The sequence below is a fragment of the Arvicanthis niloticus genome, chromosome 4, assembly GCF_011762505.2.
Source record: "Arvicanthis niloticus isolate mArvNil1 chromosome 4, mArvNil1.pat.X, whole genome shotgun sequence".
Taxonomy (NCBI): domain Eukaryota; kingdom Metazoa; phylum Chordata; class Mammalia; order Rodentia; family Muridae; genus Arvicanthis; species Arvicanthis niloticus.
The window spans coordinates 21,519,240-21,591,328 of record NC_047661.1 but is presented as its reverse complement, the minus strand read 5'-3'; the positions used below and the strand labels follow the sequence as shown (position 1 = coordinate 21,591,328).

The following is a 72,089-nucleotide window of genomic DNA, read 5'->3' as shown; positions in this document are numbered from 1 at the left end:
ATTATTTCATAGATTTTGTCAGATTTCCAATGTGATTCACAAGAATCACAATATTTTGGCCTATTTTTTTTTTTATTTGGAAATTAACTTGAACAGATTTTATAGATTATGTACAAGTCAATTCTTCCAAGATTTTCAGTGCACAGTGATTATTTAATCTTTTTTTCTCTGAAGACATCAAGGACTTTTGAGAAAAAGTTTTCATTTAGTTATTATAGAAATTATATTCTTTTTTTTTTTTTTTTTTTTTTTTTTTTTTTTTTTTTTTTTTTTTTTGAGACAGGGTTTCTCTACAGAGTCCTGGTTTACTATATAGACTAGACTGGCCTTGAAAACACAAAGATCCACTCTCCTCTGCCTCTGAGTGCTGGGATTAAAGGCATGTATAGCCCTTCCTTCTCTGGGTGGTGGAATTGTTGGCTACCCAAGGACAAAGGTAGCAGAAAGGAGGTCAGGATTTGGATGGCCTGAATACCCCTGCATTGACTTGTGGGATCAGCTTCAGCAAAACAGCTCAACTTTATTTTGGGTGAACAAGGGCTATATAGATCTTGGGGACTGGGTAGGGAATTCCAAGGTTATACAATTGGCTAGGGCTGAGGGCTGGGAATGCTTCATTTACAGAAGAATTTTTTTTAATTTCATTTTCGAGACAGGGTTTCTCTGTGTAGCCCTGGCTGTCCTGGAACTCACTCTGTAGTCCAGGCTGGCCTTGAACTCAGAAATCCACCTGCCTCTGCCTCCAAGTGCTGGGATTAAAGGCGTGCGCCACCACTGCCTGGCAGCCTGGCAGGTTCTTATTGGGAGAGAGGAAGATGAACCTGTAATCTGGCCATAAACTACATGACTGTTCTCAGAGGGTTTTTTGGGGGTGTGGGAGGTGGGGGTTTCAAGCAGGAAAGGCTGACTGGTCATGACACAGTACCTACTTAACATATGGTGGGAAGGGTTGAGCGGGACTTCACGTGCTCAATCGTGCAGAGTTTATAGGAAGCTCTGTGGAGGGTCATCCTCTAGATAAGGTAAGTGTTTAGAGACACTCTCCAGATAAGGTCAGGCAGGAAAGAGGAAGCCACACTGAGAAAGGGAGCCCTCCATTTTTTGCCAAGCCCAGAGAACTTATCCAGTCACAGTGGGTTGCGACCTTAAAGCAGGGTCTTCCAGAAGTGTGTGCCACCACACCCAATCTTAATATTCTAAAGGTATAACATAATAGTTCTGGGGCTGGGGGAATAGCTCAGTTTGTGGCCAGCTGACTCCATGACAGGCTTCAAATTGGCAGTTCAGAAGACTAGGCCTAAATCTGTTTCCAAGGACTGGGCAAATCCAGGCAAGTCCTTGCAAATCAGTTAATAAAAAAACAAAAAAAAACCAAGCCTCAGGCAATCAGTCAGAAACTGCCCTGCCAACAGAAGCTTCTCTGTCACTTGGCTGGAACAAAGGACAATGGGTCAGCAAGTTTCCAGACTTCCCCAGCAACAACAGTTTTTAGCCCTCCATGCCCCAGCAATGGTTCTAGAATGTCCCCAGAGATCGAGCCAATAGATTAAGAAAACCAGCCAATAGATTAAGAAAAAGATCGCCTACCCCTCCCCAGAATTCCCCTACTGTGCTTTAAATCGAGCCTGCGAGCTCACTTGGGTGCCTCCATCTTGATAGATCATAAACTCCAGCATGCTGGACTTCTGTAGAACAACATGTTCTTTGCTTTTTACATCTTATGTCTAGGTTATCATTCTTTGGTTTTCACTTACAAGTTGATAAAGTGTTTGCTATTTGTCTTGGTACCTGGCCTCCAGTTTCTGGTGCTGTTCTGGGAGATTGTGGAGCGTCACTGGAGGGTGGGCTTTGAGAGTTCGTATCTTTCCCCCACTTTCAGCTTACTTTCTCTGTGAGTGGTTAAAGGTGAGAGCTCCTAGTTTCTGCTCCATTCCCACACGTGCCATCCTTGCTATTATAGACTATCCCTTGGGAAAAACAAGCTGAAATAAACCCTTTCTTCTATAAGTAACTGTAAGTCATGGCGTCATATTACAGCAACAACAACAACAAAATAACTAACACATCATGGAAGCACAAGGACTTGAGTTTGATCCTCAGAATCTGCAGAAAAATCTGAGCCTAGTAGTGCGGTTTTCTTATATCATTGCTGGGTGATAGACACAGGAAGTAAAAATGGCCCCTATAGACACATATTTAACTGCTTAGAGACTGGCATTAAGGAGGTGTGGCATTATTGATGTAGCTGTGGCCTTATTGGAGGAAGCATGTCATTGGGGGCGGGCTTTGCAGTTTCAAATGCCAAAGCCACACCCAGTGACTCACTCTTTCTGCTGTTTGCTGATCTAGAAGAAGAGCTTCCGTTCTTTCTCCAGCACATCTGCCTGCTTGAACTGAAGAGTTTATTGGTGTTATTTATAGGAACTTACCTGTAATTCAACTGCAGTTACATTACCAAAATGTCCATCCCAGGGTAGGCAAGGACTCACAACAATGGTATCTCTGGACCTCCTTGTACAACCTGTATCAGCAGAGTCTTCTCTCCCTAAGCCAATCATTTACTGTTTATATAACCTTAGAGAAGAGCCTCCTGAGTCTTAGAAGTTTTCTGTGAGCTCCATGAGCCTCCTTACCACCCCCACCTCACCCCCCAAGGATCTGCTGGGATGGCAGATCCTGGCCTGCCATAGGCCGTGAATAAGATTGGCCCTCAGAATCAGATGCACAGTGTACTGGATAGGCTGGGCCAAATTGTGAAGGGAAACATGAGCGCTTTGAAGCTAAGATGCCCCCAAGGGTGGTGTGAGTCAAGTACACCCATTTATTCTTTCCAAATTTAGCAGTTAGTTAACTGACTTCCCCTCTCGAGGATCAATAGGAGAAAAGGGAAGAAAGAAAATGGAGTGGGGAATCTTTGAGAAAAATCCTCTTACTGGTCAATGAAAGTGGGAAATTTTCTTTTTGTATTTCTTTAAAATAAGGGAATATAATATTTCTAAGGTTATATAAAGAGAACAAAGCAAAAGAGAAAATTGTGGTTCCTATGGCATCAAATGCTGCACCACAGGGTTAGTATAACATAGCTGAGACTGCTGTCCATGGATGGCTCTGCTGGCTGGGTGATCTTTGGGTGACATCTGCTGTAAGGATTTTCCCAGCACAGGGGCAGCTGGGAGCCAAGGAATACCACAAAGCCATGCCTAGCAAAAAAACCTCACCAAGAGATTTATTGAGGAGAACATAATGGCAGCTGTCTCTGAATGGGAGGAGAGATGGCCGTGGGGTGGGTGAAAGGGGCATCTACAGGGTATTTGGAGCATGCACAGTGAGCTACTAGAAAAGTACAGCACAGCTGGAAATATTACGTGGCCACTAACTCTGAAACACTGGCCATTAATACTGAGTCACAGAGGAGGAGATTTCCAAGTCTCAGAGCCTGGGGGAAGTCCAGAGACAGATTAATATTCCACTGGCCTGTTACCCTACATCTGGGAGTGTGTATATTGCTCCTATCATGGGCCGAACTGATGAGAGCTGCTCACTGTATCTAAAGTGTGTGAACAGTATTCAGTTCTTGTAGTCTAGAGTTTTCATATGTGTTAAACAGAGAATGCCTGCATGACTATTCCCTGGTGAAAATGTTGGGGAGCCAGTTGAGTGAGCGCCCTTGAATTCATGCCTGCTCATGAACCATGCCTCATGGTACCCTATCAGGAGCATCTGCGGGGTCGCCTCCACCCTTTGCCCACAGGATATTCTGCTGCTGATCTTGTTTTGTGTCATTTTGTCATCAACAACACTGTTACTTGTGGCTGCTGGGATCAAAGAATCTTACTGAAGAATCTTTGAGCTGAAAGTGTTCTTGTGGACCCTTGACACAATGTAATACACATTATATTTGTCCTATTAGTTCTCAGCAATTTACTATATAAAAAGACAATGGAAGGAGATTTGTCTGTAGGTGGACAGCAAGAAGTAGCAGACTCAGAAGAATGGTACTGTAGAGGCCATAAACCCACCATCTGTGGTAAACTGCACTAAGTTAATTTATCTAAGCTGAGTTCTCATCCTTGTCTTGTCCTGGGATGGCATAGGTCACTGTTGTGTGGCAGTATTCTCCTAGATAACACATTCCATCTTGGAGGTGCTTTAAAAAGGAGGGTGTTCTAGACTCTAGAATCTAAGGGAAAGTGAAATATTCCATCCTGCAGGTTGTCTAGTGTGCTAAGAAAGTAAACAACTAAGTCCAGAAAGTAAACGACTCAAAGGCTTCAGAAAGTTCCTGAAACTGATCAGATATGTTAACCTCTACCCCTTCAAGCATTAAGGACTGCAAAGAGATACCCTCTTCCTGGATCAGCCACAATCCCTAGAAGCAGAGACAGGCCCGGTTCTTGGAAGAGCTTCAGACCAGTTGAGCTGCCTGGAAAAGACCCTCTCCAACCCGTTGATCTGCCTGAAGGTTGTGTAACATACTGCAGGTTTCTAGCTTCAGTGAGCTGTCACCTTCATTGGGGTGGGCTTTGTTGATGCAGTTGTCTTTGAGTCCTTTCTGCTCCTGTATGTAGCCCCTCACCCACATTCCTGTAAGTAATCCCCACAAACTCACTGGTTCACCGGGAATTTGGTGATGACTTCTTCCCTGCCTGGGGTGATTAGATGCTGGTCACAGGATTCTTGTTTCCCTGGTGATTGGATGCTGGTTCACATCTTCCCTGGACTCCTTTTACATAGCAGTCACACAGGATGATTTGCATAAGGTTGGGAGACAGAGGGGAAACAGGCCTAGTCCTTTTCTTTCAGTGTTTAGAGTTCAATGTGGCCCTGCAGCCAGATCTGGCTGTTCAGCTGGCTCCCCTGGGCAGTTCTGTCTAGTAGCAGAGTATGTGTAACCTATAGCTCCTGCTTCATTTTTCTTCCATGTCTGCGGCTGGGGACAACATAGGACAAGGACTGCCTGCAGTAGGCTGGGATGGAGACATCTCAGAAGCCCATGGCAGCTCCTTGTAAAGAGGATGGTGTCTTGGACCCTGAGAAGCAGGAGACACATCCCTCCAGGGGACCCACCATCTGAAATAAAGGACTGCCTGCAGCAGGCCAGGATGGAGACATCTCAGTAGCCCACAGCAGCTCTTTGTAAAAAACAGTTGTTCCCATTTCTCCTAACCTTAGCCCTGGACAACGGCTGTATAGATTTCATTTGTGGGTGACTGTTTTTCAGTTGGCCTTGGTGTGCATAATTATTCTATTACATCTGACTTTCTTATTCCTTTCTCCTGCTCTGACGAATTCTGTGGAACTAGATGTTCCTTGATGTAATGATTCTTAAACAATTAAAATTGAGGCACAGGGCACCGCACAGCACAGCCCTAATGGCCCAGGTGCGTGCTGTGTGTTCTCATCTTGGAAACAAAGCAATAACTGCACAATGGTAGTCCCAGATTAATGCTTGACTTACAAAGAAAGTTTGAAGAAATTATTAGAAAATGAAATAGAACCAGTACTGGGACCCCAAGAATAGAAAAATCTATTGAAGTTATAAAGTAAATTTTGCACAACATTTAAGGGTGGTTCCTAGATAAGGAAGTATAGAATACATAAAATCATATACTAGTAAAACTAAGTCAAAGCACTGGGACTCTTAGGAGAGTCACTGTGTGCAATGAACAGAAGCAGAAAGCAAGTGAAACTACTGAGTTAAGGGTCAATTTGATTCTTTCTGGCCACTGCCTGGCAGCTTTGCCCACATCATTTATCATTAGAGCTTCACAGGAAAATGCAAGTAGCTGACCTCGGAGCTCTGAGCTCCGAAGTATAAGTTAAAAGTTAAAGTTTAAATATTGATACGTTTGTAATTATTATTATTTTGGCTACAGGCCTGGGAATAGGGAAGCTTGGAACTTTGGGAACAATTGTGATTCTTAATTCTTCGTGGGATGTGGTTATTCTTTTGAATTTTTGACTTGGCAATTATTATACAATGTCTTTTTTCTATCGGCTTTTGGAGTATTAATAAAAGACTGTGGCAAGAGAAAGGCAAGAAAGCGAGTGGAGAGTGAGTGGAGAGCAAGTGAGGTGAATATAGAGAGCGAATGAGAGAGCATGAGAAGAACGTGTGAAGAGTGAGGAAGAGCGAATGTGAGGTGTGTATGGAGAGTGCATGTGTGAGTGAAAGAATCGTGCATGTGGCTCATGTGAGGTGTATGTGTGAAGGGTGTGTATGAGAGTGAAAGGGGAACGCACAGAGGTGTGTGTGTGTGTAGAAGTGTGGGAGTTCAAGAAAAGAAAAGCACACAGGAGAAAAGCAGAGTGAGCAGGAGAATGCAGAGTGTGTGCAGCCTCAAGCTGCGAGCGAATGAGAGAGAAAGAAAGCAGAGTGAGAGAGAGGAGAGAAACTTCAAGCCTTGAAAAATTGCCTGTCAGCTTGTACCCACAAAGTAGTCTGTGTATATTTATTATGCACCTTCCAGATATCCCTGCTTCTAGTTGAGAACTCCGATCTTGTGTCGAGGCTGGACCCCGACAGTCTGCCTTCAGAACCCAATGTCCATTCTTCCAAGATGAAGGACACCTGTGTCTTCTGTAAGACACAACTATTTCAAAGGTGAAGACTTAAAAATAGCAAGTAAGGTGTGTTGGTAACCTGCACTCTGCCTCAACGCTTTGGGGCTAAGTGCTCTGGTCAAGAGAGAGAGTGGGGCTCTTGGGGCAGGAGACGCGAAGAATGGAGACAAGACAGAGGTTCTGATCAAGTCTCAAGTTTCCAGTCTCTTGCCAAGTCTCTTTTATTGAAGGGAATTCTGAGGTATTTATACGCTTTTGCCACGTGCCTTGCAGGTGTTGATATGACATAAGCCTTATAGGCGTCTATAGCGTGGATAGCACGTGCACCGTGCGCCTTGCAGGCTTGGATAGCACGTGCGTCTTACAGGCATATATGGCCTGGATAGCACGTGGACAGCACGTGAACTGCAATGCCTTGCAGGCGTGACTACCACGTGTGCCTTGCAGCTTGAGGCAGTAAACAGCAAAACAAAATATGTGGGATATCAGAGTGTGCTTCAGCTGTTGTAGGCTATTGAAAACCAAATCTCTTACCAGGGTATATGGTTCCAGATGGCTGCAAAGATAATCTAGCTGCTTTCTGCTAAAAGTCGGCTCCCAACAAAAGTGGGTTCTTAAGTAAAAATAGCAAGAATTGGGAGAGGCACTCTACCATGGACTCTCAATACCCTCGTGTTCTTGTTGAGTTCTAAGAATGTTTGTTTCAGGGTGTGTAGGGTTTATAGAAGTATCATGGGGTTGAGATTTTCCACTTGGACAAAGAAGAGATTTGCTTGCCACCTTGATGAAAGTGGATGGCTCTCTAAACTCAGCATCTCTCAGTTGAGACGCAAGTCAGTGTATATGCAGTAGCCACCTGGCACGCTCTGTACAGCATCAATGGGACTTGAGGTTTTCAGATACCAGTGATAAACGTGGTGGCCTATCTCTCTGCTCCACTGTGAGTAACTGTATATTTTATCTTTGACACAGCAGCTTTGTGTCCTCTGCTCTGGAAACAGCAGGAGGCTGACTAACAGGGTTAGCCTATAGTGGGCTCACATTCTAGTGTGTTGGGCCTAGGTCTTTGCATCTTCTGTTCTCAAACACAATCAATTCCTACATTGTGTTTACTCAGATCCTAGATTTGTATTAGAATAAATTCTCACAAAAATTGTGTTTTATGGATATTTCATGATGAATGTTTCCCCATCAAACCTTGACTTACGGTTTGCCTCACAACTAACTTCATTAATCTTCCAAAATTACACATCTCCTTAGGTTCTATCTAAATAACAGCAACAGAACATTTCACACTGGATATATTATATGCAACATGTACTTGAAATTTTGAAATAAAAATATTTGGACAGTCACTCTAGTTGATCACACGAGGAAAAGAATTTGTGAAGTTTAATAGAAATTTGAAAACAACTTTCTATTTTTGCAGCATTAATTTTATGTAAGTGTTGGAATATTCTGTTATATACTATTCTGGCGTTTCTATCTCATTTATTTGTGTCTGAACTACCTGCTATTCAGGCACCGGTAGTGTTGGGTTTCAGACCTTGGACAAGCAGCTGAGGTGCCCAGTGAACCTGGCTTCCAGATTCTCCTAGCCAGCATCCCTCAGTCCCAACGTGTTACAAGGTATGACTGGGATACTTTTTCCTCTACTCTGAACTTTCCAGCTCAGGGGCTGGGCTTCCCCTTGCTCCAGAGGCTCTTTCCTATATAATCCAGACTCTCCCCTCTTCTCTTTCTGCGTTTTTCTCTCCTTGCATTTCTCACCCCACACCTCCTCCGAGAGAGATCAGGGAATCTGCCCAAGAGTTGTGCCCAATAAACTTTTATACTTGCAGTTTCATTGGTGGAGAAAGCCTATTAGATAAGAGAGGAAAAATCAAACAAACCAACCCACCTAGCTGGAGTATGCCAGGCCTCCAGCTCAAGTTCCTGTTTGACTTGGGGAAAAATATAGAAGTGAGGGGCGGCAGAGTTCAGCTCAGGCTGGCCTTCCGGAACTCCCAGGATGAGCTGTCTTAGTCACTCTAGGGGCTGCCCTGAAGGAGTAATCAGCACAAAGGCAGCTTGGGGCTTGGATGTAAAGCAATAAAAAAATGGACTTGATGACAATATCTGTATTTCTTCCAGTTACAACCTCCACACGATTGTGTTTGTCAAATGTGGTCTCTAGAATGGGAGATGGCTTTCTAAGTCTTACGACGATGATAACAGCCATGTCTGTTAATACTCTGTACAGTTCTGACTTTGTGGAGAAGAAGCAGAAGGCCCAGTTGACAATTGCGTTGGCTTGGTGTCCTATCTGTGAAGGAAACAAAAGCCTGCGTGCAATAACTGCACCTGCTAGCTGCCTGCTGTGAACAATTCAACCACCAGCCATATAACGGTGGAACACAACAGCACACACTATTATTTTCATCAGACATCATATAGGAGAAGAGACTCTCACTAAGTTTGGGGTAAAGAATGTGACCAAGAATTATCTTCTCTACACACAAAGGAAGAGATTAACTCTGAGGGAGGCAGACATGGCTCTTTTTTTTACTGCACTATTTTTAGGGCCCAAGGGGTCTTGTATAAGAAAGAAAGGGACCCAGCGGTATGCAGACACTCATTGCTGCATTTTTTTTTTTTTTTTTGACTGTGGACATAATGTGACCAGCTGCTTCAAGCTCCTTCACTTCCACTATAATGTGCTCAACCTTGAACTGTGAGCTAAAATAAACAACTTTTCTCACAAATTGTATTTTATCACAGTGGGAGAAGAAAGCTGACTGAGAAGGCTATCTTCAATGCTTTTAAAGTTTAGCAATATATAGAAGGGAAAAAATGAGGCCAATATGTGTACCTTTCATCAGTGTGGAAACTTAGGAGCATTTTTCAAACATTATAATAATTTTCTTTTATTACCAGATGTTTCTTTTGGCTTGTTTCTTAAGAAATGGAGTGGATTATTTTAATCCATAATTTTAAGATTTAATTTTTTTCAAATTAATTATTTACCCCACAGTTCTTCATTGCATTTCTCCCCCCCCCCCACTAGCCTAGAAGAGGGTGTTCCCCATTCCAACCAGGCCTCCCTCTTCCCTGGGGCCTCAAGTCTCTCAAGGAATAGGAGCATCTTTTCCCACTGAGGCCAGACCAGGCAGTCCTTTGCTGTATATGTGCCAGGAGCCTTGAACCAGCCCCTGTATGCTGCCTGGTTGGTGGCTCAGCCTCTGGGAGCTCCCTGGGGTCCTAATTAGTTGAGACTGCTGGTCTTCTATGGGGTTGCCCTCCCCTTTAGCTTCTTCAATTCTTCCCCTAGTTCAACCATAGAGGTCCCTGACTTCAGTCCAATGGTTGGGTGTAAGTATCTGCATCTGTCTTAGTCAGCTACTGGTAGGGCCGCTCAGAAGACAGCCATGCTAGGCTCCTGCCTGTGAGTACATCATAGCATCATAGCAGTGTCAGGCCTTGGTGCCCCCACTCTCACCCCACCCTGGGCCCATAAGGTGGATCCCAACATGGGCAGGTCATTGGACCACTTTTCCTTCAGTCTCTTCTCCATTTTTGTCCCTGCAGTTCCTTTAGATAGGGACAATTCTGGGTTAGAAATTTTGACTGTGGGTTAGTAAAGATCTTTTCCCAGTCTGTAAGTTGCCAATTTTTCCTATTGATGGTATCTTTTGCCTTACAGAAGCTTTCCAGTTTCATAAGGTCCCATTTATCAATTGTTGATCTTAGAGCCTGAGCCATTGGTGTTCTGTTCAGGAAATTTCCCCCGTGCCAATGAGTTCGAGGCTCTTTCCCACTTTCTCTTCTGTTAGATTCAGTGTATCTGGTTTTATGTGGAGGTCCTTGATCTACTTGAGCTTTGAGCAAAGAATGATTATGGATCTATTTGCATTCTTTTACATACAAATTGACAGACCAGCACCATTTATTGAAGATGATTTTTTTTCCAAAATATGGTTTTGGCTTCTTTATCAATGACCAAGTGTCCATAAGTGTGTGGGTTTATTGCTGGGTCTTCAATTCTATTCCACTGATTGACCTGACTGTCCCTGTACCAATACCATGTGGTTTTTATACCTACTGCTTTATAGTACAGCTTGAGGTCAAGGATGGTGATTCCCCAAGAAGTTCTTTTATTGTTGAGAATTGTTTCTGCTGTCCTGGACTCTTTTGTTTTTTCATATGGAGTTGAGAATTGCTCTTTGAATGTCTGTGAAGAAGTGAGTTGGAGTTTTGATGGGGATTGCATTGAATCTGTAGGTTGCTTTTAGTAGGATGGCAGTTTTTACTATGTTAATCCTGCCAATCCATGAGCATGAGAGACCTTTCCATCTTCTCAGGTCTTCGATTTCTTTCTTCAGAGACCTGAAGTTCTTGTCATCCAGATCTTTCACTTGCTTGGTTAGAGTCACACCAAAATACTTTATATTATTTGTGACTATTGTGAAGGGTGTTGTTTTCCTAATTTCTTTCTCAGCCTGTTTATCTGTTGTGTAGAGGAAGGTTACTGGTTTGTTTGAGTTAATTTTATATCTAGCCACTTTGCTGAAGCTGTTTATCAGCTGGAGAAGTTCTCTGGTAGAATTTTGGGGTCACTTATGTATACTATCATATCATCTGCAAATAGTGATACTTGGACTCCTTCCTTTCCCATTTGTATCTCCTTGATCTCCTTTTGTTGTCTAATTATTCTAGCTAGAACTTCAAGTACTATATTTAATAAAGAGGGAGAGATTGGGCAACCTGGTCTTGCCCCTGATTTTAGTGGGATTGCTTCTAGTTTCTCTACATTTAATTTGATGTTGGCTATTGATTTGCTATATACTGCTTTTATTATGTTTAGGTATGTGCCATGAATTCCTGATCTCTCCAAGACTTTTAACATGAAGGAGTGGTGTATTTTGCCAAAGGCTTTTTCAGCATCTAATGAGATGATCATGTAACTTTTTTCCTTGAATTTGTTTATATATTAAGTTGGTGGATTTTCATATATTGAACCAGCCTGCATCCCAGGGATAAAGCCTACTTGATCATGGTAAATGATGGTTTTGATGTGTTTTTGGATTCCGTTTGCAAGAATTTTATCGAGTATTTTTGCTTTGATATTCATAAATGAAATTGGCCTGAAGTTCTATTTGTTTGTTGTGGTTTGTATATGCTTGGGCCAGGGAATGGCACTATTAGGAGATATGGCCTTGTTGAAGTAGGTGTGTCAATGTGGGAGTGGGCTTTAATACCTTAGTTATAGTGGCTAAAAGTGAGTATTCTGCTAGCAGCCTTCAGATGAAGATGTAGAACTCTCAGCTCCTCCTGCACCATGCCTGCCTATATGCTGCCATGCTCCTGCCTTGATGATAATGGGTGGACCTCTGAACCTGTAAGCCAGCCTCAATTAAATGTTGTCTTTATAAGACTTGCCTTGGTCATGGTGTCTGTTCATAACAGTAAAACCCTAAGACATTGTTGGGCCTTTGTAGTTTAGCTATCAGAGAAACTGTGGCTTCATAGAATGAATTAGGTAGTGTTCTTTCTGTTTCTATTGTGTGCAATAGTTAAGGAGTATTGGTATTAGCTGTTCTTTGAAGGTCTGGTAGAATTCTGCACTAAAACCACCTGTCCCTGGGCTTTTTTTCAGTTGGGAGGTTTTTAATGACTGTTTCTCTTTCCTTAGGGGTTATGGGACTGTTTAGATAGTTTACCTCCTCTTGATATAACTTTGGTACATAGTTATCTGTCTAGAAAACCATCCATTTCATCTAGATTTTCCAGTTCTGTTGAGTATAGGCTTTTGTAGTAGGTTCTGATGGTTTTTTTTGAATTCCCTTAATTTCTGTTGTTATATCTCCCTTTTCCTTTCTGATTTTGTTAATTTGGATACTGTCTCTGTGCAATTTAGTTAGTTTGGCTAAGGGTGTATCTATCTTGTTGATTTTCTCAAAGAACCAGACCTTGGTTTTGTTGATTCTTTGTATCATTCTCTTTGTTTCTAACTGGTTGCGATAAACCCTGAGTTTGACTGTTTCTTCCTGTTCTAGAGCTTTCAGGTGTGCTGTTAAGTTGCTGGTATGGAAGCTCTCCAGATCCTTTATGAAGGCACTTAATGCTATGAATTTTCCTCTTAATACCGCTTTTATTGTGTCCTATAAGTTTCAGTATGTTGTGTCTTTATTTTTCATTGAATTCTATAAAGTCTTTGATTTCTTTCTTTATTTCTTTCCCGTCCAAATTATCATTGAGCAGAGAGTTGTTCAGTTTCCATGAGAACCCAGGCTTCCTGTTGTTTTTGTTGTTACTGGAGATTAGCCTTAGTCCCTGATGACCTGATAGAATTCATGGGATTATTTCAATCTTCTGTATCTGTTAAGTCTTGTTTTGTATCCAGTTATATGGTCAGTTTGGGAGAAGGTTTTATAAGGTGATGAGAAGAAGGTATATTCTCTTGTTTTGGGATGAAATGTTCTATAGATATCTGTTAAATCCATTTGGTTCATAACTTTTCTTAGTTTCACTATGTCTCTGTTTAGTTTCTGTTTCAAAGACATGTCCTTTGGTGAGAGTAGGATGTTGAGTCTCCCACTATTAATCTATGAGGTTCAATGTGTGTTCTGAGTTTTAGTAAAGTTTCTTTTACAATTGTGGGTTCCCTTGCATTTGGGCCATAGCTATTTAGAATTGAGACTTCCTCTTGGTGAATTTTTCCTTTGATGAATGTGAAATGTCCTTCCCCATCTTGTTTGGTAATTTTTGGTTGAAAATTTATTTTATTGGATATTAGAATGGCCATTCCAGCTTGTTTCTTGGGACCATTTACTTGGGATTTTTTTTTTTTTTTTCAGCCCTTTACTCTGACGTAGTATCTGTGTTTGTCACTGGGGTGTGCTTCCTGTATGCAGCAAAATGCTGGATCCTGTTTAATTATCCAGTCTGTTATCCTGTGTCTTTTTATTTGGGGTATTGAGTTCATTGATGTTGAGAGATATTAAAGACAGATGTTTGTTATTTCCTGTTATTTTGCTGCTGGAGATGATAGTGTGTGTGTGTGTGTGTGTGTGTGTGTGTGTGTGTGTGTGTTTCTCTTCTTTTGGGTATGTTGTGAGATGTTTATTTCTCATATTTCCATGGGTATACTTATCCTCCTTGTGTTGGAGTTTTCCTTCCAGTATCCTCTGTAGGGCTGGATTAGTAGAGAGGTATTGTTTAAATTTGGTTTTGTCATGGAATATCTTGGTTTCTCCATCTGTGGTGATTGAGAGGTTTGCTGGGTATAGTAGCCTGGGCTGGCATTTGTGTTTTCTTTGGGTCTGGATGACATCTGTCCAGGAGCTTCTGGCTTTTAGAGTCTCTGTTGAGAAGTATAGTGTAATTCCTATAGGTCTGCCTTTATATGTTACTTGGTCTTTTTCCCTTATAGCTTTTAATATTCTTTCTTTGTTCTGTGCATTTAGTGTTTTGATTATTTTGTGATGAGATAATTTTCTTTTCTGGTCCAATATATTTGGTGTTTTGTAGACTTCCTGTGCACTTATGGCTATTTCTTTTGGTTAGGAAAGTTTTCTTCTATGATTTTGTTGAAGATGTTTTCTGGCTCTTTGAGCTGGGACTCTTCACTCTCTTCTATTCCTATTATTCTTAGGTTTGGCCTTTTCATTGTGTCCTGAATTTCCTGGATATTTTGGATATTTGGTTTAGGAGCTTTTCAAACTTTGTATTTTCTTTGACCAATGTGTCAATATCTTCTATAGTATCTTCTATGCCTGAGATTTTCTCTTCTATCTCTTGTATTCTGTTGGTGATGCTTGTGTCTGTAGCTCCTGATTTCTTTCCTAAGTTGTCAATCTCTAGCTGTCTTAGTTAGAGATTCACTGCTGTGAACAGATACCATGACCAAGGCAACTCTTATAAAGGACAACATTTAATTGGGGCTTGCTTACAGGTTCAGAAGTCCAGTCCATTATCATTAAGGTGGGAGCATGGCAGTTTCTAGGCAGGCATAGTACAGGTGGAGCTGAGAGTTCTACATTTTCATCTGAAGGCTGCTAGTGGAAGACTGACTTCCAGGCACTTAGGATGAGGTTTTTAAGCCCACACCTACAGTGATACACCTACTCCAACAAGGCCACTTCTGGTGGCCAAAAGTGCTACTTCCTGGGTCAAGCATAAAGAAACCATCACATTTCACACTATGGCCCCATAGGCTTGTTCAAACACATGGGTCTATGTGGGCCATATCTAGCCATAGCATAATAAAAAAGCACATTTGGTCCAACTTCCAAAGTCCCCACAGTCTATAGCAGTCTCAACAATGTTAAAAGTTCAAATTTCAAAGTCTCTTCTGAGATCCATCCAATCACTTAACTGTAATCCCCAAAGCAAGATAAGAAAACGGCTGGACAAACTCCAAACTCTGCATCTCCAAGTCTGATGTCAAAGCAGTCTTCAGATCTCCAATTATTTTTTCATCTTTGTTGACTGCAACAAACTTCTTTCTCCTGAGCTGGTTCCACTCCCTGTTAGCAGTTTTCCTCAGCAGATAGAGGACAGCTCTGGCATCTCAAAAATCTTGGGGTCTCAAGGCAACTTCAATGTTCAGCTTTTTGTTTCAATGTCTGGGATCCACACATGATCTTTTGGACACCCCAAAGGGTTTGTGTCACTTCTCCAGCTCTGCCCTCTGGAGCAGTCTAAGATTGGGTTGATCCACTTCACTGCTGTTGCTCTTCTTGGTGATCATGCCATGGTAGTGGCCTCCAATACACTGTGGTCTTCTGCTGCAACTAGGCTTCACTAGTAGCTACTTTTTTCAATGTTTGGGATCCACACATGATCTTCTGGACTCCCCCAAGGGGTTTGTGTCACTTCTCTAGCTCTGCCCTCTGTAGGAGTCTAGGCTCTTGGTGACTTCATTCCACTGTTGGTGCTGTTCTTGGTGATTATTCCACAGTACTGGCATCTTCAATTTGCTAGAGTCTTACACTGTAACTAGACGTCACCAATAGCTTCTTATAGGCTCTCTTCATGGTGCCGAGCCTCAGTTTCTTTGCACGACCCGTTTAGTCCTTGGCCATCATCTGTAACTGAGGCTGCACCTTCCCTGGCCTCTCACAGTGCCAAGCCTCAGCTGCTCTTCATAACCTCTTCATGCCTTCAAAACCAGTACCACTTGGGTGACTCTTACACATTACCAAGTACAGCTGCAGCATAAGGTACAACCTTGGCTATCTCTGGAACACAGCTTCTTCATGCTCTCCCAAAGCACTTCCCAGATTTCACTTCAGTGATGCTGGTCTCTTCTTAACCACTGCTAATTTCTTAGCTCCAGCTAACCAGCATCAGTTGTCCTAGTAGTGCATTCTATGTTTGACTCTACCACCAGAGCAACATGGCTGAAGCTGCCAAGTTCTGCTGCTTGGTAGAGCTGGAGCATGACCCCCTTGTTTTATTACATTATCACCACCCTTTTCCAACTCCTTTACTACCTAAGCTTGGTTATCTTAGCACTTGCTCTGTGGATTAACCTTGAACTCAGAGATCTTCATGGCTGTTTCCTGAATGCTGGATTAAAGACATGGACCACCATACCTGGGTTTAAGCTTTTCTTCACTTAGAAAGCTTGCTCTGCCCTAGGCTGGCCTTGAACTCAGAGTTCTGCTCGGCTCTGCCTCCTGGGATTAAAGAGTTGCACTACCATGTCTGGACCTAAATTTAGCTGGGTGGGATCTTGCCCCAAGGTCACCATTCCCTTCATTCAATTTAATATCCTTGAACATAGGATTCAGTACCATTACACTTCCTAGTGCCCCTTTAGTATATTTTTAAAAATATATTTAATATTTTTCCTTTCTAAGTTTGCCACACTTCTTGAAAACACTCTTCATGAGACTTAACCAGAGAACAAAATCTCTGCTGGGCTTTTTTTTTTAGACTTCCTTTGTTAATGCAATTAACATAAATGTCATTACCTTAGCCTCAGGTAGACTCTTCATACGAGGGCAAAAAAGCAGCCACACTCTTTACCAAAATATCACAACAGTCCCTTGGCCACATATTAAAATTCTTCTCCTCTGGAACCTCTAGCCAGGATTCTACAGTTCAAAGCACCCTCAACAACAAAGTCTAGCATATTCCTACTGGGATGGCTCGTTAAGCCTCACTTAAAGCATTCTACAGCTTTGCAAATTCAAAGTCCACAAATCCACATTCTTCAAACAAAAGCATGGTCAGGCCTATTGCAGCAATTATTCTAGTCCCTGTTACCAACTTCTGTCTTAGTTAGGGTTTTACTGCTGTGAACAGACACCATGACCAAGGCAAGTCTTATAAAGGACAACAATTAATTGGGGCTGGTTTACAGGTTCAGTCCAGTATCATCAAGTCAGGAGCATGGCAGCATCCAGGCAGGCATAGTACAGGCAGAGCTGAGAGTTCTACATCTTCATCTGAAGGCTGCTAGTGGAAGACTGACTTCCATTGCAGCTAGGATGAGGGTCTTAAACCCATGCCCACAGTGACACACCTACTCCAACAAGGCCACACCTTTTAATAGTGCCACTTCCTGGGCCAAACTTATACAAACCATCACACTAGGGTTGCCTCTACTTATGTTTTCTGTATTGTTTCTATTTCCATTTTCAGCTCTTGGACTGTTTTTGTTCAATTCCTTCACCTGCTTTATTGTATTTTCTTGTATTTCTTTAAGGGATTTGTTTCCTCTTCAAGGGCTTCTACCTGTTTGCCTGTGTTTTCCTATATTTCTTTAAGGGAGTTATTTATATCCTCCTTAAAAGTTTCTATCATCTTCATGAGATGGGGATTTAGATCAGAATTTTGCTTTTCAGGCATATTAGGGTATCCATGGCTTGCTGTGGTGAAAGAACTGGGTTCTGATGGTGCCAGATTGCATTGGGTTCTGTTGTTATGTTCTTGCACTTGTCTCTTGCCATCTGATTATCTGGTATTAACTGGCCTTGTGTCTCTGACTGGAGCTGGCCTCCTTGGAGGCAGGTAGAGCTCTGTGACCTGGCTCAGAGCAGGTATCCTGGGAGGCAGGTAGTGCTGTCTCTGGTTGGGGCAGGGTGGGGTGGGGCTCCTGTGTCTGTGGTTAGAGCAGGCCTCCTGTGTCCCTGGTTAGGGCACAGCTCATGTGTTCCTGGCCAGGGTGAACCTCCTGGGAGACAGCGTCTGGGGTCCAGTGGCAGGATCTGCTCCAGTTGTCAAGGAGGCGCAAACTGGAAGGACTGTGTCCCTGGTTAAAGCAGACCTCCTGGGAGACAGACAGGCTGTGGGATGTGACAGGGTGTCAACCTGCTGATCTGGCCCAGGTGCAGAGGCAGACAGGAAGAAAGATGGAGCTTGGCAGAACATGTAGGTCACCTGGGCTCTGTGGGGGTCCCAACTGGTGTGGGTAGTTGGGCAGGAGTCTCACCTATTTCCTGGTTATTGCAGATCTTCTGAGAGGCAGACAGGCAGGCTGTAGGGTGTGGGAGATATCAGGCCATCTCAAGATTTAAGTATTTTAAAAACACTACTTAATTATGTTTGATTTTTTTTTTTATTATTGTGGTTACTTCTAGAGAAAAAAAAAATACTTCTGAAGTTGGATCTCTCTGTCCTCATTGATTTAACTTACCATTTTTCCTAGTAGTCTGAAAATGGGTCTCAGTTTTTCTTCTCTTCTTGCATAGGTTCTCAAGTATTTGTCTCGTCAGTTCTGATCTCTTCTTTATCCAGCAGGACTGTAAGTGCTGTTGAACACTGGCGCTCTCTGTGATCTCGTCTTCTCTTTTATGTCAAGATGTCATTTCTGTATACCACAGCTATTCTTTCGCAGAGGACATGCATTTTGACCTTGGACAGCGAACACCCACGACCTTCCTCTTGTTAGTTTTATGTGTTTATTATTTTGGAAGATTTTTTTTTTAAACTTCTGATTCCATCTAACACTGAAAAAAGAAATGGCAGCATTGAAAAATTTTTTTCTTATTGCAACCAATCCTGCAAGCACAGACACAGATGGATGCTCCCGTGTGAGATGCTGTTCTGTAGAGTTAGCATATTATTAGTCTGTCTAAATGATGCATATGTTTCATTAGAGCCTAATTCTAGAAATATCTGCGGTCGGAGAGAATAATGGCACATCTATTATCTATCTAGACAATTTGAATCAAAGAAGTTGATTTTCTGGAAAGCATATGTTTTGGGCTGTCAGAAGCTGTCATATATCAGCAGAGAGGCCTGAACCCTCGGTGATAAGCAGACACTGGGTGTTAAAGAGCTCTGAAGAAACATGAGTCAGCTGGACACATGGCAGCAGCTGGCCAAGTTACAGGATATCAGGTACCTGCTTCGCTTGCTGGGCCAGTCAAAGCCCGAGGGGCCATGATAACTACGATGTGTCATCATTTTTGACAAGATGAGGTTGAGAGCAATCAGTCTCCAAAGCTTCCAAGGGTCTTGAAATCTTTGCCATTTTTTCCCCCAATAAAAGTGCACTGTGTTCTTTCCACATGGCCCCTGGTGGATACAAAGTGTCCAAGGCATGGTCTCTGCAGTGGAGATGCTCATACTTCAGTTACGTTTGTTGTACAAGTTCCCTCTGAGCCATTAGGGGTGGCTGGCTGTCGAGCCCTTTGCACTAAAGTCCTCCTGTTCTGTCACTCTGGTTTCTAGCATTTCCAGAGATCTGCTGCACAGAAACACGATGCCGCCAATACATTGTCATTGTCTCCTCTCTTAAAACTTATTTCTAGGTAGAAAAAGATGAAAAACACGGAAGTGAGAAACAAAGCAAAAGATGTAATCAAAATTAATCGGAAGCAATCTTGTTGACATTGTAACAGACGACACTGTCTTCTAAAGTAGCTGCTATATTATACTTCTCAGTGTGGCTAGTTTTATAGCTGTCCAACTATCTTCTTGTTAGGAATTATATTAAATTAAATTATAACTAAAGGTACTGCTGAAATGGAGACTACAAACTATTATTGTCCACAGAATATGTAAATGCTGTATTTGGTATTTCACAAATTCAGGAAATAGTAAAACTAGCAATACAAGGGATGAATCAGAGACCTGGGACAGGATCTATGGGGTGACCTGAGCTGAGACTTCTAGTAGCTGGGGATGTGGAGCCTGAAGTGATTACTTCCTGGAACAAGGTAAAACTTCCAGTGGAAGGAGGAGTACACCAATCCACCCACAAAACCCTTCGACCCAACATTTTTTCTGTGTATAAGATGTGCAGGGATAGAGATGGAACAGAGACTGAGAGACTGACCAGCAAATTACTGGTCCAACTTGAGACCCACCCAATGGGAGAGACCCAGTCCCTGATACTATTAATGATTGTCTGCTATGCTTGCAGATAGGAACCTAATACAACTGTCTTCTGAGAGGCTTCACTCAGCAGCTGATGGAAACATGCAGAGACCCACTGTGGAGCCAAACATTAGACAGAACCTGGTGTGTCTTGTGGAAGAGTGGGAGATAGGATTGAATGAGCTGGAGGAGTCAAGGACAACAGAAGAAGACCTACAGAATCAACTAACCTGGGCCCATGGGGGCTCACAGAGACTGAACCACCAACCAAAGAGCATGCTTGTACCCCTATACATATGTGGCAGATGTGCAGCTTGGCCTTCATGTGGGTTCTCTAACAACTGGAATGGGGACTGTCTCTGACTCTGTTGCCTGCCTTTGGATTCATTTCCGGGGTGTGTGAGGGCTGCCTCGTCTGGCCTCAGTGGAAGAGGTTGTGTTTAGTCCTGCTGCAACTTGATGTGCCAGGGTAGGCTGGTACCCATGGGAGGCCTCCTTTCTCTAAGGAGAAGAGAGAGGGAGAGAATGTGGGAAGGGGTGTGGGAGTGAGACTAGGAGAAGAGGAGGGAGGGGGACTGCAATCAGAATGTTAAAATGAATAAATTAACAAAAATAACAAATAATATTATTAGTGTATGAATAAATTTCAAAATATAAGTATAATAGAAGAAAGTTACTAGCAATCCTGGAGGCCACATTATCAACATATTGTTGTTCTATCAAAAAAAAAGTGTGCCCTCTTTGAATTTTATATACATTTACATAGTTTTTAAACAAAAGTTGACCATACTTCACAAATATCGTAAGTTTGTTTGTTTTTTCTTTTTTAACTATTCTACTTCTTGCATGTGAATACATATACTTCACATGCCTGAAATTCTAGCACTCATGAGGTAGAACTAGGAGGACTGTGAGTGTGAGGCTAGGCAGAGAGTTGCTCCAGCCCACCTTGGGCTATATAAGAATACTTGATTTCGAGAGCCAGCAATCCCCTGACCTTCAGTTTGGATCTGGCCTGCTCTTTATTGTTTATCACAGCAGTGTGACTGGTCTGAAGCTATTTTGGGCTGACTTCTGAATTTTGACACGATTCACGTAAGAATAGATGAGAAAGGAGTCCAGAAACTTAATACTATGCATTTTGTTCAAGATGAAAATAAAGAGTAAGAGGTGCAACACAAATAAAAAGTACAAAAGCAGTAATCAATACCCTTTCTTAACAGTTTATGGAACAGCTAGTAAAAGATGGAGAACTTAGTAACCCAGGGAGTCAGAACCCGTGTTTCAGTCTTGTATGCAGGATGTGTGGTGTGTCTATAGTATGTACTCTGTGACAGAGGCTGAGACTGAGTTTGCCCATGGAGGAAAAGGTTTAGTAAGAGACAGAGAGGTAGTGAAGGTCTGTTAGCATATAAAGACGTGTGGTGGAATTTGGTAGGTAAGACTGAGCGATGGTTATGGAATCTAGGAATGGGTAGTTGCCAAAAGCCAAGGCAGATGAGTGGTAGCCATCAGCACCTTCTAATAACAACCTTTAAAAAAAAGGATTTGTTTTATTTTTAATTGTGTGTGTGTGTGTGTGTGTGTGTGTGTGTGTGTGTGTACGCATTCACATGACTGCAGTGTCCACAAAGGCAAGAAGAGAGTGTGCCAGATCTCCTGGAGCTGGAGTTTCAGGAGGCTGTGAGCCCACCAGTACAGAGGGTAGGAGCTCTAGGTGCTCAGTCAAAGTGAGATAGTAGAATTGGTGGGGAATCTCAAATGCACACCTACTGCAGCAAGAAAGGCTTTGGACTTGAGCTACAGTTTGGGCATGGCCCCCAAAGGCTTGTCCTCGCCCTCCACAATGACACTATTAGGATTAGGTAGGACCTTTCAGAAGTGGTGGCTGGTGGACACAATGGGCTTTAAAAAAGAGATTATGAGACCTTAGTCCCATCCTGTCTCTTTCTGCTTCCTGGCTTATAAATTGGGCTATTTTCTCTACCCTTTATACTTGGTACCTTCATCAGAGGTTCAAAAGCAATGGGGCCACATGAACTTGGACTGGAACCTTCAGAATCATGGACTAAAAAGACTTTTTTCTCTTTTAAGTCATCTGCCTTATGTATTACGTTGTAGTAACAAGAACCTGACTAATTTAATTTCCTGTCCTTGGAGATTATCTCATGCATTGAATACCATCTGGATACTGGTTGCAGCTCTAGCTCTGGCCTGTCCATTATGGTTGAAAGCAGCTGCCTGCTTTGACCCGCACTGGGACAGGACACACCCTAATCCCACGCTCTTTTCTACTTGAGTAAGTGGCATTCACATCCATCTGCGATTTCCACAGAACAAAGGCATCTTTCCTTTCACTGGTTCTCAGAATCAGCTGTGTTGTTGTTGTTATTAGCCTGGTCATTCGCGCATTCAACAGCTGCTCCTTCAGTGACTTATATATGGCTCTCTAGTTGGCAAATTTACTCTTTAGGGAATTGCTTCACATGTCCATGGCAGGACCACTCATGCTCCCTCTTCTGTGCCTTGTGCAGAGTTGCTACAGGAAAGTAGGGTTCTCCTTTCCTAACAATGTGAACTCCTGTGGTGGGCTAGAGTCTTCCCCCACTTTATTAAGGTATAATTGACAAAAATCATAAATAACTACGGTATATGCATGATGTTTTGACGTCTGTATACATTATGAAACAGCCCCAGCACGATTACTAGCATATCTATCATCTTACATTCCTTTTTATGGTTCAAGATATTTTCTGTTAGCAATTTTGGAGTCTGGATTGTTATTAACTATTCAAGTTATCTCTCTCTCTCTCTCAAAACTATGTAACCACCACTTTGCTATTTAACTCCTTTCAATGGCTTCATATGTAATTTAAGTACAGTGTAATTATCACTGACACAATGCTTCCTTTTGGAAAGTCATTGTTGAGGAATAATTGAGCATAAAGTAAATTTCATACTTGTTTTTTGTGTGGAAAACTCTAGATGAATTCAAGAGCCAGATAAAAATCTTCAAATGCTGCACACCTCTCCCCAGCCCCCTCAGCCAGCTGTGAGGAGGTAGGCCTCCATAGGATACCTGCCATAAACACCATGGCAGGTCTCTTAGGCCTTCCACTGGGTTGAGATAGCCCTCCAATGCTCATTTCACAATAACTCACAGAGCACTTCTCTGACACTTAGATCTTCCTAAAGTGTCAAGTATATTACACTATGTAATTAAGTACAACTTAACCATTAAAAGTGGATGAAATGTGACAAGAATTCAGAGTGTGTTGCACTTACATTCCATAGATCTACACAACTCTAAAGTGTCTTACAAAATTAAATGTGTCATCTTACGGTTCGAATATGACCTGTTCCCCTCTTGCTCAAGTGTTCAAACACTTGGTCCCCAGCTGGTGGTGATGTTTGGAGAGGGTGTGAAATATTTGGAATGTGGCGCGGCGAGGCCTTGTTGGTGGACATAGGGGTGTTGAGTAAGTCTTGAAGGTTCTTGGCTTCTCTATTTAAGCTTGCACTCTCTGGTCTTTGGCAATGTGAGCAGGATGTGAGCACCCTGTGCTACAAGCATCTACCACCATATGTAGTGCTACCACTGAAAGATATAAAAAAATCAGGAAAAGTATAGACAGTTTTTATGACCCCTAGACCTGAGCCAGAAAAATGCAGGCCAGATGGTTCACTAGTTCCACAAAGAAAGCAGAACTAAATGTGAGATTTTAGGTCTTCACTGCCCCAGGATACATTCTACATTCTGGGAGGAGCACATTATCCCTGAGTCAGAGAACACTTGCTGGATTAACATTCAGGAGAGGAAGGGAGAGGCTGATTAACATTCCTCAGACCTCAGGGATGAGAACCGGCCTGCAGGTGGGGAAGGCTCAAAGCAGGGAGACACATTCCTGACCATAAAGAAAGATGCAAGTCATCTGGGTGGTCCCAGGAACTAGCTGACCACAAGATAAATGGTTGGGCAAGGTTACATTCTTGCAAAAGATAAGTGTACAAGATGTTTTCCGAATGACCCTGACTAAATTATGGGTTGGGACTTCTTGGGACTTTCCACTGTTTTTATGTTATGTTTCCTTAGTTATCTCTTCACCCCCATCCTCCTCCCCCCACTTGTGGGTTCCCCTATATAAGACCTCCCCTGGCCAGGCTGTTTTGTCAATTCCTCTGCTCCTGTGTGAGTTACGGATTGACCATCAGCTGGTTGATCCTGAAATATACCTCTTGCTGATTGCATCTAGTTTGGTGTCTTGTGAATTATTGGGTGGCCGTGACATTCTGAGACTTGAGTGAGGGTCTCCCCTCTCAGGGGTCTTTTACCACCATCTAGCATACGCTCTTGTTATGGTAGGCGGTATTCCCTGAATGATGATCCAAAAATACATTTTTTTCCCTAACTTTGAGATCAAGCTATGTGCTACTCTAAGTTATTCCATTTTGTGAACAAGAGTGGGTTTGCAAGCTAGGCCTTGCCCCAAAAGACATCACTTACATTGGCAGATTTTGGCTATTTGAAGGCAGAGAATGATTGTGTCCCTGGGCAGACCCAGAAATGGCACCATCCATCAGGTACTATCCATCTAGCACAGACTGATAAGTGACTTGTTCCCAGGAATAGGAAAGATGCTGTCTGTAAGTTTATTGGGAGTGAATTGAGACTGTAGTGGTATACCAAAATTAGAGAAGCCAGACCAGAAAATATCAAATTCCCAAAGTTGGAAAGTGTCCTGCGGGAAACCCCCATATATGTGTGTCCCCAAGATGGGAAAAGCTAGCAGCAGGCCCATCAGTGTGTGTGGGTGGGGGTGGGGGGGTTGCCCTTCCCCCAGGCTCAAAGTCAGCCAGCTGATTTAATAATCTCCACTCTTACTGGAGAGTGTTTTTAATCATTACTTAAAGCCACCTACTATATACCTGGTGGCCAGACTTTGTGTCTGATCCCTGCTAATTAGCAGTTGGATTAGATACTGAAATACTTCCATTTCCAATCTTATTTTCTACATTGCTTGGATAATCATGTTGCTTTTAACCTTTGAACCTTGTATTTTAGGCAGATTGGTTGCCCTCACACAGGATCGCTCTCAGGAAGCTCAGCTATTCATCATGGAAGTTACACAACGCTGTGAAGAACTGCATCTAGTGCATGCCTACAGGTCCTTTGGTCTGAATGTGGTCTTGGTCTAAAGAGTGTGCCAATGATGGCCAGTTAGTCAATGACAGGTAAGAGTGTTTTGAGCTCCTATAAACCTAAGACAGAGGCTTACATCATTATGCTATGTATGTTTTCCTCAATGACGGATAATTATAGGAGTAATTTTTAGCTCCTATAAACCTAAGGCAGAGGCATACATCAATATGCTATGTATGATTTCCTCAATGACGGGTAATATAGGAATAATATAAATGCCAACCTAAGCCAGGCACGGTCGCCCAGCCACTCTAGACCCTAGACGGATGAAATATTGTGCCCTGTTCAGATATTGGCACTGCCATCTTAAAAAATTAAGGGGGGAACTGTGCCCTTCCCCCAGGCCTGAGAAGGCCTGCAAGCTCTTTTACCACAATAAGACCAAGCAACAGTAGGACCTAGGAGAGGCATTGCATTACCAGCCTTGGCGCCTTGGAGCCTGCTACCTGAGCTAAGAAGAATGGACTGCCTGCTGAGCTAGCCTTGACATCTTCTGGACTGCTTTCTCCTTGCCCAGCCCCTGGGCTGAACTGAGAAGAGACTCTGGGGGTGGGGGGGTGGGGGCTTCCCCTTTATATGTGAAAGCAAATTATTAAACTTCGGGCCTTGATCAGAATACTTTGTCTTGTCCCCACATTTCTCTCACCCTCCATTCCCCTTCATTCCTGGGCTTCCTCTCAGGAGAACCCGGTTACAGAGGGGAGCTACGTTTTCTGTGCTACCTAAAAGTATAGAAAATTGAGAAGCACATACTGGAGACCATTCAGGGGGTAAGAAAAAGATAGTTAAAGATTCAATGGCAGAGGCACAGGAGAGACTACAAGAGAGAGAGAGAGAGAGAGAGAGAGAGAGAGAGAGAGAGAGAGAGAGAGAGCAAAGATGGTTTGAGTCTTGGTTTAACAACTAACTCCCCTTAGTTTACTACTTTTGGCCCTTGCATTTTAAATCGTTTAGTTGTTTTTATTAAAGATTGCATAGGTGCAGTATAGTTGATTGTCCTGAGACAAAGATATCAAGAGCTAGGTACAGAAGACCAGAGATATGAGCGGCATAACTATCCACAATAGCTTTAAGATTGAAGCATGCACAAAGAAATGAGGGGAATGAAGAGGAAAATTCCTCCAGACTCCTCCTCTCCTGGAAAAGAATGGTCATAGACTGCTTAGGCACCCCTCCCCTCTAGAAGGCAGAGGCTAATTAACATTCCTCAGACCACAGGGGGTGGGGACTGACCTGCTGGTGGGGAGGGGGCCCAGAGCACATGGACAGTGGACCATTGGTCACATACAGACAAGGGAGGTTCTTGCCGCTTCATTCCCTAAAATCCAATCAGTTTAAAAAGTCACTATTCTGCCAATCACATTGTGCCTAATGGCTGCTACCCCTAGAAACTGTACAAATGTCCACTGAACAAGCTGGGCGGGGTCACTTCTCCTTTTGGGATACAGCATGCTGAAACATTAAAAATTCCTCTTGCTTTTTGCAGCGATCTCTTGTCATCGAGTGGCTCACTCAGGGGGTCTCCTGTAAACTAAGGTTCTGCTCGCTAGAGTCTTACGCTGTATGTATCTGATTTCCTGTGTGATGTGTGATGAGAGTTACTATTAGCAGTGAACATTAGAATAAAAGAACTTAAATTCACCTTGAACAGATATCAAGTAGATGAGATTATCTGGCAAATTGCTGCCTTTGAAACCAATGAACCTTGTGAATTTATTCTATTCAGTACATTCTGGCATTGTGGAGAGAGAAAATTTGTTTCTGGCATAGCACAGTTGGATGCGTAGTCACAGTGATAGGAAAAGTAAACAAGGCATGCTGTATAATAGCCCGAACCACATCATAAATTCTTACTTATAATGTTGTATGTGCTCTGCTCACTGCTGTCCATCTTCCTTTGGCTAGTGAGCTTTGGTCACACAGGCACATTTTCATCTCAGGGTCTTTGCTAGACCTGTTCTTTTTTTCCCAGGTCTTATTTCTTCAGTTCTCTTCATGACTGACTCTGTTGCTTCCTTCAGGATTTACCACCCCTCTCTCAGATGATTTCTCCTGTCCTCTGTATCTAAAATGCCATCTCAAAAAAGTTCTCTGCAGCATCCCATTCATAACACCTTGTACAGTTGTAGTTTCCTCCAAGGTTAAAATCTTTCCTCTGTGAGGAAACCTTCCTAAGATAGGATGTTTACAGGGAGTGGAACAACAGGATGTTTTAAATGAAGGTGAGACACTGCAAGGGAGCTTATTACAGCAGAGAGTAAACAACTAAAAATTGCTCCCGGAAGTTCCTAAAACTGACTAAATTCACTATGCTCTTTTCTAAGAGTAACCAATAAAGACCACTGAGTCATTCTCAGATGAACCCAGCTGCATAGAAGACTCTGAGTCAAGACCAACCATCTGGGAGAAGCAGGGACCAGCCTAACAGCCTGGAGGGAACAGAAGCCAGATCAGCTGCCTGGAAGAGGCTCAGACCAGCTGAGTCACTGGCAAGGGCAGTCTCCAACCTACTAAGCTGCCTGCAGGCTGTGCTGTGCTCCAGGTTCCCAGCTTTCTGGGCTGTCACCCATGCTGGGCTGGGCTTTAGTGATGCTACTGTCTTTGAGTCATTTCTGCTTCTGGCAGCAACCCCTCATCCATCCTCCTGTAAGTAACCCCAATAAAACTCATTGTTTTACCAAGTTGGGGTTTTGTGGTATCCATACTTTGATCTGTCATCAAATTCTGGTCTGGGGTGAGTATATATATATATTCACAAATCCGCAGAAATAGTGTCTCACTACACACCTTCTATTCCTTCGGTTGCATTTGTTGCAATCTGGAATTATCTGAAATACAAAGTTATTTCCTTTTTTTTGTTTACTAAATCTCAGCTATAGAGAGTATTTATCTCCACAAACTCTAGCAAGGCCAAGCACACAGAGGGTATAAGACCAGTACAATTTGAATGAAAGACAATGTTCTAGCATAAATGTATGACAAAAACTCAATGTGTTTTATATCTATAAATTCATGATAGAAAAATTCAGTTATATATTCTTTTTTTCTAAACTTTCTTCCAGGGACTTAAGACATTTCAGAGGTAGACACTAAGGAAAATGAAATAGCAAGAGTTTCAAAGGACTACTAGAAATTGACTCAGAATTGAGGTTAAATAAGGGAAAACCAAGTGACACCATGGTCTACTGGCTCATGTTCAGAGCAAGGCTTCCTGATGTCAAACGACCAATGGCCTAGTTGGCCTAAGTTGAATCTTCACATGTCCAGTCAACAGCCGCCTGTGGGCGTTACTTCTCCAGATACTGATGTGCAGCACAGACAAACTTGACTGAAGGAACCATCATGTTAGTTTTCTGGGTCATAAATAAAGATGTTATGGTTGGAAAGGCCTAGTGGGTGCTCTTGCATTCTCCCTCCTGCTTTAACATGACAATTGATGTCCAGGTTCCTCAAGGAACTGCAGAAGTGTTGACACTGTCAGTGACTTGTGAAGTGTAATGTAGCAATCCCTATTGTTGGGGCAGGAAGACAGTGGTCCCTTGTCTTAAAGGCCAGATCCCACCCTTGAAGAGATCAGGCCATGCCTCCCTGAATCTCTCCTAGGACAGAAACTTAAGGAGCAGTCTTCTCTGTGACTTGACAGCGCTTGATTTGCAGTACCTGGCTAGGCTATGTTTTTTTTGTCACATATGTCATATGGAACTAAATCACATGATGCAAAACTTTCCAACAGAGCCCCCCACAAATCTCTAAACATCTGATATTTTCTTTGTTCTTGATGTTTAACCTCTGGGTTTTCTCTGAAAAGCTTCTCTGGCCTCTCCATATTTCTTTTATATCTCTCTCATGCCCCTCCTCTCTCTCTCTCTCTCTCTCTCTCTCTCTCTCTCTCTCTCTCTCAATCGCTCATCTCTTTCTCATCTCTATCTCTCTCATGCCCCCCCATCTCTCTGTGTCTTTAACTCTCTATCTCTCTTCCTTATTGCTCTCACTGTTACTGAGGCTCCTTTTTGGATTCTAAGGTGGCTCCTGTCCTCCCCTTTAAGGCTCTGGATTCTAAGGTGGCTCCTGTCCTCCCCTTTAAGGCTCCTAGCCTGCCCTTTTCTTTGTTCTCGGGATTGGTCCAGAGATTCCTCATGGATAATTGTTTCAAGCAAGTTCTTTAAAAGCTGCTCCATGAAGAGGCATCACTGGCTTCCCCACCATCACCTTTCTCATGTAGCCATCTCTCTCCCTGTCTCTCATTCTCCAGGTTTTAAAGGGAAGCCGCTCCTTCCCTTTAAGACTCCTTCATGTTTAGAGTGACATATATTGTATTTAATGCTCATTTTCTCACATCAAGGACTGATCATGGTTTTGAGGCTCATTGTTATGAGATGATGTTAATCCCAAACATACAAGGAGAAAGACCACCAATCCAAAACTCTCTCTCTCTCTCTCTCTCTCTTGTAGTTATCATCTTACACTTAAAAGCCATCTTATAGTAAAGACAAACTAAGTTCATTCCTGTTTATGATTAAACCTTTGTTTCTTAAGCATTGGCTTAGGCCCCACAATTAACCTTAACTATTAGCATTCTGTCTAATCTGTCTAAGCTCCACCCAACAGTTACCTGGCAATAGCCAGGTAGGCCTGGCCCACTATAAGAGGATGCTTGCCCCTTCCTCTCTCTCTTGCTCTCTCTTGACCTCTTGTTCCTCTCTTGCCTTTTGCTTCTCCCTGTCCCCTTGCCCCTTCCCCTTTCCCTTCCCCCACTCTCCCCGTGTGCGTGGCCGGCCTCTTCTCTCTTCTCTCTCCCTCTCCCTCTCCTCCCTCTCCCTCTCCTCCCTCTCCCTCTCCTCCCTCTCCCTCTCCCTCTCCTCCCTCCCCCTCCCCCTCCCTCTCCCTCTCCCTCTCCTCCCTCCCCCTCCCCCTCCCCCTCCCCCTCCCCCTCCCCCTCCCCCTCCCCCTCCCCCTCTCCCTCTTCCTCTCCCTCTCCCTCTACTACACTCTTAACTCCCCTCCCTATGCCTTGAATAAACTCTATTCTATACTATACTGATGTGTGGCTGGTCCCTCAAGGGGAGGAGATGCCTCTGCATGGGCCCACTGAGACATCTCCTTCTCCCATTCCTCTCCACACACACCCACAGAACATATTCCCTTTCTCTTTCTCTTTTTATAAACACACCATTAACGACAAATGGTTCCTATTCCAGGAAATGACAACCATGTATTTGTTTCAAAAAAGATACTAATCATCTTGCAATCTTACCTTTGTTTCAAAGAGTTATTTTGGCCATCTATATGATTATATTATATCATTATGATTACCTGTTGTTATACCTACCTTGTTATGCCCACCTCTCAAACATGTTTTGTTTCGGGAGGTCATTATGATTAACTTTTTATGCTTATGTTCTGCTCCTGTAACCCAACATATTTTGCCCAACAAATGCTCCATTTGGAAACCCCCTAGCCCTGAGCTTTGGAAACCCCTACCCCTGAGCTATGAAAACCTTGAATTCTTCACATCTAAGACTGAGCTGTTGAACTGCCCTTAAAAGGAGTCAGCCTGTATACAAAAAAAAAAAAAAAAGAAGAAGAAGCTTGCTCATAGGACCCAGAACTACCAGTGTTACCTGCCTATAGCTTTATCTTATAGGAGCATTTTCTCAACCAAGGTCCCTCTTCCCAGATGACTCTAACTTGGGTCAAGTTGACAGATGAACCAGACAGGACAATGTTATTCCATTGATCAATAAACCTGATGCTAAGTGGATTTTGTTGGGGGCTATGAGTATCACACTAAAGTGCTTAGGACACTACTGCTGAATAACCAGTATTCGCCAGCAAGACAGCAGGAGAAATCTCTGCACTAGTGGAGCGTCCTTTCCACTCATGTCTTATGGAGAAGCTTGTCTAAAGATATTTGAGAAACTCATGGGAATGGAAGCATGAGGCCTTAGCAAGTATTAACAGTGGAGTTATAGGGCAGATATCTAGATGCTTTCCCTATGGATATCTGGATTTCTTCTGACAGATGCTATAAGTAGAGGTCTAGAATCACTGGACATCAAATGACAAGGTGACCTAAGGTTTTCATACTAAGCTAAATGTTTCTATGGAGCCATAAGCTTAGGCTCACTTTGTAGCAGCCATAAGTTTGGGTATGAGCTGGATCAACTTGTTTTCCAATAGAAGTGAAAGGGAAGGGCTTGGGCTTGTACTCTCCCAGGAGATGTGTGGAAGCCTTGGGGGCAGACACCTCAGCACACTCCAGCTCTGTTTCCTTGTTGGTCTCCCTGCTCTCATGGATCTTTGGCTGATACAATCCATGAGGGTAACAGAAGCAGAGGGCAGTGGGAGCAGAGATGGCGTTGGGGGGCAGTTTGAAAGCCCTGTGTACCTGTGGTGAATGACCACACCAGGATCAGATAAAGGTTTGTAAAGTTGTGGGGAACTGAGGGTAGGACCATCCAGGATGGGTATAAGTCATTGGCTGGGGACTTAGGGTACCTGGAATGCCTCATTAGCATGGGGAAGCATTTCAGGAATTTCATGTGCTGGTTGAACAGGTTTTGTCAGCAGAAAGGAAATTGATCCTGTAATCTAATTGAGGCTATGTGGCATTCCTCAGGAAGAGGCAAGTGTGGGGGCTTAGAATTCCCCAGACAAGGTCACAGAAGCCCCACTAATGAAGGGAGTCTCCCATATTATGCTGAGCCCAGAGGCTATCTGGCCATTGTGGACTTCAACCTTAATTAGCAGAGTTTTTCTACATTTCCTGATATTGCTTTTTTTGCCCCAGAGGCCTGTGGTTTCATAGACAGTTCCCTGTGCATTTATGGCTGTTAAAAAGCATACAGGACAGCTTCAATCGGTGACAGAGGATGGGAGAGAGATGGTTTGATGGTGCTGAGGTGGGTTTCATGTGGAAAAATGGGGTGTTAGTCACATGTGCCCTTCTACAGAGTCTCCTCTCTCTGTGTGAGATGATGGGAAGGCATTCAGAGTTGAGTCTCCCAGGTAACAAGATCTAACTTTATAACATATTCTGGGGTGGGTGTTAGTAAAGTATATGGTCTAGCCATAGATGCATGCTTCAAGTGTTTTAGGAGATTGACTGTAACTCAGTCAATGACTATAGGGACGTGGAGAAAATCTGACCATCTTCTCCTGTCCATGTTTGTCTGTCATTGTTGCTGTGTAAGGAATCTGAACACCAAGGGTGTGGCTGTGTCTCTTTTACCTTAGGTTTGCTTTTTCTGTCTAGACTTACCTGCCTATGACTTCATTCTTCTAAGGAGAGGCCCTTACTCTAGCTATGACCCCTGAGCTTAAAGCAACAGGTTCATAATTTAATGGTGACAGGATAAACAAACTTTAGGCCTAGTTTAAAGATGGTTGCATAGTTTACTGACACTGATGGTGTGTGTGCAGCATCAAAGCCTCTGTCCAGGTTCTGATGTATTGAGGTGAAAGAAAATTCCTCAAGTAGGCAGAACTTAGATTACATTTGGGTATTTGCTTTGTGCGGAAAGGTGGGCAGGATTAAAGGTCTACAGTACTCTCTGGTGGCTCCTCCTAATGGTTTCACAGAGGCAGCCGTGCTCCACCTGTGGGGAATTCAACGAGGACCTGGGGGTGGGGGGTGGGGGTGGGAGTGGGTGAATGGAAGGACAAGAGACACAGAGGAGAGCAAGTTGAGGGTTTTGATCAAGCTCTCAAATTTTAATTTTAGACAGCAGGTTATAAGGCATAGCAAAATGGGAGGTTTAGGCAAGGATCATTGCTTAAGGCTATCCCACTATTGTTTCCTCATTGCCTAAGACCACCCCACTATTGTAACCGGCTTCCGGGAAATACCAGACATTCTTTAAGTTCCTGGGGCCAGAGACCAAGAACATAGTTTCTTAACTTTGTACTTTAACTGACTAGGTTTTTTCAGAACAGCAGGTAATTTCATGGGTTTGGCTCCCAGCACAGACGGATGGTAGGGGGGTTGAGGTTTGTTTTCTAATCTTCTAGAATAGACACATAGTTGAAAATATTTGTGCCTCATAAATTCCATCCAGTAAAGCACTTCAATGGTAGAAAAGGCTTTTAGTAATTAGACAAAATGACACGTCCTGTGGGTGTCCGACAGCCTCCATCCCATGCCAACCTTCAGGACATGTACTATAAACTTGTGCAAAATAACCATGGTGGCAGGGATGGAGGGTGGGATTTCACCTTCTTGAGTCACTGTCACTGTTGAGCCTACATTGTGTAGAGAGTAGAGGGCAAACTCAAACCTTGACATGACACCAATCACCAGCTGCCTTATCCACCACAGATAGAGAACACATGACTTCACCAGAGTGCACATGCTTTCTCAGATGGATTTGCCTTCCTAGCCCTAATGTATTCATAGTACCAAAGACCCCCAAACTCAGGAGACCCTTCCTCAAGTCTCAGGAAATCACGACCACCCAAAGATCACAAGAAACCTGTTGGGAGCCGACTTTTAGCAGAAAGCGGCTAGATTATCTTTGCAGCCATCTGGAACCATATACCCTGATAAGAGATTTGGTTTTCAATAGCCTACAACAGCTGAAGCACACTCTGATATCCCACATATTTTGTTTTGCTGTTTATTGCCCCCAACTGCAAGGTGCACGTGGTAGCCATGCCTGCAAGGCGTGCAGTTCACGTACTGTCCACATGCTATCCAGGCCATATAGGCCTGTAAGGCGCACATGGTATCCAAGCCTGCAAGGCACACAGTGCACGTGCTATCCATGCTATAGACGCCTGTAAGGTTTACATTATATCAACATCTGCAAGGCATGTGGTATCCACGTGCCTACAAGGCACGTGGCAAAAGCGTATAAATACCTCAGAATTCCCTTCAATAAGAGAGACTTGAGACTAGAGACTTGAGAAAAGAAGAAAAGAGACTTGGTAAGAGACTTGATCACACCCTGTCTTGACTCCATTCTTCGAGTCCCCAGCCCCAAGAGCCCCACTCTCTCTCTTGACCAGAGCACTTAGCCCTAAAGTGTTGAGGCAGAGTACGGGTTACCAACAGAAACCATACCTGGATGCAATCAGCAGAGGTTTATTAGGGAAGAGAGCTGGCAGCCAGAGGTCTGACTACATACTCGCGCAGGAGTATGTAGAGTATGTAGAGTTCGACCCACCGGCCAGTCTGAGGAGGGTTTTAAAGGGAAAAACCACAAACCAGGGGAGTGGGAAGGGGGGTGAGGGGTTGTCAAGGATACAAAACATAAAAATAGTGGAACATTTCAGAGGTACTCACCCTAAATGATTAGAGTCATGTGAAAAATCACTCTGCACACTTATTCCTCTCAAAAATGTAGTTCTACCATGTCATTACCAACTATTTCAGGTTAACTATTTTCACTTCTTCCGGCTATAGCCCCACCTAGATGGCTTGCATCTTTCTCTGTGGTCAGGAATGTGTCTTCCTGCCTTTTGGGCTTTTCCCACCCACAGGTGGTCTCTACTCCCTGAGGCTTGAGGAATGTAATCCAGTAAGTGTCCTCTGATTCAGGGATAATGCCCTCCCCCCCAATGTGTCCTGGGGCAGTGAAGGCCTGAAATCTTATTTTCAGTTCCAAGTTCTGGAACCTGCACTTTTTCTGCCTAGGTCTAAGGCCAAAGAAAAAGTCTACATATTTCATAAAATGGTCTTTATAATTTTTCACTCTACAGTAGTTCTTTTAAAATATGCCCTATTGCTAAATTGTTCTGCCCAATTTCTTCTGGCTAGGTAAATAATCTCACAAAAAATCCACCTCTTACAGTAGGTGCACACCCATAATATTCATTGGTCTATATTTAATCATCTAGATGACTGGGCAAACACAGTGTATTTGATGATACTGTAGAGTGAAAAATTATAAAGGCCATTTTATGAAATATGTGTAAATTTTTTCGCCTTAGACCTTGGGCAGAAAAGCACTTGCCAGCAGGTTTGGGTCCATCTAATTAGTTACAGAGGAGGGGGAGTTACAGGACAAAGGCCTGTTAAGAACATCCCAGAAACTGACTGGCCAAGAGAGGAACTACACCCTGCCCCCATGGTACGGCCTGCTAGTGTTCAAAAAAAAAAAAAAAAAAAAAAAAAAAAAAGTAAAACAACCAATCCTGTGCACCCTCGGGAAAGTTCACTTTTTTCCCCACCCCGCCCATATATAAGTGCTAGACCACTGAGCCACGAGGTCAGTCCCTCTATCCCCTATGTGAGATATGGGGATATGGGCTGGCCCAGAGCTCTGATTTAATAAACCACCTCATGTGCTTTACAGCAAGACGGTCTCTAGTGTGTCCTTTGGGTGTGTGTTATCCTGTGACTTAAGTGGACCCCCTTTCTGGGGAGTCCCGGACCTTTCAATAGGAATCAAGAGAAATACAAAAAACAAAACAAAAAAACATTGTTTCAACATGTAGGACTTAGTAGTGTATAAAAACAATTTTAAGTCTTCTGTTTTTCCATTGTATCAACATTCCTCAAATATGCTAAAATACCTTACTGGGTAACCAGCATGATGAGGCTGGTCCCTGTCACAAATTCTGTTTTTGCCTTTCCCTTAATTGTGACCTGAACACATTCAAACACAGCAGTGAATTCTTTCATGTCAGTGTACTTGCTTAAGTATCTCACAAGCCCAATTGTGGGTCACCCTGCTCTCATGGGCCAATAATCCACAAGAGCAGTAGGAACAGAGACAGTATGTGGGGGTGGGGGTTGGGTGGGGTGGTGGTTGGGGTGTGGGTTAGGTGGGGTTGGGGGTGGAGGTGAGGTGGGGGTTGGGGTGGTGGTGGATGTGGTTGGGGTGGGGGCTGGGTGGGGATGGATGGGGTTTGGAAGCCCTGTGAGTACCTAGGTGAATTATCACGCTGGGATCAGCTCTCAGGGGCACATCAACTTTACTTAAGGTGATTCAAAGCCAAAAAAGTTTTGAGGGACTGAGAGTAGGGACATCCAGGAAGGGCAAAGTCATTGCCTGGGGGCTTAGGGTACCTGGAATGCCTCATTAGCATGGGGAAGCATTTCAGGAATCTCCCTGCTGGCTGAACAGGCTTTGTCAAGAGAAAGGAAATGGATCCTGTAAAACTAAGGCTAGGTAACATTCCTCAGGCGGAGGTGAGTGTGGGGGCCTAGAATTCTCTAGACAAGGTCATAGAAAGAGGAGCCCTCTCCCCCCTACCCCCCAATTAAGGGAGTCTCCCATATTGCACTGAGCCCCAAGGCTATCAGGTCACAGTAGACTCTGACCTTAATTAGCTGAGTTTTCCCACACCTCCTCTGAATTTATTTTTTAATAGAGAAATGTCACTAAAGTATTTAACCTTTATACTGAGAACAGTTTAGTACTGAACCAGAATCCAATCAGCAGTGATCTTTGCCATGCTACTCATCTGGTTGGCTATCTGGTCATGGTGGACTTCAACCTTAATTAGCAGTTTTCCCACACCCAACACAAGCATCTCCCCAAGGGCCTTCCTCTTGCTTGCTGCTTGGCTGAGTATATTACTTGGGAGCATTGTTAGATCACACAGCTCCCTGCACAAGTCATCTATCCCACCTTCAGGACCTGGAAACATAATAAACTCATTAATTTTCATAGACCTTTATCAACGTTAATTTCCATAGCAGTGTTGGAGTGACTCTTAAAGACCCCACAAGGAGAATTTACAGCACTCTTATAACACAAGCAGGTACCCAGAATCCCCACTGCTCTTCAGAGGCCGAGGATATGAACCCAGCAATTGTGGGATAGTTCCCTCTTAAAGCCATTTGCAGAGTCTCTTGTTTCCCTTCCTCCACTGAGATTTGCTGGGTTGGTGAATTGGGTTCTCAGGGGAATCACAGGGTCTCATTATACTAAAACATTGGCTATTTTGGGTTACTATAATTATAATTCCCATAGCAGCATTGGGGGGATTCTTAATTCCAAATGTCATTTGCCATTTTGAATAATGCCCTTGAACCAAAGGGTCATGCCATGTTTTCTGTACTTTTCAATAAGTACAGAGCAAGGCACAACTCATCGGCTTCAGGCACTGATACACACAACAGACGGCGTACGTTAGACCACAGACCACAGAGAGACGGGAGGCACGGGGAGAGAGATGGAGAATTCAAAGTTGGGCTTTCTCTTAGTCAGATTAATCCAAGAGGAAGTCACTTTATTTTTGTTTCTTAATGCAAAATCAACACACCCTCTGAGGTTAGCTTTAATGGGTTAACTGACACATTAATGCCATCACTTGCTTTAGCATAGGCTTAAAATCTTGACTTTCAGCCAAGTAGTTTTGTTGTAAATCCATATGACCCGTTAAACATCTATTACTTGCACCTAGGTCTTCCCACTGTCAGCCTGTTAGAGAAATCTTCAATCAATTCACCTGTTTCTCAGAAAGAAAAAAAAAAGGTACAGCTGATCTGAAATGTTTTTTTATTCCAAGTGGGATCATTAAAAATGACCCAAATTATATTTGGGCCGATGGTGACTTAGACGAAGCATGAAACACCTTACATGTCCTGCATACTGGACTCTTCATTTTTGTGTTTGGAACAGATGGAACAAAACACAGCTGCTCCAGGGAAGTCAGGCTCGCTGAGTGCTGTTGCCGTAAAGTCAGGAGCCGTTTCCCCGTGCTGGCTGCATCTCAACGAGCAATGTTAAACTAAGAAAATCAAAGCAAACTGGCGATAAACACAGAGGAACCCAGGACTCAGGCTTCTGCCAGTCTGTCCTGGCTCATGGGCGTGGCAATGAGAGCATTAGTTGTAAAGATCCCCAAGGTGCTGACACTTTTAAATGGCTTCATCTACAGGAGCGGTTCTCAACCCCCTGGTTGCGACCCACCTCGGGGGAGGTTGTATATCGGATATCCTGCATATCAGATGTTTACGTTACAATTTATAATGGTAGCAAAGTTACAGTTATGAAGTAGCAATGAAACAATTTTATGGTTGGGGTCCCCACAACATGAGAGAACTGTATTAAAGGGTCGCAGCATTAGGAAGGTTGAGAACCACTGCTCTAGGGTTTGTGGTCAGGTGGTTTAGAGGCCTCTCTAAGGGAATAGGGCAAAGGGTGCTATTCTTCAGGGTGTTAGCTACACAAAGTTAGAACCCCCAAACCCTGCATAAAGAGTTTTTGTAGTCTGTGATATTTCCGTGGTTAGCTTTTTGAAGCACCCTCATATTTTCCCCATAGCAGCTGCATCATTTTGTATTTCCAGCAGAAATTAGCAAGCATTTCAGTTTTTCCTCAGTAACCCTCACAAATCAACCTTCCTTCCCTCCTCCTTCCTTTTCTTCTTTCCATCCTTTCCTCCTTCCTTCTTTTCCTTCCTTCCTTTCTTCTTTGCTTCCTTCCTTTTTTCTTCTTTGCTTCCTTCCTGGAAATCTTCTTTGCTTCCTTCCTTTCCTTCGTTCCTTTTCTTCTTCCTTCCTTCCTTCCTTCCTTCTTTCCTTCTTTCTTCCTTTTCTTTCTCCTTCGCCTTTTCTTCTTCCCATCGTCTTTCCTTTTTCCCCTCCCTCCCTTCACCCCACCCCCTTCTTACCTCTTCCTTCCCTCCCTTCCTTACATTGGCCATCCTAAAGGATGTGAAGTGATACCATGGTGTGGTTTTAATCTCTATTTCACTGACTGGTTTCCTGGAAAACGATTCAAAGGCTTATTGGTCATTTGTTTGTTATTTGGACAGAATGTTGTTCTTGGTTAGGTTAAGGAATGTGCTGATATGGCAAGTGCTTCCAGGCTTTATTTGCACTCCCTGTGCTTCTGCCCCCAGTACTTGGGTTGTAGGAGCCCTTTTTATGCCCACACTCTATCTGATCAATTACTGGAAAGCCCAAATGTGTCACTGTCACTTGGGCTCTGGGCCAAGGTCTCTATTGCTTTAAACAAGCTAATGTAAACATCTGACAAGGGATTGGAATCTAGAATATCTTAATAATAACAAGAACAATAAAAACTATTAAAATTAAGCCATAAACGTAAGAATTTTTTTTCAAAAGAAGACACTAAAATAGCCAATAGTCATATAAAAAGATGATCAATATAGCTTATCAACAAGGAAGATCAAGACCATAGTGAGTGATGGGAATTGGTTCTAATGCTTTGTCTTATTTTGGCTCCCAAAATGCCACACTTCCAGACCTGAGGGTCCCTGTCGCCAGCTGGCTTCGATTGATAATAAAAAAAATTGCTGTACAGCCATTGGCTGGGCAGGGAAATGGGGTAGGACTTGTAGATTGTGTGGCAAGAGACAGAAGGGGTGCAGAGGAGAAGAGGGGGGAGAGAGAAGAGGGAGGGGAGAGAGGAGGACAGGAATTGCCATGACAGGGAAGGAGAAAGATGAAACTTAAAGGCCCGCTGGCATTCAAGAATCCCTTAGCGGCTGCTTCCCCTTTTGGGTCTCGGGTAACAGAGATGATGTTGGGAGCCGACTTTAGTAGAAAGCGGCTAGATCAACTTTGCAGCCATCTGGAACCATATACCCTGATGAAAGATTTGGTTGTCAAAAGCCTTTAACAGCTGAAGCACACTCTGATAAATATACTGTTTATCCCACATAGCTTGTTTTGCTGTTTAGTGACCTCAGCTGTATGGTGCACGTGGTAAAATGTTTTCACCTGTGTTCTCCTGCTTGTGTATATAAATACCTCAGAATTCCCTTCAATAAGGGAGACTTGAGAAAATAGAAGAGACTGAATCACACCCTGTCTTGTCTCCATTCTTCGCGTCTCTTGCCCCAAGAGCCACACTCTCTCTTGACCAGAGCACTAAGCCCCCAAAAGCATTGAGGCAAAGCATTGAGGCCGAGTGTGGGCCTCAACATTAGTGGTGCCTGAACAGGGACTCCAGTAAGCGGGATACAGTGGAAGACACCCTGCGCTGGAGAACCAGTCCGACTGACAGAGCCTCAATGTTTGAACTCCAGTAAGCGGGATACAGTGGAAGACACCCTGCGCTGGAGAACCAGTCGACTGACGGAGCTGGCTGAATTTGGAAGTGAAACAAAGGTGATTGCATAGTAACAAAAACGGGGCAAGAAATAAGTAAATAGAAACAGATGAAAAAGGATTTAAAGATGCAAGGAGTAAATTGCAGGCTGCTCTGAGTCAAGAGAGCCAAACAGATAAATAAATAAAGGTTATAGTAACGAAAATGGGGCAAGAAATAAGTGAGTAAAAACAGATGAAAAAGGCTTTAAAGACACAAGGAATAAATAGAAGGCTGCTCTAGACAGAGAGCTAAGCAGAATGATAATGTTAATTGATTTAACTTTCAAAATGGGTGTGATTCTGAGTTATATAGTTATATTTTTCTGGATAAAAACTCAATGTAAAGTTTTTTCTGGTTACTGGCTTAAGGAAAGGCTAATTTGGAAAAAAAGGTTTTTCTATGAGTTTTCTGATGAGGTCATTAAGGTAGTAGTTATGTCTTCCAGAATTATATGGATCAGACATGACAGAGGTAGGCCTCCAGAACACTAGATTTCAGAGAATCAAAATAATTATCTTGATTCTATAACTTGTTTTGAGATTTGTATATTGCAGAATACACAGCTTTGGAGAATGAATCTTATCACCTGCATGTTCACTGATGCCCTGGACTTCCAGCTGGATGCAGTTAAGACAAACTTCAGATGCTTATCAATTTACCCTTCCCCTCATTCCTCTTCTAAAAGTCAACGCCCATGTTCAGCTTGAAGAAGTTAATGAAGAGTCGGCGGCCCAATTCCCTGGACTTGGGGACTGAGGTGGTTAATATTAGGCTGTCTTTATCTGTATAATTGTTACTAAGCTGATGCAAAATTCAAGGATTTCATTGGTATAAATTTGTGGGTACAAGGCTTAGACCTTTCACTTCTCCAACAGGGGAAGTTGTGTGTTGCCTTAAAGAGTGTTGCTTTTATATCAACGGTTTAGATATTAAGTCTCTTGTCTCTCGGGTTCATGCTGTTCAAACTGATGGCTTTGGTACGGCAACAGATAACAAATGAAACCCATACAGGTCTGCTATTACAGGCTGGAAGTAGGGGACTCTGAAACCTCTGTCATCAAGACTGATGAGGATTAACCCCTAACTTGCGTGCTAAGCCGGTTAGCCAATGACGGGTAAGAGAGCATATCGAGACCCTTGCCCCTAAAATAAGGGAGGCCTCACCATCTTAAGTGAGGCTGGGGTCCTTTGTTCCAACCTAGGACAGGCACGGTTTCCGACAGGCACGGTTTCCGTAAGTTTTCCCAGCCTTCCCTTTTGAAAAAAATTTAAAAAGGGGGACCTGTTGGGAGCCGACTTTAGTAGAAAGCGGCTAGATCAACTTTGCAGCCATCTGGAACCATATACCCTGATGAAAGATTTGGTTGTCAAAAGCCTTTAACAGCTGAAGCACACTCTGATAAATATACTGTTTATCCCACATAGCTTGTTTTGCTGTTTAGTGACCTCAGCTGTATGGTGCACGTGGTAAAATGTTTTCACCTGTGTTCTCCTGCTTGTGTATATAAATACCTCAGAATTCCCTTCAATAAGGGAGACTTGAGAAAATAGAAGAGACTGAATCACACCCTGTCTTGTCTCCATTCTTCGCGTCTCTTGCCCCAAGAGCCACACTCTCTCTTGACCAGAGCACTTAGCCCCAAAAATGTTGAGGCAAAGCGTTGAAGCAGAGTAAAGGGTGTCAACAAGATGAAATGTTGATTTAAGCAAATTGACTCAGGAAATTTGGAGGGGAGAATATATGCTAGCTGCGGGCAGGGTTAGAAATGCCCAGCCATTGAGTTAGTCAAGGCATATCAAAATTAGCTGGTGTGTGTGTGTGTGTGTGTGTGTGTGTGTTGCAAATCCTTGGGCCGATGCTGCACATGCGTACTCGCAACCTGCTGGGAGCTGAAGGGGTTTAACTATTTTACTGCTACAAGAGAGGTGCCGCCTCCCCATAGGAAACTGGCTAGTGTGAAAAGGTGTGCAGGTAACAAGGCTGATGAGGGTGTGGCAGGAAAGGGAACCTGGAACACCACTGGTGGGGATTTACATTTATTCAACTGCGTTAAGACGAGTTGCCTTACTAGGCTTAGATTTGTAGGAGTCGAGTTAGTATGCTGAAGAGACATGCGCACTCTCGCGTTCATCCCGCCACTGTTCTTCATAGTGATGGAAACCACCGTGTCCATTCAAAGAGGAATAGTTAAGGAAACCGTGTGTATAACACAAGGAAATACTATCCAATCATTAAAAAGGACAAAATCCTGTTAATTCTAGGAGCACAGATAAAACCAGAGATTGGTATATTAGGTGAAATAAGTCAGGAGGAGGAAGTCAAGTGCTGTGTGATCTAACGCACACGTGGATCTAAACTGGCAGGAAGCTCAGGAGAGGCAGTGTAAGGTGACTGCAGAGAACAGGAATATTCTGCATATTTCAAAAAGCTATCCAAAAGGATTTTGGAAGTTTGAACCACAAAGGAATGGTAAGTGTTTAAGGAGAGAGGGTGTTTGATTTAAACATGAAATGTATATATGATTAGAACATTAAAAGAAGCACCATTGATATGCAATTTCTTATGCTTTTGTATATCAGTTTAAAAATAAAAGTAAGTAAAAATATTAAATAGCCCATGACATATCATTGGCCTCCATTTGCTTCTGTAGAGCATATTCTGATCACTACTTCCCCTTCCTAACCTCCTTTCAGATCTTCCCCTTCTTTGTTCGAATTTATCTAACTCCACGCCCTCTTTAAAAAAACAGGCAAATAAGCAAACAATAAAATAAACAAACAACACAACCCCAGAGAAAACCACGAGAAATGAATATATGTGCAGATGCAAATACACAAAACCCATACAAACACAAAAATTGGAAACCATAATTTACGAGCAGAAGACCAAGTAAAGATTTGTTTGTTTTGTTTTTTAATGCCCAAACCAAGCATCATGAGACAAAAATATCTCCAAAGATACCACTGAGTTTGTTTTATGTTAACCATCTATGGGCATATGGGGCCAGCCCTTAAGCATGGCTTGCATGTCCAGTGAGACTCCACTGAAGAAAAGGAATTTTTCCTTTGTGAGCAGTTGTCAGTTGGAGGCAGCTTCTGTGTTAGGAGTGTGGCTTGGGCCACCTCTCCTCTCAGTGCTGTAGACTTGTGTGGGTCCTGAGCATACTCAGTCTCTGAGTTCAGATACCTACCCTGCTCTGTCTAGAAGGACATATTTCCTCAGCGTCCTCCATCCCCTCTGGCTCTTACAATTCTTCTTCTTCCTTTTCCACATAGCTCCCTGTGCTGTGAGGGGAAGGGTCCGATGGAGACATCCCAGGTCGGGCGGAGTGTTCTAAGGTCTCTCACTTTCTAACTGTGGGTCTGTGTTAGTTCCCACTTACTGCAGGAGGAAGCATCTCTGGTGATGCCCCTGAGACATTGGTCTGATTCTGAGCCAGCTGTGGCCACTGGGTCCACTCTATTCATCTTATAACGGCAACAATTTGAGGGTTCTCTTACTTTGTTTGGAAATGCTAGCCAGTTCTAGAAGCCCCCAGAATCTAGCTGAGTATGGAGATGGCGGTGCCTCCTGGTGACTGCTGTATGATCCGAGAATGCTGGCAGACTTCCCTCCCAAGCTGCTGCCTTGAAGACTTTGAGACTCCTTTTACGGTCTCACTATCTGCTTTTTCTGTCTGGAATGCGGCTACCCCAAATGCAAATATTGTTTTTTCTCCTGAATGTAAATGTGTTCTAGTTAAAAAGCAATTCTCATACAAAAATCACAACTCTGAAAAAAAAAATAAGAAAAATATAAATGCCCTTTTTATTTATATGGTAGGAAGATTAATTCAAGTCCTGCCATTATATGCATATCAGCAACCCCTCAGAGTCACAGCAAAGACATGAACAAAGAACGACCTTAAACTTCACACTTTAATGGATGAAAATGAAACACTTTAAAAAGGGAAATTCAAATGTTAGCACATTGCGCAAGTATCTGATAGGACAGCGTCAAGTGTCTGAGACCGGCAGGAGCAAGAAACCATCCAGACTGATAGGATGGGCAGTTAAGTGCTGGATGAATATCAGACCTGCATTTAGACAAGAACAATTTTTTTCCTTTTATAATGAAAATCAATCAGAGACAGTTTTATAATGCTATGAAGCTTACCAGTGTCTCAGATAAGTGGACAGGGCCTCTAAAGACAAGCATGTTAGTTACTGTGATGATTAACTGTATGTGTCAAGTTGGCTAGGCCATGGTGCCTCTGATTAAGCAAATACCAGTCTAAATGTTACTGTGGAGGTCGTTTTTTAGAGGTGGTTAACATTTAATTAACATTAAATCAGTAAAGTTGTGTAAAGCACCTTGTTAGCCTGTGTCTTGTAGATGAGCACCGATAGAGTGGGGGCTGGTGTTTCCAGCTGTAAGGAAGGCTCCCATCACTGGTATCTGGACGGCAGCCATGATGGCTAGCTGGCCCATTGCTCATCACTGGCCTCAGGGTCCTTCCGGGGATGATAAAGTCTACCTGATCTAGGGCACTCAAGTATATGTCTTCCTGACAAAGAGAGGCAATACCCTCTTACGAGGTTATCCAAAGCAGTTAGAATGGGAACTCGGGAGCCCTCCTGGTATCAGCCAAGAGGCTGTAGATGCAGCCTTTACCTGCCCTGGTTATTCCGGGCTCTATGTCACATCAAGACAGTGGCTATGGTGGAGGGACTTAAAGTCAGAAGCCCAGGCGACATGCCCAGACCGTTCATGGCCCAATAAGAAAGTCGATGGGGCCCCGTGGTTGGAAAAGCTCCTTGGCCCAAACTCATGTTCTTCAAGTGGTCCCATATTGTACCTTATCCACAGGCTAAACTATGCTGCTATGGCAGTATAGACAAAGTGAATGCAGCCAGGAGTATTTCTCAGTCCCAGAAAGTAAACATTCATGTCGGCTGCAGATAAAAAGAAACCCTGGTGGGAATTAGCCAGCTAGCTCTCCATTTTCATCCTGACAAAACCAGGTGGCTCAGTCACATTTAACAAAACAAAAAACAAACAAAGGGAAAAAAAAAAAAGGATTCTTAGGACTGCAAAGCAGAAATCTTTGGGGGGGGGGGGTGTCCTGTAAAATTTATACTCAAATTTGAAAACATTAAACTCTAAAGTTCACAGGTCTGTCTACCCTACATGATTCACATCATGTATGGTTATTCCTCACATTAAACCTGTCTCTGTATAATTATGCCTGCATCTGACCACATTTTAATTTATTCCTATTTACTGGCACCCCCCCCCCCCCCCCCCCCCCCAGAAAACTAATACCCACAACTGATGGTAACTCATTCTTCAAAGATGTCTTGGAGAGGTACAACGTGAGCCAACTAGAACCTGACTCTGTAGTCGTCCACTTCCTGTCCCTGAATACAAATTAGGGTTTTCTCATTCTAAGCGTAAATATTGTCGCCCCTCACACACATCAGCCCAGGACTTGCTTTCTGTACTGACTAAAGAAGTTTCACAACGACGACCCAGCATGAAGCAGAGTTGGAGTTTGTCTCTCTTCATAGCCCAGGCTGGCCTGAGCTGGAGTTTATGTGTCTCTCTACGTAACCCTGGCTGGCCTGGAACTCACAGAGTTCCCAACAGCTGGGATTAAAGGCATGCATCACAATGCCTGGCCCAAGGAGATACTTTGTTTGTTTTTAAAGATTTATTTTATTTTATTTTATGCATATGAATATTTTGCTTGTGCACATGTATGCATACCATGTGCATGCCTGTTTAATCTCCAAGCACTGAGGTTAGTGATGGTTGTGAATCATGATGTAGGTGTTGGAAATCAAACCTGGGTGTCTCCAAGAGCAACAAGTACTGTTAGCCACTGAGCCATCTCTCCAGTCTCCCAAGAGACTTAATGTTTTCAATTATTTATTTATATTTATTTATTTACCCACCTTTCTCTCCTTCCCTCTCTCCCCCCTCAATGTGTGTGTGTGTGTGTGTATGCACACACACCGCATTACCTGTGTGGAGGTCAGAGGACAGTTTGAAGGAGTCAGTTCCCTCATTCTTATCATGAGGGTCCCAGGGATTAAACTCAGATTACCTGGCTTGGCAGTAAGTACCTTTACCTGCTGAGCCATCTCATAAATCCAAAAGGAGATCTAATGTTGCTTTAGATATGTGCTAACAGACAAGGAGATGCTTGAGGAAAGGACGGTATGTGCCCACGTTTGGGTGTGGCCTTTTCCAGCTAATCACACTTGAGTATCTTAGCAACACAAATATACTACTTCAGTGGTATCTGAGGTTACATTGTCCAAAAGCTTTCTGAGAAACAAGCCCTCCCATTTTTTTTTTCATTTTCTTTTTCAGTAAAGAAGTCACAGAATGGATCCCAAAGTAGCATGGATAGGATTATAGGCTGGTTAGACAAAATCATAGTCCCAGGGTTGCATAGGGAGTTAAAACAAGTTTTATGCTATGCATAATCTTGCTTGCAAGATTTTTCAAAAAGTTTCAGGCTTATAGTTAGGAAAAATGAAAGGCCACACATAGAATGGCCTCTGTAGTTGTTTGAATGAGAAATGTACCCCATACATAGTCTCTGACATTTAAACACATGACCCAGGTTTGTTGGTGCTCTTTGAGGTGGTTTAGGTGGTATGGCCTTGCTGGAGGAAGTATGTCACTGGGAGTGAGCTTTTAGAGTAAGATGCCTGGCCTACTTGCAGTGTGATCTCTCTGCTTAGTGTTTGCAGTTCAAGATCTGAGCTCACAGCTTCCTGCTCCTGCCCCCATGTCTGCTAACTGCTGCCTCCACTTTGCCATCACGGACTGTAACCCTTCAGGACTGTGAGACAAAATAACCTCTTTCTTCTGTATGTTAACTTGGTCACTCTCTCTAATCGCAGCAACAGAGAAGTAACTAGTGCAGTCATATAAACTTAGGACTTACACGTAGCCCATTGCTATCCTAAAATTATTATTATTTGAAATCTCTTCTTATAAGAGAAATATTGTCTCAATGTAGGCAACCTTCATCGCATCTATTGTTGACTATGACTCTCAGCTACCAAGACTTCGGTGTGAAGGAGGAAGGGCTCCTTTTCCTTGCCATGTTTCTTTACTTTTTCCTCTCTTTCTATCCCGATTCAGCGTAACAACACAAATTTATTTTTCAAAGTTCTGGAGGCATCCAGGTCCAAGTCCAAGGTATGGGCAGATCCACTGTCTGGTGAGGGGAGTGTTGCTCAGCCTACAGATGGTCATCTTTCTTCTCTCCTCTTCTAGGGCTCAGGAGCAAATCCAAACTGCAATCACTGAGTTATACCCTCAGCCCTGCTTGCTTTCTCCTGGATCCTTCCATGGGGCGGGGTGGCTGCATCTCTTCCCTAACGGTATGTATGCTGTTGACAAAAGCCAGCTCTCATGCCCTGATCACTGCCTCCTAGTATCATCACACTGGTGTTATTATTATTCCAAAATATAAACTTTGGGGAAATGCAAACATTTAACTCACACCACTTAGTTCTTGGGGACTCCAGGAAGTAGGATTGCATGGTATAGTCTGGCAGTGATGATCAAGGCAGAACATGATTGTGATTCGAACCATCTCAGCAGCATATTCTTGTCTCCTGCCTTTAGTGATAGGAACCTATTCTGTACATTTTTTGGCCAGTTAGTAAATACAATTCCCCAGCCCATGGAAGCTTGCATGCATAGTTTCTGTAAAGAAATGACATTTTTCAGGTTCTGTTACTTCATCTCATCTTGGACTTAGCACAGTATCAATTTTATTTATTTATTCTGGAGCCTTTCTTTTTAATTAGCCTTGAACTCCTTGGAGATAGAAGTGGTGACTCAAAATCCTCTGCATTTCTGGTGTCTAATGAGGTGCACAAGTATTTATGACTGTGAGTTAATGATTATCAGCAAGCTTGAATACTTTATGGAATATTTGTTAAGAATAACTAATATTTAAAGATTTGAATAAAAGAATAACATTTAACTTGGATTAGTTTCTTTTTTAATACCTGTTCACGAAAACACCATATAGAAGGGAAAGGGGCAGAAAAAAGAGGACCAGGACTCGGTATCTTTCTCTACAGGGCTCTTTATAGATGCTTCCATGAATAAGCTAACATACAGTCAAAAGAATTCACCATGTATTAGATGTCTAACTGAAATTCACTTCTCACTTTAAAAAACAGTATTATTTAAATTGTATTTCTTTTACAGTGAAACCAAATTAATGAGAATACTCACAGATTACAAGCACTGTGTGTAACTTTATATTAGTGAGGAACCTAGTAGAAAATACCTTAATGAGGCAAAAAATAAGCCACCATATAGGCAGACACCGGGACTCAATGCTTCTTCCAGAAAGATTTTTTTTTTTAAATTAAACAATTTCTTATACTTAATTCTGTACTTAGTTGAGTGGGGCTGGGGCCAGGCAGTGTCAGGAATACAAATCTGAAGCAGTCACGGATGCATTTGATATCTTCTCTCCTTGATCATGTAGCTACCACAAAGGTAAAACTGAAAGCTGAGAAATATTTCAGAATCTGGAGGAATATTACTGATTTTTAGCAATAAACAATCTATGAAAAGTGAGCCAGGAGATGGGTGAGGATGTAGCCCAGTGACAGAATGTCAGAACACAGTCCAAGAATGGAGTTGTGCAAGGGGAATTCTGAGTGCTTGTGAGAAGACTCCAGGGAAGCAAGACAAGAAACTGTACCCTCAGTTTCTTAAAAAACACAACATTGTTCTTAGGATGTGTTTTTGTGCCCTTCCAGGTATAGTGGATAGGCGTGAGTTTACATCAGCTGTTGTTATTCATATACCTCTATAGAAAAAACATATTTTTGCCACATGCAGCTTGTCCTTGTGATTGTATAATGTACACCGGTGACTCATATTAACCCTCAGAGTATAAATTGTCTGATGCTCTGAATAAAGCCAGCTATTGCACAGGACTTTAGTCTGCTTGATTTTTAGGTGCCTCATTCCCTGGTTCACAACACCAACTAGAACAGTGGACAGTAGAGCCCTTACCTAGCATGTAAAAGGTCCAGAGTTCACTTCCTAACACCACAAACAGACACTAAATAAACTAAGATATAAGAAAAGAAAGCTAAACCAGGAGAAGGTAATATTCTTAGCTAGAACAAGATAGTTGGAGAACATGGGGAAGAAGAGAACTAGTTCTAAGTGGACAGATAAGTATAAAATATACTACACACAGTAGGCTGAGATGGAAGTGTTTTCAGAAGACTCATGTTAATGCCTTGGTTTCTAGCAAAATGCCATTGGGAAGTAGTGGGAGCTTCAGAAGGTGGAGGACACTCACAGGCTTTCTGTCACTCTGAGCTTACCCTTAAAGGGCTGTGACATGATAGGCTCTGTTCTGACACATATTTTCTGTCCTGATGTACTTCTCACCATAAGCTTAAGTGGAATGGAGCCAAATGACCACAGACTAAACTTCCTAAATAGCACCTTAATCTTTAGTTTGTTACCTGTGCTATTTATAGAAAGCTAATATACTATATTATAGGTACATGAAGAGCAACAATATAAAAGCAGATATTGTGATCCCTCTTAATGAGCTGTAGTTGCCACAGCTGGGGCCCAGCAGGATCCTGCAAGTCTTTAGAAATGTCTGAGCCAATTACAACCATTGGGTGGTCCCCCAGGAGGCCTGAGGTGATTACTCCAGTGTCTTCATGGAATTAACTAGGTCATGGTTTAGTTTTGCTGTAATTGGAGACCCAGAAGCCTGGCTCTTCTCTGAGTCTCTCATGTAGAATTAAAGATTTGTGTTCTTGAAGGGCTATGCAGAAAACAGCATCACCAAAGCACAGAGAAAGAAGGGAGGGAAGAGGAAGAAAGATGACCAACAAGTAAGCAATAAATTGAGGTTATCATCAAAATGCCTCAAGCTTAGATTGTTTTTAATAATTTTTAAAAGCAAAAACAATTCCTTTGTCATTTAAATTATTAAGCTAAGGGATAAAGCTAATGAAATCCCCATTTCCAAATCATGAGGAATGCAAGAAAATGTTATACTTACTTCAGTTATGATGATACAAGTAAAGTTTCTAAATAAAATATCATTAGCATAATTCAAGAATGTGAAACAGAGAACATTAGGGGCAAGCAGGCTTCATTTCACTGATCAAGACCGTTCCCCATCAGAAAAGCTATCAGCACAACTTGCCGCGTTAACATGTTAACAAGGAAGGTAATAATCATCACACCTCACCTAGAAGTACACTTAATAGAGTATAAAGTATTTTTAAAAAATACTAATGAATTATAAATAAAAGTAAACCTCATTAGTGATAGGTATTAAAACTACAAAAAAAAAAATATACTTAATTAAAGAACCTTGGGTGAGGTTCTTTCAACATAGGGACAAGACAACTTTCCGTGTTCTCATTGTCACAATTCAGTACAGAACAATAGGTCCTGGCTAGCGCTCTAAGGGAAGAAACCCAGATTGTAATATAATAAATATTGGTGGGAATGAAGTCCTATTTTGAGATGATAATGCGCTGTAGAAGAAGCACTGGGGTTCACAAAAGCTAATGACAGGATTGCAGTAAGTAATCAGGCATAAGGTGAATTTTAAAAAGTCAGTGGGAAACAGAATTATACAAACAGAGCTATGAACACTTTCACCTCAGTCTCACACACCATAAAAAACATACAGAACCCATAATGTATCATAGTACAAAACGAAACCTAGAGAACGCTGCTGCTGGGGAAGTCCTGTGGACTTGGGAGACGGTATAGTAGCCAGTTTTCCATCACTAAAAAACAGAATAGAATTAATTCATTCCCAGTCTCCCCACGCTCAGGACTAAGCCTTCAACACGGAGACTCAGGGAGACATGCAAAATCCAGACTATGGCACAGGCAAAGAGATTCTAGATATGACACCAAGAGTGAGCTCATAGAAAGAAGAATTGATTCCATATTTAGCAACATTAAAGTTCTGTGAATAACCCCAATAAAAGGCTAAAAAGACAATTTTCGGATTGGGAGGATGTAGTGCCAGGTCTGTTATCCGGCAAATGTCTTATGCTTAGGATGCCTTATACTCTCAAAATTCCACATTACAAGAACAACAACAAAAATCTAATTAAAATGGATAAAACTGTGATTTCACCAAAAAAGGAATTACAGATGCCTGAAGAAGAGAAAGTTTGTTCAACATTATCATCCAAGGGAGAGATGAGAAAGCACAAGTTAGAGGAGATGTTTCTCCACAATGGCGAGGAAGGCCACATGCAGAGACAGTGATAGACCACAAATGGGCTAGCTTCGTTGTTGTTTACAGTTGCACAAGATGTTGAGTGAGGTGGAGAAGGGCTTTGTAGGACAGGAAACCACTTCCTACCAATCTAGATTTATTTCAGAATTAAAAAACAAAGGCTACAACACAAACACAAAGCCAATAGAGATTTTCTCTACTACCAACAATTAAATCAAAATATGGCAAAAGTAAGAAACCTATAGTTTTCATTAACAAGCCATACATATTTGAAATATCTAGAAAAATTTTAAAGCACATCTTCCTAGAACTCTGGGTAAAATGTTAGCACACTGTGGTGATTTGAATATGCTTGGCCCAGAGAATGACACTATTAGGAAATGTGGCCTTGTTGGAGTAGGTGTGGCCTTGTTGGAAGAGGTGAGTCACTGTGGGGGTGGGCTTTGAGACCCTTCTCTGAGTCACATGAGAACCAGTCTTCTCCTAGTAGCCTTCAGACAAAAAGGTAGAACTCTCAGCTCCTCCTGCACCATGTCTGCCTGGATGCTGCCATGCTCTGGCCTTGATGATAATGGACTGAACCTCTGAACCTGTAATCCAGCCCCAATTAAATGTTGTCCTTATAAGAGTTGCCTTGATCATGGTGTCTGTTCATAGCAATAAAACCCTAACTAAGACACACACTAACAAAGGACATACTGTGTGATCAGAACATAGAGAGGGATACAAGTTCTCTAGAAAGACACTTTAATAGTGCAAAGATGTTTCTTCTCTCTGATCAAAATTAAATTTGTTTTTTAGTCTTTTAAGATAAGTCTTACTATGTATCCTGAGTTGGCCTTAATCTTGTGACCCTTCTGACTCAGTTTCTTGAATACTGGGATTATAAGTTTGGTGGTTTCAATGAGAATCACTCCCATAGGCTCATATGTTTGAATATTTAGTCTACAGTTGGTGGACGTGTTTGGAAAAGATTCTGAGGTGTGGCCTTGTTGAAGGAAGTTGTCACTGGAGGCGAGCTCTGAGGTTTCAAAAGTTTATGCTATTCTTATTTAGTTGTCTCTGCTTCATGGTTGTGTCTCAAAATGTGCGCTGTCAACTACTGCTCCAGCAACTTGACTAGGACCTGCCTGCCTGCTGCCATGATGGTCATGGACTCTCACCCTCTGAAACTGTAAGCCCCTATAAACTGTTTCTTCCATATGTTTCCTTGGTGATGGCATCTCATCACAGCAATACAAAAGTAACTAAGATAGCATTTACATGCCACTATGCATAGCTTCCTGAATTCATTTACAGTTCATAATATTGAGTAGCTATTGAGGTAGAGAAACTCAAGGATAGTATATTAAAAACATGCCAATATTGGCTTTACAGATTGACCAGTAGACCAAAAAGGAGGGGGGGAATAACCTGTAGATCCACATATAGGCAATAAATTAATATGTAAAAATGTATCCTAAAAATAAATGAAGGGAAAGAACCAGTGCATTAAACAAATGGTATAGGAAAATTTTATTAACTGTGTAAGATAACTGATGCTACATTTAGAGTTAGATCACAAAATGTACTGAAGACATAGGTGTAACTAACCCCGGTACTTAGGAGGCTACTATGAAGGATAAAGATAGGATGTCTTCCAGGCCCAGAGAAGCAGGGACTGGGCTTATCGTTCTTGAAACAACTGAAAATTTATACAAGGCACATGAGCAAATGATTATCAAGAAACCTGGAAGCAAAGGACAGTGATTTCTGAGATACAGGAGGTCGGAGAGGAGCTGTATGGTGATCCTTCTTACTCATGCTACATGATGACCTCAGAGGGAGGTCAATATCTTCCAGGCTGTGAGGCATCATGGTACTTAGCACGAGAAACAGAAAACTGCACCAGGGCATGTCAGAACCAATGTGTAACGCCAGTGATAAAAGCTTTAAAAAGCAGCAAGACAAAGACACATATGCAGAGAATGATATGACAGAGGCTTGCTATGCAGCAGATATGATGACAAGAGAGTTCTCCCAGAAATAGAGAAGTGGAGGAGACTGAAGATGGATCTTTAGTAAAAGAAAAAGAAAATACTACAACTTAGATTTAGCAATATCAGGCTAGATAGTAATGAAAAATACTTCCAAAAGACCAGAGTAAAAAGAGTTTCTTAGACATACAGAACCAGAAAGAATTTAGTGGTAGAAAACTTGCAGTACAAAAGCATTCATCTCTGACTCTACAAGATAAGTAAAGACACCAGGAATAAGAACTAAAATAAATACCTGTGAAGGTGGGTTTTGTTAAGAGACACAATCTAGAAACCCCCGGGGAGAAAGTAGCAATGAGGGATTATCTAGGCTGTTCTGTTCTGGAGAATTATTTTGTGTACCATTAATGGAAGTGAGAAGACCAGCCATATGGCACTATTCCCCAGGCAGTAGAGAAACTGAACACCGAGCAAGCCTGCATATATGCATTCCTTTGTTCCTGATCCTGCTGCTGTGATGTCCCCTCAGTGAAGGTCTGTCACCTGGAACCACAAGCTCTCTCCTGAGTTGTGGACCTATTTTATCAAAGCAATGGGACATGAAACTAAGACAGAAAAATATTTTATTTCCGTGTAAATTTCTTTAAAAGGTAGCTGATTATTGAAGGGAAAATAATGTTATACCAAGGGTGTATCAAATGTGTGGAAGTAGTGTATATGATAAGCGGAAAAACATCTGAGCAGAAAGAAGAAAGTATGTTGTTACCAAAGGACATAAGGTGCTGTCAAGGAAATACTCCATTTATTCAAAAAGAATAGAGATCATGGAACAGATTAGACAAAGAAAACAAATGGAAAGATATGAGTATAGGTGCTCTGGAGATGTCTCAGTGGCTTACTCATCTTCTAGCAGATCTGAGTTGTGTTCTTAGCATCCATGCTGAGTGGTTACAGTCACCTGAAACTCCAGTGCTAGGGAGCCGAAGTCCTCTTTTGCCCTCCACGGGCACCACACTTACCTGTTCAAACACACACAGAGATCCACACATATACACATACTCGAAAACAAATTGAAAAAAATGGTCAATATAAATCCACAAATGTTGATAACTATTTTAAATGTAAATGCTGCAAACATCTTGGATAAGAGAGTGTTGGGCAGAAAACAAAAACTCATTTTCGTGTCTCTTAAATGCACTGTAAACAGTGCCACAAATTGGTTAAAAGTAACTGGATGAAACAAGACCAAAGGAGTATGACAATGGAAATTGCAGAGTCTTTTTACCATCTGCAAGCAGATTTCAGAGGAAAATTCCTGCCACAGAGATAGAGTTGTCCTTCCTTCCTTCCTTCTTCCTCCCTTCCTTCTTCTTTCCTTCCTCCCTCCCTTCCTTTCTTCCTTCCTTTGTTTCTTCCTTTTTTTATCTCAGTTTCTTTGTTTCTCTCTCTCTCTCTCTCTCTCTCTCTCTCTCTCTCTCTCTCTCTCTTGTTAAGGGAAAAAGGTGCCAATAAAAGGTTGTCCCAGTGCTAAATGTTGGTGTCCCCAGTACAAGAACTTCAAGATGCACAAGGCAATGCACTGTGACATGCAGTAGGAAACACAAAGGAATGATTACCCCCACCTTCAATATTTGGTAGAACAAAGAGATTTGCCAGATTACACAGAAGATGCACACTGTGCTATCACTCAACTTGGTCTAAGAACATCTATAGAACAACAGTTTTAAAAGGCATTATTCTTAGATAAACATGGAACATTCATCAAGACAGATTGTACATTGGGCCATGATGCAAGTCTCAATAAATTTAAAAAAAAAAAAAAAAAAAAAAACATCAAGTCACATTAGAGTAGAGCTAAATAATGGAACACAGAACTCTGGGAAATCCGCAAGCATTTGGAGCCTAGGACACTTTATTAATGAGAGCACAGTAGATACAATCGAAGAGTATCTAGCTCAGTACCTGGAGGGAATGTGAAGCTAGAGATGCCTGTACCACAGAAAAGAAGGGCTTCAGAGCAAAGGTCTCTTCTTCCAACTTAAGCAGTTATGGAGAATGCTAAAAATCTAAGTCATCCTGAGAAACAATGAAGAGCAGAGCAGCAGTGAATGAAGTGGAGATGGAGAGTCAAGACAGTGTCAGGAGAATCCTCCAGAGACAAACACTTACACTGCCCCTCTGGTGATCAATCTGTAAACACCAACTGCAGTTGATTATACATCAGTTTTGCCTCATTAAAGTTGCTATGATACTGGATGGTACCAAGTACTGCCAGTGCTGTGGGGGACATGGAAGCTCTCAGCCATCAAAGGTGGCATTCTGATTCCAGTCCCTTCTTCCTAACAAGGTTCTGATAGCCTTCTCTATTTTAGCTGTAGAGACTTGTGTTGAAGTAATTATTTAAAATCAGCGGCTCAGTCTGGCTTGTTCTTAATCAGCTGCCACCTTCCTGAGTAGATAAGGCCTGTGGCCATGATTGCCGCTGCTCAGCTCAGGCTGTTGGCTCAGACCGCTAGCTCAGGCGGCCAGAGACACTGACCCTGCCACCCACAAGATGCCAGCATGGGAGATGGCTCTGCCAATCTTCCATGCTGTCTCCACAAGGTTGGGCTGAGCCCAGACCATCCCGCCATCCACTCAGGCCCGGTAGAAATGAGACTCTAATGCTTAGATTATCCAAAGGCTTTATATGTTTGGTAATGCTCAATAACAAGATGCCCACACAATTGGAGGTGTTTCCCAGTTAACTAACCTAGATGTAAGTTGTTACCCAGGACTGCTCTCGATCCAAGCGTGGTTCTCGATCCTCCTACCTCTCTGCTCCCTCGCTCCTCTTCTTCCTTCTCCTCTCTCTCTCCTTATTCCTTCTCTTCCTCTCCTTACTCCTCCCACCTTAGCTCCTCCCAACTTGTGGGGAAAATGTGCCCCTACAGACTTGTTAAGCTCTCTTATAAGACAGTTTATACTGGAAGGATATTCCACTTGACTGCCTACCTAGAATGTTTCTCTTCATATTTCTTTTTAATGTTAGAGTTAATGGGCAATGTGTGGCAGGGAATATGAGCTTCAGATTGTCAATGCCATTTGAACACATATAGCTACTTAAAATGTTAATCTAAGAATTTCTGACTTGGTTGTCAAAAATACAGAGGTGCAGTGAAGGTCGACTCCTGTCTGACATTAACTTTCATACTTTTTTTTTTTTTTTGGCTGTTGCTCTAAGCCTTGCAGTAGATGAGTTAGGATGGGATCTTTGCACTATGGATGATTTTGAGTCTGGTTTATTTTAGACAGTGTTGTGTTGGTATATTTTTAATCATTGTAGCTTGCTTTTTGTCTATTTTCTATTATTTTTCAGTGTCTGAACTCACAATTATTTTTGTATTCTGCCACAGATGGTCACTCAGACAGTTTTCATGTTTATATCAATTTGAAATAGAAGCGAGCTGGGCTTTAACAGTTGCTCAGCTTCAAGGATGTGATGCATTTCAAAGAAGGTGTGAATGGTGATGCCCTGTGTCACAGCAGCAAATGAGAGGCAGCCTGAGTTTCCAGGACCTAGCAGTACTTCACTGTTACTCATGATGTATTCTTTCTTTCCACGTTTATACCCTAGTTTAAGTGTTTCCAACAATGACTGTGTATGAGGGGACATAAGTGAGCAAATGACAGGAATTATGTCTACTCTGTACATTATTATAAAGGGGACAGCAGCCTGATAGGATACAGATGATGTGTTAGTCAGGGTTCTTTAGAGTAACAGAACTTACAGAATGATGTTTTCTCTGTCTTTGTCTCCCTCCTCCCCCAACACACAACACACACATGCATGAATGCTCTCTCTCGCTCTCTCGCTCTCTCTCTCTCTCTCTCTCTCTCTCTCTCTCTCTCTCTCTCGCACGCACGCACGCACACACACACACACACGCACACACACACCAAGATTAAAATGACTTACAGATGTGGTCCTCCTAGTCCAACAGTGGCTGCCTGTTGGTGCACTTTTTTTCTTGGCCTATTTTATTTCGGTTCTTATATCTCTACCTCTCTTCCAAACTATTCCACCCTAATCTTCTAGCTCCCCAACACAATAGGAGAGAAAGAAGAGAACGAAGGTTACAGGGGGAGGAGGCATGAATCTCTTTAGAGTATTTTCTGTTGATTAGGGTCATTGGGTTCCTTGGGGCAAGTCCAATCTTCATTCTCAGATTATCTCCAACTTCTTCTCATCTCTTTGCTCATGACCACTTGACAAACTGTAACAACAGCAACCAGGGGCAGCAGCCACCTTCTTCTTCCCCTTCCTGTCACCCCTACTGGAGCTCTGGCATTTATCCCCTCTCCAGAGTCCCCAGAATTACAAACATAACCGATCTGCAGCTGGAAAAAAAATCATGCCCCTGCTAGTGCATGAGGCAAAGCACAATCACCTGTTGCAAAGCAGCCTCTTAACCCCTACCTGAGATTAAAACAAAAACCTATTCAGGAGACATGACTGGCTTTTAAAAGAAACCAAAATTCTCACTACAGTTCCCCCTTTTAATCCAAAAAAAAAAAAAAAAAATAGCTTTTTCCTCTAACATTAATCAACTATATACAACGAAAACAAGTATAAGAACTATCAAGTAAGAATTGTATTTACAATCTCCAGTCCATATGTATTTGGCAATCTTAGAAAAAGCACTCCACTCTGTCCTCTATCCTGATGCGTCCAACATTTTGTTCAGAAATCACTTTCTTATCATAACTTGCATTTAGCACCTTAAAACAACTTAGACCTTAAAACATTTTCTTAGAACCTAACCAACTGAAGGTTTTGTGTCTTTAATCTTTAATAAGGAAAACTGTAAGACTCTAACTTTCTAGTCTTCAAAGCATCAGTGACCTGAGAAGAATAAATATTACTCAAGTAAACAGAAACTGCAGAGCAAGTAGCTTCCATAATTATAAAAATAACGGAGAGTGCCGGCTGCCTGGACAGTCGACCCTGAGTTCTTCTGTGTCATTGGGGAATCCAATCTGCACAGTTACCCAAGGTTCCTCTGTGTTGTTGGGGCATCATCCATCTTTGGCCTATAGGCCCAGAATATCTGACAGACTTCTGTGAAGCAGGAATTTTGAAGGACTGGCCTACCATGTCTCCGCAAGTTGGACAGTCGACTTTCCAGTGTCCTGCTTGTCCACAGTCTAGACAGCATGCTGTCAGCAGTTGAGGTAAGGGCAGTTTTTTGCCCAGTGTCCATCTTTGCCCCATGTGAAGCAAACTCCAGGTGGAGGTTCTTCAATGCCCATCATCTACTTCGAAGTAGACTGTAGGTGTGACCAGGAGCTGATGTGTCTCACTGTCAGAAAAACAGCTTTTTATTATTATTAAAACAGCTTAAATGTCATAATCTGTAGATCTATAAAGTGTTTGAAGAAAACCATCCTATCTCAACATATCTAAATAGACAAACATTGCTTACTTTTAACTATTTACTTTCCACTTAACTTTGAAAACATATACAAAAGGCTAAATAAAACTTATTTCTGCGATTAACTAAACTAGTACCTAATAAAATTACAAGTAAGATTATTTGTAGGTGACTCACAAAACTAGCTTGCATTTTTAGTTATCCTAAACAGTTTGCAATAGTAGTTTTCATAAGACTAGTACATTACATTGCATTTTTAAAATGAGTTGCAGATGTACAATACCTTTTTAAAAGAATTGAAGCATATACAGCTTATGTTGTACAAAATAATCTTAAATTTCTGTGTATATACAATAATCCACACCAAACTAAAATATTTGAAACCAGTAGATTTAATAATCTACCTTTTACCCTATCATCCTATACTCGACACGCTTTTAAATAAATACTTTTTATCACCTCCTCTTTCCCTCATTCTCCCTAACAGCTACACACAAACAGATGGTCCAAGAATCTAGTAGTTGTTCAGTCCATGAGGCTGGGTGTCTCATATAGGCTTCCAGCAGAAGGCATGGCCTAGATCAGAGGTGGTTCTTTCTACCGTAAAGATCCTTCACTTAGAATTAAGCAAAATGTCTTACAGATGTGTTGGGGATTGGTTCTAATGCTTTGTTTTAATTCAGCTCCCCACATCACATGGGAATCTACGTGTCCAGACTCTGAGTGGCCCTGTCCTCAATTGGTTTTTGATTGAGCAATAAAGAGCCAGTGGTCAATGGTTGGGCAGAGGGACAGAGGCAGAACTTTTAAGATTCCTTTGCAAAAAACACAGGGGAGAGGAAGAAGGAATTCCACCATGAGAGGGCTGTAGGACTCACCACACCATGAAGGAGCAAGAGGGTGAAATGGCCAAAATGTAGGTGCAAAGGGAAATCAGCCCCACGGGAGGTCTTCCCAGAAGGAAACAGGGCAGCAAAGACAAAATATAAATTTAGAAAGTGTTAACTCAGGAACACCGTAGGGGAGTGTATGATAGCCTCCTGGAGGTTTGGAAGAGCCCAGTCATTGAGGTAGTAAGGCATATCAAAATATAAAGGTTGCACGTGTGTCTTTCATTTGCAAATCCCGAGAACTGTGGCAGGTGGTTAGAAGCATGATCACCTGCTGGGAGCTCAGAGCAGATTACCTATTCACCACAACACAGATGTACCCCTCCACTTTGGGGTTTTGGTTAATTCCAGATGTAGTCAAGTTGACAACCAAGAATAGCTATCACAGATGGATACAGTGATATTTGATGATCTTAAATTAGTAATCCCACCATACCCCCTAAAACCCATTTCTCAGTAGAGATAGCTGCTTAGAGTGGTTAAATTCAAACACCTGCTAAGGTGGGTGGGTGCCGGCAGGGAACAGAGACACTCTGGAAATGCAGTTATTATGTAAGGCAGACATGGTTTTGCTCAATGAGGGAATTTATTTTCAGAATATGTTATGAATTCCCAAACCTCCACTAAAAATAATTTAAGGCTAATTTCTACTTCCCACAAAAAATAGGAATTATGCAGGAGAGAATTTAGCTGGAAGCAGTGTGAAACAGGGAAGGTCTAGGGAGGACTCTGCGGGCGTTGCAATAATATTGGAAGCAGAGGCATGTATGGTTAAAAACACGGTGGGTGAAGAGAGATCTTGTCTTTGCCTACTGATCTGTCCTCACTGCTTAGAAATGGAGCCTGGCTAACAGACATAGGGAAACAATACTTCTGGATGGAAGCCAAGCCTCTGCAGTTAACCGACAAGATTCTGGCTGCCCAAACACCCAAATGTGGGCATAAGTAAAGCCCCCAAATCCAAGTAATCATCGGGGTCCTGGAGCAGAAACAGGCACTTGTAAAGCAGATAGCAAGGCCCACAGTAACCACTTGTCACGCTGATGAAGGTTGAGAAGAAACCCTTCACAGGGGTGTGGCATCTAGCTGACTTCTGCCCACTGATAGTGAGACTGGATTAACAGCTAAGCCCACCTGTGTTTGACACGCTGCAGCTTTCCCACCCTCCACACAAGACGACTGAACTTCCAAGATCTCAATCCAGGGAGGATTGCTCTTCTGTTATTTCAGCTCCTTTCGGGAATGCTAGCATGTAAAGGAACAGAGGAGAGTTTTAAAACTCAGTACTCATAACTTGGCATAGCATGGGGGTGGGGAGAGGAGTGGGAAGTGCGGGTAAAATAACCAAGTGGCTGACCAGTTGTGTGGTGGGAAGGCTCGAGTTTGTATATCTGGACAAGTGACAGAAACAGCAGCCAGTGGCTGTTGCATCTGTCTGGGTGAGAGGTGGGTCATGAGGAGAGGATTTGAAGATGCACAAATCAATACCACCACGAAACTGAAGGAGGAAAACAAAAATGTTACTTCTGGATCTGGGAGTCTTCACAGGTGTTGTTCATGAATGTGGACTCACTCGGAATGTCAGCCTCGCAAGGATCTGTTCTTACTTCTTCTTGAAACAGTGTTGCACTCCATGAACTGGCAGATTATAATGAAAAACAATGTAACCCTCAGATCTGAATGTAAATCTGTCCTGGATGTGTGGAAGGTCTGTGAGGAGACACCCCCCCACCCCCCCACCCCCCCCCCACACACTTGTACACAAACACACTTGTACACAAAACTCTTAGAGGAAGCTGAAAATGTGTTGTTTTGGGTTGAGACATGGGTGAGCTACTGACTTGGTGAAGGGCTTCACAGTGGGAGCATTGCTTTGTGGTTGATGATTGGCAAGATACAGCTCAATTCCACAGAAGTTGTTAGCACAGCAGTGTTTCCGAGCAGCAATATGCGTGGGTCTGTAACCTGTGTATGTATCCTGGGCAAGCGCTTCACCACTGATAAATCCCCAACCCTTTATCTATTTTAAATTAAGCAAGCAATTGGAGGCTTGGAATAAATATTGGTGGAAATACGAGTGGTGCAGATTTTCCAGAACAAATTATTCATGAGAAATCCTATTTAATCCAGTTTTAGTGAGTAGAATGATCTGAATTTCTAAGCATTGTTTTCTGGTGCCTCTTTAAAAGATTTTTTTTTTCATATCTTTTGATGAGGTGCAGTCACAGTGGGCAGATGGTGGGCAAGAGTTAGCCAAGCTGTAATTCATCATTTTCAGTTTATATATTATCTGCAAACAGAGAACTAGGGTGTCTATTATTGATGTCTTACTGTGTGTTTGCTTTCAATTCTGTGACACTAAATTGGAGCAAGTTGAGCTTTTAAGGAACAATTTACTTGGGGGATGAAGATATTATTTCTTCTTGACTTCTCAAGCCAGTTCCCCTGGTGTTATTCATCCCTTAAAAAAAACCTTCCCTTTGACCTTTTCTCCTGTCATATTTTATACTCTACTAAGTAGAGAGAGGCCAGGGAGGGGGAAAGGAGATAAATTTAAAAAGCTGTTTTATTGCTCGTGCTCAGGGAATATTTGGGGATGAGATCAGAGTTATGAGGCAGCTTGTTTATTACTTGTGTGATTTTATAAATAATTGCACTTTTGATTAGGTACAGTCTGTCTCTGTTCTCTTGATGTTGTATGCAACAAGTATCCTAGTCACACTTCCCAGAGTCCCATAAGAATCAGGGAAAGCACTATTGATATGGTTCAGTGGGTAGAGGGTCTTGGCGCTAAGCCTGGTGACCCAAGTTCAGCCCCCAGAACCCATGTGGTAGAAGGAGGGAACTGGTCTCTCACACACAGAGACATACACACATATGGGGGGGGGTGTGAATGTAAAATAAGTATCAAAAGGGAAGACCCATGTTAGACGCTGTATTGGGATCTGAATTTGATAATCTATGTGATTTTTCTAAGATTATCGCTGAGCAGCATATGGATTCTCTTACGAATCTCATAGACTTTATTTCTTAAAGTAGTTTTGAGTTCCCCATGGGCTCTTACACTCCAGTTTCCCTGCTATTAACATTTTGCATTTGTGTAGTTCACTTGTTACAGGTATAATAAGCAAACATTATTTACCAAGATCAGGAATTCGTAATCTGGGTTCACCCTTTCTGTCACAGTGCAGGGGTTGGCATCTGTAATTATGCCTATCAGTGATTACAGGATCATCCAGAGGAAGTCCTCTTTCCTAAAAGTCTCCCCTGCTTCCTGCCACTCTTCTGACCTCTGAACCCTGGCCAGCCACTGGTCTCTTTATTGACTTTTGTTTAAAATTTTCAGAATATCCTATGACTGAAATCATATGGACTATGTATGGTGTTTTTATGTTGGCTTTTTCTACTCATTAGCATTTACTTCAGGTTCTTCTATGTGCTTTTCGTGACTTCTTTTTCACTGCTGAATTAATCTCACTGTACAAAGATAACCATGTGTACATCCATTCATCTGCTTAAAGACGACACCTTTTTATCTGGACCATTTTATTCTTTTGATGACAGCATACACACTTCACCTATTATGATCGTCTTGACAATGCCTCCAAAGGGTGCCCAGGTGCTACTCACTCCCTGAAGACTGGGAATGTGATTTATTTATTTTTTGACAAAAAATTCTTTGCAGAAGGGAATAGATTATGGCTATTAAGATAACAGCTCATTTCAAATGTAACTATATGTGTCGTTGTAAGAAGGAAGTAGAAGGCCATTTAACAACAAGAATTTCAGAGGGCCATGGTCACTAGACAAATACTAGAACTGATACACTGCCTCTGCCTGGTTGAAATCCATTTAGCAAATGTTACTTAGAGGTAAGGTGACAGATGATGTCCCCTTTTGTTATGCCCAGGTCTTGAGATCCCCAGGAGAACTCAAAGAGTTGCCAGATCCAATGCAGTGAGGCAAAGAGTCTTCTAATAATTCGAACCCAGGTTGGGATTGTGATCTTCGCAGGGCAGAATTTCGATCCCGAGTCTAGGGGCTTAGGGAATTTATACACAAGCAGGTTCTGGGGTTTCAGGGTTACATGGCAGTTAAGGAAAGTCATTTTTTAAACACAATTCCATCTGTTTAGGTGGTGGGCAGGTTCGTGCAATTGGGGAGAGATGCTCCTTTGGCCTTTATGGTGCTATCAGGGGTAAATGTTTTTACAAACCAGTCACAGCTGTCTGGGAACGCTTAATTGGCTTAATGTCTCCAAGGATGTGTGGTTCTTCTCTTCTCCCAAGGCCAGAAGCCACCTGTGCTGGGGAGTGCCTAGTCATCTATCAGAGCCTATGATCTATCTGTCATCTATGGGGGCTGAAAGCCAGGGCTGCTTATCTGTTCTCAGGCTGGCGTTTGCCTTTCCAGGGAGGGGGTTTGTACTAGGAAGTGCTATTGGAATGAGGGTTGCTGAATTTTGGTGCCAGGCTGTGTCTCTTTTGAAGGGTCAGGTGGTGGAAAGGAGCGAGGTGGGGTGGGGGGTGAAGGGGAGCTTTTGTGAGTTCAAGGGGTTGCAGAGGTAAGGGAGATGCTGAGGTGAGGGGAAGTGCTGAGCCTGGGCACTTTCATTCCTGCCTCTGAACATGGACCCTGGGCAGAAGGGACCCAGCGACAAGATAGCTGGAGCTCAGTCATCCCAGTGGATGAAGCAAGGTCTACCCTGCTATGGGATTGAGCTGTTAGTGCTGGTCTCAGTATTGAGGTTGGTACATCCTAAAACAAACAAACAAACAAACAAAAAAACACATAATATGTAATCTGTTGTGTAGACCCAAGGAACTGCACAGCTACATACAGAAACATTGTGGTTTACTTCTTTGTCTGATGAATTATCATCTAATGTTACTCTTGGTTCAACTTTCAAAACTCAGTTTGAGAACTGTAGTGCTGCCGCGGAGTCAGGGAGAAGCCCCAGAAAGTCTCACATATGGATATGTAAGAGCTTCTAGGATGAAAGATTCCGGTAAAGTAACTTTCTCTTAGCTTGTGATCAAAGAAGTCAGTAGAAAATTGACTTTTAAAACAATGAAGGGGTCACAGCTGGCAGAGACCAGAACCCAGCCTAACTGTCCTCTGAGAAACTCCACCCAGCAGCCAATGGAAAGAGATGCAGAAACCAACAGCCAAACAGTAGATGGAGCTCAGGGAGTCTTATGGAAGACTTGGGAGAAGGATTTAGGGGCCTGAAGAGAACAGGGACTCCACAGGAAGACCAACAGAGTCAACTAACCTGGACCCTTGGGAGTTCCCAGAGACTGAACCACCAACCAAAGAGCAAGCACAAGCTGGACCTAGGCCCCCTGCAGCTTGGTCCCCAACAACAGAAGCAAGGACTCTTCCTGACTCTGTTGCCTGCCTGTGGATCCTGTTGCCCTAACTGGACTGCCTTGTCTGGCCTCAGTGGGGGGGGGGGAGCGGGGGGGGGAGGTAGTAGAGGGGGATGATACCTAGAAGGGGGCTCCCGCTCCTCATAGGAGAAGGGGAGGAAGGGATGGAAGGAGATTCCGTGTGAGTGGATACTGGGAGGAAAGGGGGAACTGATAATTGGGCTGTAAAGTGGATAAGTAACCAAAGAGAAGTGTAAGCAACACAAAAATGAAGGGTTTTATTAAGAATAGACATAGAAATGGGGAAGGGAAGGTCGAGTACATATTACAGTTATATATCATTTTATACCAATTTTAGCTTAAACTACGAGAATACCTCTGTAGATGAACAATAATAGCACACAACACTGAGATCATGCTACCTTCCTCATCTTAAGCAGACATGGGGCTGAACTGTTTCCTGGGCTCTGAAGAAGAAGAATAAACTTGACCCCCCCACCCCACACACACACACGGGGCGTGGTCGTGGCAGATGCTCTGTTACCCTCTTCTGAATGAGTGAGTGAATGAGCAGCCAGTCCAGTGAGTACATGCAAAGATGAAAGTTGGCTGTCATCGAAGGGGACGTTTTTAACAGCATCCTTGATTTAAATTCTTATAAGAAAATTGTCAACTTCATCCTGTTTTATTGATCTGAAAGAGTGGTAGGAAATGTCAAAGAGAGAAATTAAGGAGAACATTATTTCCAGCTTTAGCTCATGAAAGGCAAAGTGCTGAGATGAAGACTTTCTCCCCTGATGCGGCATAAAGCACCGTGACCAGTGTAAGTCATCTCAAAGGAAGTGCTGAGCTTTGTAACGACCCCCCTCCCCCCCCAGTGACTTGTGAAAAGACAAAGAGCCAAGTAAGAGCTTTCCCTGAGAGTAATGAGGTACAGCTGAGAGGGAGCAGAGGGAAGGGCAAGCTTCATCCTGTAGCTGCACAGCTGCCCCCAACAAGAGCTGCATGCACTCTCCCTGCTCCAGCCCCTACACACACACACACACACAAACACAAACACGGATGTACACACACATGCATACGAACACAAACACATGACCTATGCGCACACACACAGGGATGCCCTCGCACATGCATACACTTGCATGCACGTGGTTCAGGCTTGATTTGAGCCACCTAGTGGTGGATTCTCTTTGTTTTGCCTTTTATACTTCTGACACAACAGGCAAAAGGAAAGAGCAAAGACTTTCGTAGTCTCCCTGCTAGACTGCATCCACAGGAAACAAGCTGCTCTTTTGCTATGACAGAGTGACATGGTGGAGAGAACAACCGCATGTTACACTAACAGCCTTTTTCTTCTGTCTTTGTTTCAGCGAAACTTGTTAAGATTGCTCTTTTTTTTGCATAACGATTACTGTATTACTATCCTATCAGTGTTAGATCCTTGAGATATGTTTTTTAAAAGTCTCTATTGCATTCTTCTCTATACCCACTTATTGTTCTACCAAGATAGTTGTAGTGTGCAGGGTCCTGTTGTGCTGGTGTGTGGGTCCCACCTCTGTCTCACCAATCGGCTAGAGCCTCTCGTGGGGACAGAGGCGTGGGAATTTGATTGTGTTCACTCCTTACTGGCATCGAGTGAACATTGGGCTGTGCTAAGTCTCAGGATTCCCCTCAGAGTGGAAAAGCACAGTCAGAGATCCTGCCGGGAGCCAGGGCTCTTAGGTTGGGGGTTCCCAGGCCAAAAGGCAGCTGAACCGGTTGGTTCTCAGGCCCTTGGGCTCTTGGGCAGCTGGGAGGCCATGGAAGCACCAAGACCAAAGTGAGGGTGTATGGACTAGTGGCCTGCAGCTGAAGGGGAGTGGGGAGGGAAGAGCTCCTGCGGTGTCCCTGGGGAGGGGGTGATGAAACTCTTGGTTGCTTGGCTAGGTCACAGCAGGTTAGGTTTGCTTGCTTGGGTTGCTGGGCCTCTGTGGCTGAGAACATAGAGAGGTCATTAGCAAGAGATTAGTCAGTGGCTCTGTGGATGAAGACCTGCTCTACTGTTCCCCACATAAGGTCCCAAGGAAGAGAAATAGGCTATGGTCTTAAGATATTTATTGTCATGGCAGAAAATGGATGAAAATATACCTCAGTATTTTCAGGGTGGGCCTGAGATTAAATACCTTTTGCACGAAGGAGGATCTGGGAAGGAATGTATAATTGGCTATGCCCTCTGGCCTGGGAAGGAATGTATAATTGGCTATGCCCTCTGGCCTTTAGGTATCTCATTAATATGGAGATCTGTCTTTCTTGGCTCTGTGGCCTATAGTTGAGCCCTCTACCTGTGGAGGGGTTAGGTGACTGAAAGGCTCCACTCTATGGAGGTCTGCAGCCTCTTGTCAGGAGCCTGTGTCAGAAGCCTGGAGTCTGAGAGTGTAGTGAAAAGCATGGCATCCCTTGCAGGGAACCCTGTGGGGTTTCCTGCGATTTCCAGCCAGAGCTCAACCAGAATCCATGCTGTCCTTTCACAGTCGTAGATAGATACAAAGGTGTGGTTTAGAAAATGGCGAAAGACCATCACTTTTCATTATTTTTCTATTAATCTCGACCCTTGATATTTAATTTTAAGTTTTTAATTTAATTTTTATATTATGTGTATGAGTATTTTGTCTTCATGTATATGTTTGACCACCACATATGTGCAGTGTTCCCAGAGATCAGAAGAGGGCATTGGGTGCCCTAGGACTGGAGTTACAGATGGTTGCTAGTGCCAGGAATCGAACCTGTGTTCCCTAGAAGAGCAGCCAGTGCTCTTAATCAAAGAACCACCTCTCAAACCCCTTATGGATGCTATTTTAAGGGAGATAGGAATTTTTGCATATCAAGAAGTGTTACTTATTTTCTCTGAAGTTGTCGGTTAAGAGATTTTCTGTGTGTGAAGTGTAGGGGGTTTGTTTTAATAGAACACAGTGAGAAAAGGGAAGGAGAGGTCAAGAAACCCAGGGCAGAGAGCCCAAGATGCACACTGAAGGGGAATGCACAGTGCCATGGCAACCAGTGGGCCCTATGAGGCATGGACAGAAGGCATTTCTCAAAATACTAAAACTTCTAAGTTTGAAATTATTTCCAAATGAAAGGTTAATATAATAGCTGCAGTAATGAATTTTGTTTGTAAAGAATTTCCAGTCCTCAGAACTTGCCAGGTATTCTAATTTTCAGCATACCTTGCCCTCTGTACCATTTTAGATTCCTTCTGCCCATGCCTCATAGAGAACTGGAGGTGGTGGAGATGTGGAGGTGTCTCCCTGGGGCTCCCCTGTGTCTTGGGTGGTTCCAGCACCAAGTCTGAGCTAGAACCCACTTGTTCGCACCAGGAGGCAGGGAGAGCGAAGAATACCACATATTTTTGTTGTGCTTTTCTGAATCATTAGTTTCCTGTTCCTTCCTACAATTCTCCTTTTTCTATTTCCTTTCCATCACCTCTTCGTCTTTCCCAACCTTCTTTACAACTTTTCTTATTCTTTCACATTAACAGAACAAAGAGAAGCTGCAAAACACCTTAACAAATACAGAAATAAAATTTAAGTTTCAACATCCTTCCCATAATAAGAAAAATGTACTCAAAAACAGTTATAGAAGGAATATACCAAAGCACAGTAGACACCCGTTGTGAACCCATGGCTAATGCTGTATTCAGTGGTGCAAAGCAGACCATCTGCACCTTTAAGGTGAGGAACAAAGGCTGGAGAGACGGCTCAGTGGTTAAGAGCACTGACTGCTCTTCCAGAGGTCCTGAGTTCAATTCCTGGCAACCACATGGTAGCTCACAACCATCTGTAATGGGGTTTGATGCCCTCTTCTGGTGTGTCTAAAGAGAGCAATGGTGTACTCATATACATAAAATAAATAAATCTTAAAAAAAAAATAAAGGTAAGGACAAGACAACAGAGAGTCACCATTGACACTTTGGTCTTTTTACAGCCAGAGTGTAGGGGTAATATTTAGAAAATGGCGCGCAGTCTGGCTTGTTCCTGGGCATGGGGATGGCTCTGCCAATCCACCGTGCTGCATCTACAAAACGTGGCTGAACCCTAGACAACATCTGGCATCCTCGAAGTAAGGTAGAAATGAGACTCTTAAAGCTTAATGATTATCTAAAGGATTTATATATTTAGAAATGCTCAATCAACAAGATGCCCACACAATTAGAGTTGTTACCCAATATCTAACCTTTTGATAGAAGTTGCTACCCAGGACAGCTTTTGACCCATCCATGGTTCTCCATGACTGATAGCCTCCTTCTTCTTCTCCCCTTCCTCTTTTCACCCCTCCCCTTCTTCTCTTTCTCTCCCAGCTCTACCTCCTCTTTTACTGCCTAATCACTGAGCTCCACTGTGAATATCCTGCTACACCAGAGCCATTAGGTGAGAAAAGTGGGAAGGGCATCAACTTGGAAAGGAAGAATGAGAATTACTGTAGACTACCAAATGAACAAAACTTGGAGGATATGATACATGCAGTTTGCATTTTCCCAATGCACTGATGAAGTCAAATATGGTCTGGTGTGTGTGAAGCATGTGGGTTTCTTGTCTGTAAATGGTTTCTTCAGGTCTACTCATCAGCAGGATAAGGCTTCTTATGAAGACCCCCCAAACTCGGGAGACCCTTACTCAAGTCTCCGGAAGTCACGGCCACCCACGAACTCGCAGGACACCATACCTGGATGCAATCAGCAGAGGTTTATTAAGGAGAGAGTTGGCTAGCCAAGGACAATTCGGTTCACTCGCGCAGGAGTTGAATTGACAAAGCCAGTCAGTCTGAGGAGGGTTTTTAAAGGGGGAAACCACAAACCAGGGGAGTGGGAGGGGGGTGAGGGGTTGTTAAGGACACATAACATAAAAATAGTGGAACATTTCAGAGGAACCCACCCTAAATGATTTAGAGTCATGTGGAAATCACTCTGCACACTCATTCTTCTCAAGAATGTAGTTTTACCATGTCACTGTGTCCTACCCTGTCATTTACCAACTACTTCAGATTAACTATTTCTCACTTGCTCCGGCCACAGCCCCACCTAAATGACTTGCATCTTTTTTGTGGTCAGAAATTCGTCTTCCTGCTTTGGGCCTTCCTCATCCACAGTTGGATTTTCTCCCCCGAGGCTTGAGGAATGTTAATCCAGCAAGTGTCCTCTGATTCAGGGATAATGTCCTCCACCCGGAATGTATCCCAGGGCAGTGAAGGCCTGAAATCTTACATTCAGTTCTGCCTTCTGGAACCTGCATTCTTTTGCTCAGATCTAGGGTAAAGAAAAAGCCTGTATATATTTCATAAAATGGTCTTTATAATTTTTCACTCTACACTTAGAGATTTTTTTCTAGGTAAGATTTGCTTCAAAATCTGTCTGTGGCTTGTTCCCAACATTCTTTTTATGTTGTCTTTTGGGTTTCTTCTTAAATCTTGATTTTAACATAGTTACTTTCAGTATTTATTTTTGGTAGGCATTTTGTGTTTTACAATTTCTTCTCACTAAGGTTAGAAAAAAATCACCTACAAGCTTTAAGGTTTTGTTGGTTTGTTTGTTTCCTTTTAGAACAATTTTCTCTAGAAATGAGTTTGTATTCTATATGTACGGAGTCCACTTTTTTTCAAAATCTGGAAAACATTTTTTGTTGATCCAGCACCTTCAATGAAATAATCCATTCTTTTTCAATACCCTATGGCACCAGTTGTATTGAAAGATATAGAAAACTTAGGAAAAGTATAGACAGTTTTTATGACCCCTAGACCTGAGCCAGAAAAATGCAGGCCAGATGGTTCACTAGTTCCACAAAGAAAGCAGAACTAAATGTGAGATTTTAGGTCTTCACTGCCCCAGGATACATTCTACATTCTGGGAGGAGTACATTATTTTTGAGTCAGAGGACACTTGCTGGATTAACATTCAGGAGAGGAAGGGAGAGGCTGATTAACATTCCTCAGACCTCAGGGAAGAGAACCTGCCTACAGGTGGGGAAGGCCCAAAGCAGGGAGACACATTCCTGACCACAAAGAAAGATGCAAGTCATCTGGGTGGTCCCAGGAACTAGCTGACCACAAGATAAAAGGTTGGGGCATCTTAAATGTAAACAAAATAAAATAAGAAAAAAAAAAAGATAAAAGGTTGGACAAGGTTACATTCTTGCAAAAGATAAGTGTATAAGATGTTTTCCAAATGACCCTGACTAAAGTATAGGTTGGGACTTCTTGGGAGGTTCCACTGTTTTTATGTTATGTTTCCTTAGTTACCCCCCCCCTCTCTCTCACACACACACACACTGTTTGTGGGTTCCCCTATATAAGACCTCCCCTAGCCAGGCTGTTTTGTCAATTCCTCTGCTCCTGTGTGAGTTATGGATTGACCATCAGCTGGTTGATCCCAAAATATACCTCTTGCTGATTGCATCTAGATTGGTGTCTTGTGAATTATTGGGTGGCCGTGACTTGAGTGTGGATCTCCCCTCTTGGGGGGTCTTTCAGTATCAACATTAGGGAGTCAATGTGTCTCTGGTTTTAGATTTTCTATTGTAGCCTTTGGTTTCTGTATCTCTCTTTATCACAGACTTATACTGTCTTAAGTATTATAGCCTTAGGATAAATTTTGGTTTCTGAGAAAATAGCTTTCTCTCATTTTCCATTTATATTTTTTCCTTATGAGTGTCTTACCTAGTCCTGTTTAACATTTTGTATGTCCAAAGTATAAATTTTAAAAGTAAATTTATTTCCCACAAATAATTTGTGTAATTTTTTTTATTAAGATCTTAATTTACTTATCAATATGGGTAGAATTAATATTCTTGTTATGGTGTCTTATACCAGTGAACCTGACATTAATCTTGTAATTAGGTCTTCTTTAATGTATTGCAATAAAAGTGCACATTGTCCATACTTTATATGTATGTATGTATATTACATATTTTTGTATATTTTCCCATTACTTTTCTAAACAATATTTATCTTCTATTGCTATATTCAAATAATTTTAAAAACTCAGGTGTTGAATTAATCACACCCTTCAATATATGACACTTCCTTCTGTTCTTGAGTTATTTTT

General features: G+C 42.6%; 2 long non-coding RNA genes across 2 annotated transcripts; one reads left to right on the top strand and one right to left on the bottom strand.

Moving 5' to 3' along the window:
• Nucleotides 1-17,753: 17,753 nt before the first annotated feature.
• Nucleotides 17,754-20,408, top strand: LOC143441863 (uncharacterized). The gene is made up of 3 exons (XR_013109604.1): nt 17,754-17,925; nt 18,715-18,897; nt 19,925-20,408. It is a non-coding gene; the product is annotated as an uncharacterized LOC143441863 (long non-coding RNA).
• Nucleotides 20,409-48,175: 27,767 nt separating this feature from the next.
• On the bottom strand, nt 48,176-56,181 carry LOC143441967 (uncharacterized). The gene is made up of 2 exons (XR_013109775.1): nt 55,301-56,181; nt 48,176-54,357 (listed from the first exon to the last, which is right to left on the bottom strand). It is a non-coding gene; the product is annotated as an uncharacterized LOC143441967 (long non-coding RNA).
• Between the last annotated feature and the right edge of the window lie 15,908 nt (nt 56,182-72,089).